The sequence below is a fragment of the Vicia villosa genome, unplaced genomic scaffold (assembly GCF_029867415.1).
Source record: "Vicia villosa cultivar HV-30 ecotype Madison, WI unplaced genomic scaffold, Vvil1.0 ctg.000688F_1_1_5, whole genome shotgun sequence".
NCBI classification, from domain to species: Eukaryota; Viridiplantae; Streptophyta; class Magnoliopsida; order Fabales; family Fabaceae; genus Vicia; species Vicia villosa.
The window spans coordinates 124,818-196,906 of NW_026705311.1; the positions used below are offsets into that span (position 1 = coordinate 124,818).

Consider the following 72,089-nt stretch of genomic DNA (forward strand, 5'->3'; position numbering starts at 1 on the left):
TTCTTATTAATGTGTGTTGGTTGAGTTCCATTCAAACCAAATCATAATTAAAAACTGCAATGACAAAAGCCGTTATAGCAGTATGAACATCAACTATGACATCTATGGTAATAACATCAGTAGAGATACCAACGACATCGAAAGCTACATCAGATTCATTTGAATCAATAAATGTAATATGAACAGCATAGGCGTTGCCAATATCGCCAACCTTTGTTGGATGATTTGATCTTCTTTTATAGTTCTCAAAAGAGACGTTGAAGGATAAGAAGGTTTTTTGGATTCCAACGGCTAGTTCCCAACGGATAGAATCAAGCATTGATATAGATAGTACTCTCCTTTGTCTTGTAGCTTGATACGTTGTGAGTTGGTGGGAGACAACTTCTATAAAATAGTACACGTACTAGATTATAGTGGAATCCATAATGTACTATTGTACTATTTTCTTCTTGACTAAGTTCTTGATCTTATCTTCAAATAATGTACTTCTGGTCTTGAAGTAGTAAGCTTGGAAGAGATTAACTTGTCTTCATCTTTCTGATAATGATTTTGATGTGTAGTTCAGAAACTACTTGATGTGAAGCATAGATTCATTATCTTGTGAGAGTCAGAGTCTCGTTTATCAGAACTTGACAGCAACAGCTCTTTTGAAAAGCGATACTCGAATTCTGATCTGGAGTGGTCTTGTAACGTTTTGGATTGTCCAAATTTTCGTTTCAAAATCCTTAGAATTATAACATTGTTTTAAAGATATGCAGGCAACAGCCAATCTGAGAACAAGTTCTTTCTTTGTTGAAGGTACTTCTGATTCTTTGATCTTTGGCATCTGATCTTGCTCGATTAGCTCGGTTCTGATCTTCAGTACATCCTTGAGTCTGATCTTTGTATTATCGACTTGATCTTTGATGTATCTGATCTTGCATTCAGGATCTTTGACTTTGTCTTCAGAGTTAGAAGCAACAACTCTTCTAATGAACAAATCTCGGTTCCTGATCTTGACTTGAAAGCTCGCTCTTGCGTATTGGTTGCTGATCTATAAACAGAAGTTCTAACAGAATTCTTCCTTCTGATTACTCGTCACTTCTGAAGTAACAACTTATTTAAGAAGTGCACAATAACTCTCCTTCTGATGAACATTCAGTATTCTTCAGAACTATTGATGTTTCTATAGATTCAGTTGCAAATAGTATTTCTGAGTTGCCTTGCTTGTTTCTGATGATTCTTCACGGACAACAATCCAGAATATCTTAGACCATATTACCTGAAAACTCAAGAAAACTATTAGAAACTAAATTGTTACATGCAAAATATATGTACTGTTATCGTCAAAACATAGAGACTTATTGCAGAACCAAATCTTGTTCTTACAGAAATCACCATTCAGACCTTTCAAGAAATAAAACATATTCCATGTCACGTTGTTTCTTGATGGTGGTGTGAGCTCCACATGTACTATTTAACAGAATCTTTAAGGTTTTTTAATCATCCCTAAGAGTCTTGAATTCATTAAATTAAGCAGTTACCAATTTGTCTCCTTGTCTCATGGAATGAATTTGTTGAAGAAGATTTGACAAATGGAAGTGATCACTTTTAGAAAACCTATTCTGCAACATAAATCATGCTCTGAGAGATATCTAGATAAAGCATTGCAGAAATCCAAGATAGCATGATATTGTTGCATCTTTCCCATGTATCAAAGAGAGCATTATCTTCTAGAGGTGCGATTAGTTTACCATTGATGAACTTGATATTATTCTTGTTAAAAAGGGCTCTTTTCATGGAATGACTCCAAAATTCATAATTATGTTAACATAATGGAGGGGAAACAAAGATTGCACCGTGGTTTTCAGCAAGATGAAGGTAGTAATGTAAATGCAAGCTTCTCAAGCATAGTGTGTTTTGATGAAGACAATATGGACATCAAGCTTTTATAAAGGATGTGCAAAAAGAATTTCAAGTATCAAGCAAAAATACATCATTTCAAAGTCTTGAAGAAATTGTGAAGATTCAAGAATCAAGCTAAAATGTCAAAGGTATAAACAATACTCACTTTGACATATAATTGTTCACAAATATATTTTCATGCATATCATAAACATACTACAAAGTGTCATCCCTCAAAAGAACTTTTAAAACCTTTTTCAAAGTTAAATTTCAAAATAAAGGTTTTAGGAACCGGGTTGTCCCTATGGGGGAACCGGTTCCCAGCATTCTCAGTTTTCAGTTCTCTGTGTTTTACTATGGGGAACCGGGTTGTCCCTAGGTGGGAACCGGTTCCTCAGTTCAAAATTTGAAATTTCTGCTGTAACGTTCAGCAGGAACCGGGTTGTCCCAGGTAGGAACCGGTTCCTACTGAACCAGTGTGTTTTTTCATTGCATGATCTTATTCAAACGAATCCATTTTCTTACCACTTGATCATTGCATTGTTTCATGAAAAAATAACCATTCAAAGAGGTGTTTGACACATTATAAATACTACATATCTCAGAATCATTATTCACCTTCTTCATTAACAATTCATAAACCATATATTCTTCATCTTTCAATATTTCCAAGTGTTCATCAAATCTTATTTTCAAGTGAAACTTTCTATACACATTTTCATTGAGAAATCCATTCAAAGTTTCATGCATACATTGTGAACACTTATATTCATTTTGAGAATTGGTTATTTGAAGAAGAAGATCAATCCAAGATTGATAGTGCTATACAAACTTCATCTAAATCTCTTGTAAAAATTCAAAGAAAATTATCTCCTTACTATCCAGGATTGTTGGAAGTAAGTGGTGTGTTTGAAGAGGATTGTTCTTCATTCACATTAGTGTTGATTGATCTTAAAGGTGTTAAGAACCTTTGATCACCCTATAGGTTAGATAGTAGGCATAGGCTTGTACAATAATTCTAACTATAGTGAAATCTCTTTCGTGTTTGAAAGGGGACTGGAGTACTCTCGGATTGTGAGGGGAACCAATATATATCGTTGCGTTCTTTACTTTTCCGCACTTTATCGCTTTCATCACCATTACCAAAGAAAAGAAAAGAACCTTACAAAAACCTTCAAACACTTAACCAAAAATTATTAGAAGTATTCTCATAAAACCGATTAAATTTTTGAAAACCTAATTCACCCCCCCTCTTAGGCGCACTCTTATACTTACAAGTAAGGGATGAATTGATCAAGAGTTGGACTATTAGGGGAATTGTTGTTTGTGTTCTTGTTGGTGTTATTGTTGTTGTGTTCTTGTGTGACAGAATACTCATGATTTGAATTCCCCATGGTTGAAGCTCAAAGAAGGGGCTTCTGAAGAAGAAAAAGAAGAAGAAGAAGAAGAAGAAGGAGAAGAATCTTCTAGTTATTCACTACTGATACCATAATATAACATGAATAATTTCATTGTATGTGAATAATTTGGATTAACATAGATGATTAGAATGAGATGAATCTATACAAGAAGGTTAGCCTCTGTAACACCCCAATTCTACCATCAGTAATTAATTAAACAATCAGAGTATAATAATTAAAACATGAGAATTGGATGTCACATTTTCTTCGAAAACAACAAAACGCGCCCAAGTTAACGAGTTGATACATAATAAAATTTAGGATAAACCATCATAAGACTTTAATCATAGTCCTCAAATAAAACACTTCCAATTAAAACGTAGCGGAATTCACAACTTTTAACTTCAAACAAGTATATCATCTTAATCCAATTTAAACCACTTTAAAGTAACAAATTACTTATTAGAAACAACTTCCAAAATCCAACAACGGAATAAAATCAACAATCAATAAAATATGCGTTCATCCCCCCTGAGTGTTACATATAAGAGCAAGACCCGACTCGACGTAAGCAACGGAAGATTTACATCTTTCAAGCTACTCCGAAAGCGCACTAATTTCCTTAACCTGCACGTTACCAACATATGGGTAACATTCAAACAGAAGGGGTGAGATATCTACCAATATAATTGAGATTATGATAAATAATTTATTAGAGTTAGATCGAATAAAACTACCACACACGGTATTATCATCACATATCACTTCACATCATTATATTCAACAAACAATTCAATTCACGATTCAAGTCACAACACTTCACATAAATTCACACTCATGCAATTTAGAATGAGACACTAACAATGCACATGCATGTCGTACCCAAGGCTTCAGCCCCCATCGCCAATTTCCAATTAATAGAGGCATCAAACAAGGCATAAACCTTCATCACAGTTTTCCAATCCAGGCCGTCACAAAATATGAAAATGTATGTGATTGATGAATGCAACATCACGTACTTAACAACAACAAATCTCGTCGCAAGGCATACGCCTATATCACTGTTATTACCAACCAATAGATGGTAATTCATTGTCACCACATCGTCACTAGCCATAGGCCTACAACTTAGAATCAACATATCAACAACAACATACCACGACAACAAATCAACAACCATTAATCAATGCAAATAATTCAACAGTAATTCAATGACAAATTAACATTGGCCATAAAGCCTACAACTTTATCTTGCCAATAATTAGTGGCAATTCAACTAAATTCATTACCACCTGCAAATTGACATTTTTCACAATACAACAAATTCAACTAAAACAACCTACATGCGTTCCGTAATTATTCGGACAGTTTTCGACTCAAACCGGTTAACTATTTTATCAGTTAAAAATCGCTAATACTCCTATCCGATACTGTTTTCATCCACTCTATTATTAATTCTAATAGTTCTCTATTATCAAACACTGCTTCTGCTAAGAAAATATACTATTTGTCATTGTTCTTACTCTCACCAAAATGCCTCTGTTGCTAAACCAATTTCTATCATTCGATTCCAAAATATACTACCAGCTAAGTTATGTATATATACTTCTTCCATTTTAATTCAGCCTATTACTAATTTAATTTCCTCCTACTAATATATCAGTTCTGCAACTCATGCTAGTTATTCCTATATTACCTGCAACCTATTCTGTTAATTATACTGTAGCTGTTGCTAATTTAATTAGGAGACAAGGGAAATTATACTAATTAGATGTATTAGGTGTTACAGTATAACTAATAAACATTAAAGAGGAAATGGTAAATGGTGGCCCCCACCCCTTAAAGTGAAGCGCCCGCCCCACCTTTTAGACATATGGGGCGCCCGTCCTAGCCTTATGGGGTGCCCGCCCTTTAACCTTTGTGGCCTCGCCACAGTTGTTTCTTCATCCCCCATTCTTCTTCTTCTTCTTCTCCTAATTCCAGAATCAGTTTTTCACTCGTAATTTCATCGATCAATTTACATAATATCCAATATTTCCAGGACATCAACTCCAGTTAAATCAACACGAATAAATTTTTCAATAACATTTCATTGAAAGAACAGAACCGGTCTCATCATCGATTTCAGAAAAATATCCAACAGCAACATCAAACACAGACAACAAAACAACCAAACACAGTAATTTCAACAACCCAAAATTCCCACATATCATTTATCATAATCCTGGTTATAGAGTTTGAACCCCACCCTTACCTTGGATTGGAGACCGCTCTATAATTTCCGGTCGAATTTCCTAGCTTCCGGCCTTCGCCTATTTCTTTTTCTCCTTTCTCTCCACTTTCTCACAGCCACCACTTTCTCCAATTCTTTCACTTCTCTGCCACTTCTGATAAACCTAATTTCTTTTAATTTAACCAAACCCCTCACACTTATTGTTTCTTTTGGGCTTAACTCCACAATTTCAATTGGGCTTAACTTACACCCCCATATTTCTACTGTCAACCACCTGAACAATCCCAACTAAATAATCACTTCATTATTTCACCACCGATAATTAGATAATTAATTCCTATAAGATGATTTAAAGTCCAATATTTCACATTCACTTCATAATTCATCCATTATTTCAAAAACAATTAATTAAATAATTAATCGAATTATTCGGGGCGTTACAGTCTGGGAGTCAAGTAAATAATTCATCTCAAGTAACAAACTATAACTAACTATTTAGCCATAACTAACTAAGCTAGCAATAGTTACAATAAAAATATGGGTTAGGTTTTGGTTTGTTTGTTACATTTTGATAAAACAATAAGTTCAGCAAGATGCTGGACAATATATTGTGACATGTTGCTACGACATTGCAGCCTATGTTGTTTCTATTTTTGGAAGATCTGTTTCTATTGTTCTAGAAGATTTATTTTGTCATTTATGGATCAAGCTCCGCTTTGAAGATTGGATTATCTAAAGATTTGTTTCAAAGTTGAAGAGATATCAGAATATCTAATTTGCTTGATTGGGTGTTAAAACCTTTTGCCTTGCATTTGAAGATTTGATTAGATATTATTGGATCTGATTTGATTTATAGAAGGTTATAGACAAATTTAATATCCAAACCCTAACGTTGTACTGACATATAAAAGGAGGAGTCCAAACTAAGAAGATTAAAAAGTTGGAATAAGGGTTAGTATCTTTTAGGGTTTCATTTGTTCTTTGTGTTTGTGTATGTCACTCATGTATCATGTTGATACATAGAGTTTGACTGATTGTTCATTATTCATTGTCAATCACTCAAGAGCTTTTTAAAAAAAGAGTATATTGTGTTTAATTGGAAGTGTGTTATTCTGTTTTGGTCTATTGTTATTATCTCTGAGGTGATTGTGGAAGTGAGAGGGGATTCTCATATATAGGATTTTCCTAGGTAGAAGTTGCATAAGGTAATGATTAGGTGATAAGTTGTAAACTAGGGTTGTTTAGATTTGAACTAATACTATTATAGTGGCTTTCCTTCCTGGCTTGGTAGCCCCAGAGTAGGTGAGTTGCACTGAACTGGGTTAACAAATGATTGTGTCATTTACGTTATGCAATTTACTCCTGCATAATTTATTATTTTGGTAAATGTTTTTCTGTCAGCAGATGATGTCTTAACATCTGTCTTGACATTGTGTTTTGGTGTTGGGACATTTGTCTTGACATCTATTTGAAAGTGATAGAGTTTCAATTAGCATCAGGGCAGGCACCCTAGTTTTTTTTGGGTGAGCTATATGGAATATACTTTCTAGTACTATGGACAAGGAATGAGGATACAATAGGATACCACCTCTATTAGATGGTGCAAACTATGACAATTGGAAGGTTATAATCTTAGCCTTTTTGAAATCCATGTACAAAAAATCTTGGAAGACTGTTTTGAAAGGATGGAATCATCCTATTTGTGAAGGAAAAAGATGGGAATGAGTCTTTGAAGCCAGAAGAAGATTGGTCCAAAGAGGAAGATAAATTAGATCTTGGAAATTCCAAAGCTTTGAATGCTCTATTCAATGGAGTGGAAAAGAATGTTTTCAGGTTAATTAATATATGAGGTCTAGATGTCGACTTTTAGACATAAGTAGTGTTGGGTAGTTATTAGGCGAGAAGTTGTAAACTATAGGTGTTTAGGCTTTGAACTAATACTGCTGATAATGGACTTCCTTCCTGGTTTAGTAGCCCCATATTAGGTGTTTTTTCACTGAACTGGGTTAACAATTCATTGTGTTATTTATTCTGTCATTTACTTTAAGTTTTAATAAGTGTGTTATAAGTCATCGACGTTATAACATCTGTCTTGACATCTGTTGTATGTGCCAGAAGTTTCTTCAACAGTTGAACAAAGAAGAGGAAATATTTTATCCTTGGGGAGAAATATAAATAATCGTCTTCTAACGAAGAAGATAAAACATGCTCAAAGGCACCCTATAAGGTAGATTGGAGATAGAAAGAAAAATCAGAATAAAATATTTACTTGCTTTGTAAGCAATGTAGTCTAGAACTCTAAAGAAAGATCATTTGAAGAAGAAAGCAAAAGTATACTTTTAAGTCTTTGATCTTGGAAGATGAACGATGATGACATATGTCAACAACTATAATCAAAGCAACACCATTTGAGAATTTCTCTATTTATAATATGTGATGATCAATAAAGTAAATAATTTTGTGATGCACTTATTTATATGTCTTTTGTTTACCTACTCTCGCATCCAATGATGTGTGGACAAGGATACACTTTTGAAGTGTCTCCCTTAAGGGAATTTTATCAAGAATTTTTCTTGATACAGGTAAAATTATTTTATGATTGAAATAATCAGTTAATCTAATTAACCCTATAAAATAATTACTTTTTAGCTCTTTCATATTTTAATGTTTCTTTATTAATTATTTCTAACCAATAAAATAAGTTTGCTAAAGTGTTTTCCAACTTACGGTGTCCAAAGCATGAATTGGAGGTGTTAAGAAAGAAATAAGGCCCAACAAACAAATAAAAGCATCAAGGAGGCCATATCAAGGAAATTTAATCAATTGACAAGAAGTACTAATCGATTAAATATGATCAAAGCATCAAGTTTCAAATCCAATAAAAAATAGTGTGATGCTCAAGGAAGAATAAATTTGAGCATTACTAAAGATTGTGAAATTTTGGTGTTTAGATCTCAGATGTCCTAACAGATGTTGAGACAATGATCTCTAAACAACACACAATGACAAGGTATATACAAGTGCAGTGCAGAAACTTAAATAACACAAGTAATGGGTTACCCAATTCGGTATCAACAATACCTACTCTGGGGGCTACCAAGCCAGGGATAAGTCCACTATGATAGTATCAGTTTGAAGTACTATGCAAACAACCTCCATTTCACACGTAAACAACCTTTGATTTACAACATTCTCGCCTAATCACTACCCATGCTATACTTCTACCTAAGACTCACCTAGGTATGAAGCCCTCCTCAATCCCCCTCAATCACAATTGTGATAATCAATTATAAAATATTAGAAGACACACTTCCAAAACATAGTCACTCAATGCTTAAAATATTATGAATGAACACAGAACTTACAACTCTATGAAAACACCAAACTCTTCTATCAAGATGATATTAGAGATGCTCACTATAGACAAGACTGCATAAACCCTAACACACAATATAATGTAAGTTCCCCGCCAATACTAGGTTTGTTAATTGCTATTTAAAATAATCTTTTGGACTGGACTTGGGCTTCAAATCATAGTAGGGCACTCCATAAAATACTCCACAATCTTCTCCATGAAGATAGGGCTTCAATCATTAGTTTTCTAAATGTTCTCTATATTTAGAAACCAATCAAATATCTTGAAAACAGAGACAATCACTTACACCTAAATCAAGCTCCACATAGGATTGTATAATATTCCAAAATATTTATTGGGATGTCGAAAAATCCCGTTGTAACTTAACAAACACGATGTCTAATGGATCCTGCATAGGACATCTTTCTCGACACGTCTTCTTCAGTTGAAGTGAACAGAACATCTTGTTCAGCATGTTCCCATTAGTTAATTTTTCCAAACATAGTGCCAATCATAACACATAGAATTAACAGATTGTATCAAAAGCTGAAAACTTGAGATATTCAATCAATTAAATTAATTGATTACCAAGCCTAAATATGGAGATTATGGATTTAATTTTTGGACAACATGATCTGCTCATCAAAATCTCTCGACCCACACACTCAAAAAGCCCAAATGGTATCACTATAAATAGTTATTATATCCTAACCCTTCGCGTGCATCACATATTTTCTCATTACTTCTTTCTACCACAGTCTCCTTCCTCACTCTATCATGAAATTCCAAAACCAAAAACCCAAAATACCCCAACAAATAAGAGATAGCAAGATGATCCTTGAGAAAATAATTCTAGAACCACGGTGCTTGGAAGATACCTTCATGAGAGGCTACAAACCCCACTCTAACATTTTTCAAACCTCCCTAAGAGAATTTCTCACAAAAACCCCCCGAAAAGGTATACCCTAATTAAGTGAGAAAATTCTAAATCAACTTTGTCTTTGTAGGAAAAACCTTAATAACAACAGTTAAAGGTGTAAAGATAATAATTCAAAAAGAAAGATTCAGAAGAATCTTCGAAATACCCTTTGAAGGAACATCTTACAAACTAGGTAAACCCCGGGTCTCAAATAATTCAAACGAAATGTAGCCATAAACTCTCTAGTATCAAACCCCATGGAGAAAGAAAATTCCTACCGCTACACGAAAAAACACTGAGTCGCCATCGAATTTTATTTAATCCAAAGGGAATGGTAAACATCGAGAAAACTCCAAAGGGATGGATAAGATGGTCTCGCAACTAAAATCGGTCTCGGAAGTCGATTATGCAAGGGGAAGGTATTAACACCCTTCACATCCGTTATACTCAACGAGAACCGCTTTGTTTGTTTGTTTCTAAGGGTGTTGTTGACTAAAGGTATATTTGCTAAGAAGGGGGGAGGGGAGAAGGTTTTAAATTAGTGAGCTCACCAGGATTTCATGAACCCCATGCCTACATATTTTCATAGTGCAATGAAATGATTAGAGCTCTGTAGTTCCTCTAGAAAATCGTTGGTTGTTGGTTATTTTTAGTAGGCGATGTTACTTTTGCATTCTAGCAGTTAGGGTTTGTCGTTCGTAGTGTGGAGACTTATGCGTTACATGTTTGCTGAAGAAAGGAAGTACATGCCTTTTCTGAAAAGAGTTTGAAATAGAAGCCCTAAGGCAAGATGTCACATTTGATTGGTTGAAGGTTGATTGTCAGGGGCTGCATAGCTAAATGGTCCCCTATGCTGGAGGCACTTAGCTATTCAGGGAATCGAGAAGAATGCGCCACCAATTCTTTGTCCACCTTTATTTGTGAAATTATTTGTGAGTTGAATCGTACTAAAGTCTATGAGTGAGAGTGAATACTTTGCACGATTGGGTCAAACGTCCCTCACATAAAAGTATTTAGAACAAGATTAGGAATGCACCTTCTCGTTAATGGTTAAGTGTTTTTCAATTTGACTTGCAAAAAGAGATTTTTGTTTTAAGTGTGAAAAAAATCTTAAAAAAAGATGAAATTTCTCCTAATGTTAGCATGCTTCATGGACCTATGGTTAGAGTTTTTGGATGTGGAAAAATCCTAAGGGAACATGTTTATTTATTTTTTGTTTGTGGCTTAAAAATATTATTTAATTTAATTAATCAAGTAAATGAAACTTAATTAATTAAATTAAAAAAAAAGCTTAAGGGAGCATACAAAATTAAATGACAAGTTAGAATGTATTTTCTAGCAAGAAAAATCAAGCATCAAGTTCAAACAACAATCACAAAAATCAAGATAGAAATGTGACAAAAAATATACTAAAAAATTCTAATTTTTACACGCTAATTAGTCAATCAAAATTGTAAAGAAATTTTAATCCTAAAACTTATGTTAGTTCCAAAATTATATTAGGTGAATATCCTAAAAAAATTTAAAGAAACTATATTAAAAAGGAAATTATAATGAAGTAAGTATTAAATGCTCATGTAGTAGTATCATGGGGTAGAAAAAATAGAAGAAGAAGTTATTGGGATGCAGAAAAGAAAGAAGAAAAAAAAAAAAAAGAATTGCACTCTGGCCCATTGTTCTATTTAGAAAAGCTGCAGAAAAAATAGCATAAGGAGAGTGCATAAAGAAACTAAATGGGTTGAATTAATAGAAAATAAAATAATAATAAAAAGCTTCAACTTTGGGGGCGGACGGCGGTGATTAGTTTTTATTAATTTTGTGTTTTGCTATTGATTCAAAAATTCAAGAATGAGTTCTTTTTGGGTGTTTATGTCAAAATGAGTTTTTTTGTGTAAAGTAATTTTTTTTTTTGGATCAGTTGCAATTGTTATGTCAATGTAATGCTATACTATGTGAAAAATTGAATTTGGTTGTTGTTCTGAGAACAAAAGCTTATGATTATGTCAAGCTAATGCAATAAAAAAGTGTTTATTGAAATAAGCTAATTTTATGATGCAAATTCTACAATAACAAAACATGTAATTAAAGGCAAGGTTATGATGCTTATGTAAAATTAATTTGGTTGATGTTAGTTGAGAGCAAAAATCTTGAAAATCAAGTTCATGTCAAAGTTGGTAGAAAAAGTGATTTTTTCCCATAAATTTTTTTTCATGCAATATTACAAACATATGTTTATTGATATGCAAAAACGCCATTTGGTTAGAAATGAATTTGAAACTTTTGTGTTACTTTTGATGCAAATGGTTAGCTACTTGGATGTGCATTTTCTTTATTGTACAATGAGCTCTTTCTAATAATCACTTCCAAAACAGTGGCAAAATCAAGGATTCATCACATACATTCAACAAGAAATAAGCATGCAAGCAAAAACATGACCAATGGCATGGAATGAAGAAAGTCTAAGGCTTATCGACAGAGCAGATGTTTGCTCCAGTTAGTGTTGAAAATTGTCAATAAATTCACCGATAAGAAACCCAGAAAACTTCAAAGTAAGCTTCTTTCATTCCAATTAATTTCCAATGATGATGTTTGAATATAGATGAATAATCTTGAATATTACTTGTTGAAACTTTGATGATTCTTTGATGACTAATTTAGATTATAACCTTGAAGAAAAATGATGAATGTGTTGATGAATGTGATAAACCTTTAATCCATGAAACTTGATGAAATCTTGGATGATGATGATGATGATTGAATAATTGTTGGATGTAGAATATAGCACTTGCACTTGAATATAAAGAATATTGAGGTGATAAACACTTGAATTTTGTTGATTGTTGAATGATGAATACTTGTGAAATTGTTATATTTTTGGTGAATTTAGAATGAAGATGGTTATGGAAAAATGGTAGAGGTTTATGCTCAATCGAATGGAGTTTCTAATGATGAAACTCAATCAACTTGGCTTATGAGCTTTTTGGTGATGGTGAGGAATTTTGGCACAACGACTTTACTATGAATTCATGGTTCCTCGAATGACGAGAAATGATGGCTTTTTATAATTTTTTATGGGTTATTATGGATCCTTGGATTATGCTCCAAATAAGCAATGGTTAGGAATTGATTTGGTAAATAGTTGTGGATTACCAATCCTCACCATTGGATAAAGTGTTATCAACGGTTGAGGTTTGATGAAAAATTGATAGAAAATTGGTTTGATTTTGTGTTAGTTTAGAAACTTTTAGGAAGTTGAAGTTAGTTAGGAGAGTTAAAGGTAAATGAGTAAATGCATGAGTGTGGGTATATATAGGTAGTAAAGAGAAGTTAGAGGCAAAATATGTTAGAGTTTAGCATAAGTACCAAGTCGCAATGTAAGACTAAGGGTAATATCCTTGTAACTTGAAAATGCCTTGAATTTTGCTTTGTTTTAACTTTGAATTTGCCTTTGAATTCCCCACTTTTTGCTTTGAATTCTTATGGATTAAACCATGTATTTGATTTCTTTTTTCTTAGAAATGATTTTGTTGGAAATAAGCACTTTTGGTTTATCGTTAAATTCTAAATTTTTCTTGAGCCAAAATTGGGGAATGTTGCAAAAATAAATCTTACCATGCCAAATCTTTTTTAAGTGTAAATGCAAAAAATTTCTTTGACTTTTAAGAAACTTTTGGATGACCTTGATTCATGATATTTGCCAATTATTTGGTGTGTCTTTTTTTTATAGCAAGGTGAACACTATAGAGGAAGAATGAGCTCGAATCGATTTCGGAAAGTGGAGATAGAGGCAGGGAAAGAAGGCTTGATGGAAGTTGGTTTTTTGTTGCAAATTTACATATAACATAAACATGACATGGGTCATTTTCTCATGAATGATGACGAATACTTGGTTGAATCACTGTGGGATGGGTCTAGAAAAATTAGAGATAAAAATCTAGTCGCTGGTGGAAAGTTGACCGAAAGTTAACTGTTTGACAAAAAAGTTAATTTTTCCAAAAAAAATGTAATTTTTTTTCTTTTGCCTTGTAGCCCACTCTTGTGACTTGTATCCCAAGCGATTCATAGTATAACTTGAATTTCTAATGAACGGAATATTTTCTTTTATTTCATCTTCAAGTTCAAGCAATCTTTCGATTTAAGTAATACAACCATGAATCTCAAATAAAGAGATGATCCGCACGACGAGTAAATATGAGAAATAAACCCACATAATTACCAGATAACATCAGCCTCGAAAATTCACTTTTAACTAATTATAACCAAGATCACTGAACCTTGACATGATGAGTGCGCTATGTGAAAATGTGATGCATGATATGTTAAATGCATGACCTAATTGAATGAATTGATGAAGATGATTTTTACATAAGCCAGATAAAAGAATGAAAATGAGAGGCAAATTTTGGGGTATGACAACTGACCATATTTAATCATCTTAAACTTGAAGGTATGAACAACTTTCAGGCATTCGAGGTAGAAGATGATTAAATACAAGAAGACCGAAAATTTGCACTTCAAAGATAAGAGAAGGGTAGAAGTGTTTAATGATGATTTTTTGTTTTTCTCCACTAACAAGTTTTGTCATGTATTGGTATTGATGACGTTCCCACGGGATTTTCCACAAAGGTATGAGAGACATTGTTGCGTATTTCCAAAGAAGCCGGGTAAAAGGGTGGCTGGATGTTTGACCAAGCACTTACAAAAGGTGAGTAAGACTCTGCTGGGGAATGAAGCTTCTCGTGCACAAGGCAAGGCAAAGGAGTTAGAGTTATCTTTCTTGTTTTCTATAATTTATTTTCTGCATTATTTTATGTTTTTCTTTCATTCACCTTTGATTCCAAATAATATAAGTATGTTTTTCTTTTCCTAAAGAATTGTACCACATTTTATGTTAATATACTTGTACTACAAAAGTCAAATAAATTTATACCTACAACGTTGTTTTACTTAAAATACCCTTGTAAAACACCATTAGATTGCATCACACATTTAAGAATAAATATTTTTCACCAAATGAGACACTTTCTATGCCATGATTTGAATACCCTTGCTAGGAACACCTTAAAATGAAAAGCTTATAGACGTTTTAGGAAACCTTACATGCATATATGTCCCATCTAGAGTAATATTTCCTTTATCACATACATGCTTCATCACTCTGTCATATTATCTCTGCCACATATATGTTTCTTATATCTTGCACATATGCAATTATGCCATGCCTTAAGATTAGGAAACCTTGTTTAGGTTAAAAAAAATATGTCTAACTAAGCGTGATATTTGCTTCATTATGTCATGAAACCTTTTTCTTACATATCATGCCTAAACACATTTCTAGGGAAACTTACTTTGAACATCTATTTTCAAACACATGCTTCTTAATATGACATGATTCAAATATTCTCCATGCATGATTTTCTACTTGTCTTTGCATTCCATAAATTGTTCAACATTTATAATTGTTTTGCATACAAAGTAATATGATGGCATATCATATGATCTACCCTTACTTATCATAACTAACTATGATGTTTGATAAAATATGCCATGATCAATAACCCTTGTTTTGCTCAAAATAATATATAACATGTATGCTCATAATTGCATTTGATAAATTGTTATGACATGTATAAACACCTTTCTAGGAAACCTAACCTTAAACATCTTTTGTTTCTTTATATGACATAATAGAATTAAAAACCTTACCATGCATGAATGTATATCATCACTAACTTGCTCTTGCATAATTCAACACTTATAATATTATTGTTTTTAGGCATGTCACATGATCTATTGTGTTGGTATGTTTGATAAAATGTTTTATGCCATGAAATACTACACTGATTTGTCATGATATTTTATCCTAAAGATTGACAGAACATAAGTGCATACTTTCATCTTTTACCCGCCTTTTTTAATTTCTACAAAGGGGGAGAAGTATACACTCGAGGGAAGGGTATACACTCCATCTAACCTAAGGGGAGTATTATCACTCCAAAAATATATTTCTTTGTTTCTTCTACAACCTCCTCTGAGAGATGCGTTGTCATCATAAAAAAGGGGAGAATGTGGAAGAAGAGATTTATAAATTGTGGGAGAAGAGATTTTTTTACACAGTACGTGAAAAATTGGAATAAAGAGAATGAGGGATAGGGTAAGAAGAAGAAGAAGAAGAAGAAGAGAGGTTTCAAGAGAGAGATTCAAGGAAATCAACTATTTTGATGGAACAATGAGGTAAGGGGGAAAAATTTGACACAGATGCCTATCTTATGGTGGTATCCAAAGGGTCTAGGTGTGTTCCTAAGAGAGCGAATATTAGTTTTCCGTTGTTTTCATAATATTTGTCAATAACAAAAATCCACCTAGTTGTCATACATGACTCAATATGTGTTAATGTGACTATAATATGAGTTGATATTCATGTATTGATAGCATGTTTAAGTTAAATTATGTAGTTTTGGTGTGGAAACTACCCTGTAATAGTTGTACAGGATTTGGATGCTTCGATGTGATGCCATTGATTGTTGTTGAACTATTTTGATGATGCATTCATTCATTCATGCATCCTATGTTGTTGTTGTTGTTGTTGAAAGAGGTAGGTTATGGATCTCGGTGAGGGGACTCATGTCTGTCCTAAGCTCGGTGTTGGGGCTTGGAGCTTGGTGTGAGGCTCATAGGTTCGGTAGATGGAACTATTATTTGCATGCATATGAGTTATTCATGTGTCATAAAGTTGCATTATATAAATTTATATGACTATGTTGTGGGTGAGTTGTGGATGTTGTGATTTTTGGTGCATGATTGACTTGCTATGAGAACTTGTATGTAGTTAAATACTCTTACTATTATATGCATGGTTAATTATTTGAATGTATTCTCAATCCTATTTGTGCTCCTCTAAAAAATAGGCAATCAAGTACCAGAGTAGGAGCTTGAGGTTGAGGACAGTGTTATGACTCTTTAGTAGCGTGTGGATCGAGTCTTTTAGTCACTCTAATGTGTAACACTAGGGGACAAGTTTCTTCTTCCTACTGCGACTCCATTGTGATCGAGATTCGAATCCAATGGGACATGATTGTGGAACTTTGCTAGAATCAGCAATCGATTTCTACAGACGGCGTCATTGGTCTGTAGTGGAACCAAAATTATGTTTGATTTATGATGATGGACTCCAAATAGGGTGATGTTAATCTATGATACGGTGGCATGAGGGTGAACCTCCAAGGTTATCACTCCAAAGCCCAAGGAAATTACAAATTCCAAGATGAGTGGAGTGAAATTATGAGAACATAAAGGTTTACCTTGAGTCTCATGTGTAATGATATATACATTGAATCATTTTGGTTGAGTTTTGAATGTTACAACTGAATGTTATAGTTTTGCCCATGTTGGACCTTTGGCCAGCTTAGAGAAATTCTTATATAATTCGTTTTGATTTAAGTCTCTCTAAGAATTTTTTTTAAAAATGACCTTCAAATTGTGTTCCATTAACAAATTATATTTTTATTGCTTAAAGAAGTTAAATATAACACTGTGTAGAGGTTTAAAAATGAAATAAACATTCATAGGTATTAGAATTTATTTTAACATGTATTTTGGTCTCTATCAATATATTATCTTTTATTTTTATTTTATCTGTAATGTCATATGTAAAATATTTAACAGTGACAACTAAATTTGATGACAGAAGGGAACCGGCTAATGTTTGAAAAAATTGTTCAAATGGAATTTAAAATAAAAATGGTATATTTATAGACAACAAAAATTATTTAATCCTATTTATTATACATTTCAATTGTTATAGTAATTTTTTTAAATTACTTCAATTTATAATTCATTCTATGAAAAGATACACAAAACAAAAAATATTTAATAAATAATTTAACATCAATTAATTTTCAAGAAATTAAACATCTATTCTCAAAAGCTACATATCTGTTACAATATAGATGTTGATAATCCATCTCTTTAAACAGTCCCAATAATTAATAACAACAAAAAGTTATGATTAATTTTTAAACAAGTTTTCATTAAATTTTACACAATATGATAAAATCATTGAAGTTGTCCAACTATAGAGCGGCATAACAAGCATTGAAACGCTGGTTGGTCCACAATACAATGAATAGTTATGTTTGCGCAACAAGTAATGCGAAAAAGGTAAACCTTTGAGGGACCATATGAATTTTGAAAATTTGTTATAATTTGTCGAGAATCAGAACAATCTATAGATGCAGACCATAAAGAATTGTTCCAGAAGATTCCTCTTCGAATGTTGACCAGTGGCCTGAAATCATATATTAAGAATCCATTTTCGTTGTGCTTGTAGAAAACTAGTTCGGTCTATGATAAGAAAAATCCAAAAACAAACAAAATACATAGATTAGTTCCATTTAATCTAATAATAAGAGAAATGGGAGAAGTTAAAGATGGATAATATACCTCAACATCAAGAACTTGTTTCCATGGAGAAGGAACAGGAGTATCTGGATTTTCTTGGAGGAAATTGAGTAACACATACATATCCATGATGAAATAAAATAAGAGAAAAGTAGAAAAAATGTATATGTATCTAAGATATGACTTGATTCATAAACATTTGGACATATTTATAACCAATTTTTTAGATTTATCTAGAGGGGTTTTATTATATTTTTATAAGGTAATTACACCAGTCAAATATTATAATGGTAACTTATGCACAGTATAGTATCATTTATATTTAATATTTAACTTTTTAAATAATTTAAAAAAGATAATTCTTTGGGTATTAATTTAAATAATATTTTATATTCAATGAAAAACCTTTGATTAGCTTTAAGAAAAATTATACACTTTTGAATTAGAGAAATTTAGATATTCTCCTTTAAATTTGGGATGGCAACGGGAAGGGTTTGGGCAGGGTACTATGGTACCGTCCCCATACCCGCAGTTTGAAAATTTTCTCGTACCCAAGCCCATGCTCGCATGGGCACCGATGTTCATACCTGTATCCGTTTATCTGTGTTTCTAGTAAAATTAAATCGATTAATTACAAATATCATATAATTTTAAGTTTTTTAACAATATTAAAAAATTATGAATGTTATTGTTGAGTTAAGAAATAAATAAACACTTTTATTAAAATGTGTAATAGTTTAATAGCGATATTTTTTTTTTTATAAATTTGATAAACATGCATTTTTATATAATAATATAAATGATATTATATAAATATGTAGTGCGAGTATGAAGCGGGATGGATAGTAAGATACTCGTGTCTGCACTCATACCTGCTTATTTTAATGGGTAATTACTTATGCCCGTACCCGTACCCATTTGGCGGGTTTTTACCCTACCCATTGTGAGCAATTTTTGCGGGTACCCATAGGGTGTGGGCCAAATTGTCATCCCTTCTTTAAATGAAGGGTAATAGATTAAGGGCGGTGATGTAGTTTAACGAGTATGTGTTATTTGAGTAAAATAAGTCTAAGTTGTTGGTCTAAAGTTGAATTTCTGTCTACACCATATTATTTATATTTATGTATTAATATAAAAAATTGTTGATATTTATTAATAACAATTTTAAAAAAAATTACAAATAAATAGAATTATTTAGGAACTAGTTAGAAAAGTTTCAACCAACCGAACTTTTTTTATCTCATAAGTTTACATAACTTTTAATTAACAACAACTTTATTTTAAATTTAAATAAGTGAGATGTAAAATAATAATTTTTATATATTGGTCAAAGTATATTTGTATGCATATCTATTGTATATATTTTCATATAATATTTTGAGTATACATAATAATATGTTAGTTTAAATAGAGAGTATTAGAAATTATAAAAATAAACATTATAAAGTATAAATTAAAAATTAAAATGTACAGTCAAGTGATATTAAATATTTTATTAAAGAAATAATAGAATCATAAGAAACTCAAGTCGCACATTGAGATGATTTAGGTCAAACTCCAATTATCTCTATGTATCAAGAGTCTATCCGTTCGGCCTATCCAGAATTTATACATGTGCACCAAGCTCAATGTATTAGGCGTAAGAGGTGTATTAAAAATCAAGCCCAATGTATTGGACCTTCTGGCGAATTGGGTTTTTCCCTTGAGGGGGAGAAATGGTTGGTTGGTTTTCTTATGCTTTGGGTTTTCTCTCTGAGGGGGAGAATTGTTTTGTGTGACAGGGGGAGTAGTTGTACATGTCTGATCTATAAATGCATCTGATATGTAACTATATTGTATTTCTGATATATTTATATGATTGCAGAATTTACAAAGTTTATATGTTTACATGTAGCATGTGTTTGTGTTTGTGGTTTTATTCCTCTCTCCAAGTTTATTGTAGCATGGTTGATGATGATGCACGAGGCAATCAAATCACAAAACAAGGGGTATGACTTGGTATATGGACCAAGAGTGCAGTGGCATGGTTGATGGCGATGCACTAGGTAATCGGCTTACAAAGAGTAGGCAGTGGCTTGGTACATGGACCTAGAGTGAGGAGGTAAGCAATTTATTCATTCAAACCAGCAAGCAAGCAAGTAAGAAATCAAAAGGTAAAGAAAGCGGTAAAATTATTTACAAGACTTCGAGAACGGGGGAAATAACTTGCCAAAGGATGGAAGAAAGTAAATAAGTCTATACAAGTCCATACAAACAAGCATAAAAGATTAAACATGAAAGTGATTGAATTAAAAATGTAAGTGTACTAGCCAAGTGACTAGTCTTCTAAACGACCAATCAAAATGATTAATCAAGTAGGTCTCACTGTAAGAAAGCCCATGATCAAGATATGAAAGTGTGCAAGTGTGAATGTATAAGTACGGTTAATTGCAATGCTTGAAAAGCGATCGACTTATGGTAGAAAAGTGGCTCACAATAGTATTAGTTCTTTGAAAAGGCTTAATGCATACAATGCTTAATAATAAAACAAATAGAATAGTAAAGAAAAGCGGTAAAGTTATTACATCACAATGGGGAACCGGATACATTTGTACCGAATGGGAATGAAACACTTACTTCAATATTACCAAACTTAAATAGAAATTTAAAGCGGAAAATAAAACGATTAATTGTACAAAAATTAGGTAACTTGCTAGTGTCCACAAGAATAATCCAAAAGCCTTAATATATTACCTCAAAATCAACACAAAATGTTAGTAATGATACATAAAGTGATGTATGAGAAATGGAAAAAAATATGAACAAGTATTGACTAAAAAATTAACTAAAAGAAATCTAAAAATTCAATATCAAATTCTAAAAAAGAAGTAAGCAAAATTAAAACAATTTTTTCGTATTTGTAATATTATATTATTTTTTAGTATTTTTTATATTATATAGGAGGTCGCAGGGGGTTATGATTAGGCATACTCAGTAGCACTAGGAGAACAACTGTTGTAATAATAAATGGTATCAAGTTAGGGATGTCAATGGGGCGGGGCAGGGGCGGGGGACACTTTCTCACCTTTTCCCCACCGTCAAATTCATTCCCCGTCCCCGCCCACGATCCCCGTCACGGGAGAATTTCTATCCCCATCCCTGTTCCCCGCGGATCCCCGTTACTCGCGGGGGTCCCCGTCGATCCTACATTTATTCATTAATATTTTATTTTTTAAAATGTCTATATTTTCTATAAAAATAAAAAGCACAACGAATTCACATATTTATTATGTTACTAAAAAAATACTAGTATTTGACATTTATTATTTTTTATTAAAAATACTAATGGGACACAAAATAATAATATTTTTTTTAATAAATTTCTTTAAAATGCTATAAAATTCAACAACATGAATTATAATACTTTTTTAAGTAAAAATGTGCCTAAACAACTAAAAAATCCAACAACGTAAATATGCTTAAAAAACTATACTTCATCAAAACTAATAAGGGATAATTATAAAATTACCATCATGAGTATGCTTGAAAAGCTAAAAAAATACTTCATAATAAGTCAACTAAAAGCAAAAGTAGACCTATCCATATTTGCTCAATTGATAACAATGTTATTTTATATCTAGGATCAACAACAATGTTATTTTTGTCAAACTTCACTATCATACTTCTTGCCATACTTTGTATAGTATTACTAGAAGAATCTTGCCACTTTCTTAAAGCTAATCTTATTTGACAAACTTTGGGAAAATAAATGTTTGATGTTGGATACTTAGTACCCGAGAACAACTCACTGACATTAAAAAAAAATTTCAAGTTGTCATAAATTTCTTTTGCCATTTTCCAATCTTCTTCACTTGGTGCACATTTATATTGGGAATCACAATGTTATTTTAAACGTTTAAAAACTTGTTCATAAGGTCATGCAGAAGCAAGCATTAAATAAGTAGAGTTCCATCTTGTTCTTCAATCTTGTGCAAGCTTCTTTTCATAAGTCATGTTCAATTGATTACAAGTTTCTTTAAAATTCTCCTCCCTCTTTGGTGTTGCTACCCAAAAACCGACACTTTCCCTAATCTTTTCAATTGAACTAGAAATTGTTTGCATGCCATCTTTCACTATCAAGTTTAATATGTGGGCGGAATAACACATATGAAACAATTTCCCTTTTAAAATAAAAGAAGAAGGTGGCATCTTATCAATCAAATTGTCAATCAGAGCATCAATGGTGCTACAATTATCAACAATTAATGTTGACAATTTTCTATCAATATTCCAATCCATCAAACAATCTACCAAAAAATCACAAATGACCTCAGTTGTATGTGGCGTAGGGACATAAATGAACCTAAAAATAAATTATAATAAATATCACATAAAATAACTATATTGTAATAATAACATAAATGGAAGGGAGAAGTTACCTGATGATTTGATTATGCAAAATCCAATTTTCATTAATATAATGAGCTATAACAGACATATATCCTTTGTTCTGATTGCTAGAAGTCCACATATCACTAGTTATTGCAATGCGGCTTTTATTCTTTGCAAGTATTTTCATTTGTTTTGACTTCTCACTTTCATACAACTTCATTATATCATTCTTTATGGTATTGCGAGAAACTATCTTGAACAAAGGTTGAAGAGAATGACTATAATTTCTAAAACCAATATGGTTAAGCATCATGATGGGATATTCATGCAATATAATCATCTTCGCGATTTCATTCCTAGAAACATCTTGGTTAAATGTATAATTTCCAACCACAAATGATTCGTGTCTGTTTCCGAATTTTTTTCTGTCACTTTAAGCATGACTTGTTTTGGACTAGGGATGTCAATGGGGCGGGGGCGGGGGACACCTCCCCATCTTTTTCCTCGCCGTCAAATTCATTCCCCATCTTGTAATAGTAATTGATGATAGAAAAATGAATAGTAATACTAATTGAAAGTTACAAAAATTAATAGAAAGGTGAGAAAAAAGTACACACCTTGTTAAATAATCTTCACCCTATACATTGTTGTTGATATGCAATAAAAAAATCTTCATATTAGAATCTATATTTCAACTATAATTCATAATATAAACACTCAAGATTAAAAATACATAAAAAGTGTATAACTTACAATAAAAGTTTTACAATACACAGCAATAACTAAAAAGCTTACATAAAAAGGACAATGAATAAAAAGAAAAGTGGTTAATATAATTTAATATATATTTAGTGGTGTGATCTTAAAGAAAAATAAAAGAAACACAATTAAAATGTTATAGTGTGTACCTTTCTATATGAGAATTGATCTTTCAACAAAATTCCCATATATATCTTCAAAACCTACACATGAAGTTTTAAACAAATAATACAACACATTTTGAAAAATAAAAGAGGAAACATATGAACTCCTAAATCTGCACATAAAATTTTAAATAAATGACACACATTTTAGAAAATGAAAGAAAAAACATATGAGAATGAAAAAGAAATGGCAAAAATGAAAATTTTAAAATTTTTTATATAAAGAGTCGTGTTAGTGAAGATTTATAGTTAAGAAAGTAGACAAATAATTGAAAGGGTGGGAATATATTGATAAGAATGAAAGTTATAAAATTAATAAAATAAATACTTTAAAATACATTAAATAGAACTTTTGATGGGTTTTTATGGTTTCATAATAATAATGCATTAATTGTTATTATAAAGAATTATTAAAATTAAGAGAAAAACGTTTTAATAGTTACATTGTTATTAAATAGGGGTCTTTTTAGATTTGATCTTTGTTTTTATAATTATTTAAATAATTTTATGAATTAAGTATAAAATTAAGAAAAATTATATGAACTCCTAAATCATGAAATATTAAACAAATGATACAAATTTAAGAAAATGAAAGAGGAAACATGTGAGAATAAAAAAATGGCAAAGATTTAAAATCAGTATAAAAAGAGTCGTGCGAGTGAAGATGTATAGTTAAAAAAAATAGATAACTAATTGAAAGGGTGATAATATATTAATTATAATAATAGAAGTCATAAAATTAATAAAAAAATGCTTTAAAATATATTAAGTTGAAATTTTGAGGATTTTTTATAGTTTCATATTAATAATGTATTAATTATTTATTTTTATTATATAAAATTATAAAAGCTAATAAAAAATATTTCAAAGTTACATTATTATAGTAATTATTATTATTATTATTATTATTATTATTATTATATTATTATTATTATTATTATTATTATTATTATAGTTATTATTATTATTATTATTATTATTATTATTATTATTATTATTATTATTAGCTATTAAATTGAGAATCAAACACTTCTTATATAAAATTCTAGAATTAGAGTAATAAGATAAATGATATATTTGCTTATTTTTGTATGAATAATTGTTCAAATTTTTTTTTGAATATAAAATTAAAAAATTAATTTAAATAAAAAAATTAATTTTGAAGAGCACAAATACATCTCATTTTTAAATATTTTGTATTAATTTATTTTCCCATATCTTAATTTTAATTGAACATTATATTACTATTACTATTATTATTTATAATGGTGATAGTTGGATACTATATTATTACTATTATTATTATTATTATTATTATTATTATTATTATTAGTAATTTATTTTATTATATTACACTATATTATTATTAGGCTAAATTACAATTTTGGTCCCCTATTTTCTCTGATTCACGAAATTGGTCCCCCTATTTTGAATTTAAACAGTTTTGGTCCCCTATTTTAGATTTAAACAATTTTGGTCCCCCTTTCATAATTTTGCACTTAAAATTAACGAAATTTTCATTTTTTTAAATGACAAATTACTTGTAAAACATGACAAATTGTCGTATATAAATCTATTATTGAATTTTGTAGATTAAAATATAAGTTGAAAAATAAAAAATCTCATCGATTTTATTTGAAAAAACATGAGAGGGGGACTAAAATTGTTTAAATTTAAAATAGGGGGACCAAAACTATTTGAATTTAAAATAGGGAGACTAATTTCGTGAATCAGACAAAATAGGGGGACCAAATCTGTAATTTAGCCTTATTATTAATATTAAGAGTGAAGACCCATTTTGGTCCCTCACAAAAACTACACAACCCAAATTAGTCCCTCACAAAAAAAGGACCCGATTTAATCCCTTACAAAATTTAACCGGATCATATTAGTCCTTCTATTAATACTTTTTTCAAAGCGGTTTTTTTGCCACTTTTAATTCGTGACTGGATTGCCACGTTGATTTTATTTTTTAAATAATAAATTAATTTTTATTTTTAAATTCATTTTTAAACAATTCTGATTTAATAATTTTAATTTTAATTTTAAACAATTTTGATTTTATAATATCCAAAAAGCCAAAATCGTTTATTATAAAGAATCGAACCCAAGTCTATCTTAAGTCTTTACCACTAGGCAAATATGCATCCATGACAAATAAATCCCAAAATTTTTAAAAATATTAAATAATTTTGAATTTAAAATAAAAATTATAAAATATGTACCAATGGGGTCTCGAACCCAAGCCCGATAAATGATAATCACTTTATAACTATACAAATCAATTTCTATTGTTAATATTCAAATAAATATTTACTTATTTTAAAATAATTCAAATTAAATAATTTAATAGTAATTCAATTAATTATTAAAATATTTAATCAAATTAATCTTAATATCTTAATAAGAATGGAAGTTAAAAAATTAATAAAATAAATATTTTAAAACACATTAAATAGAACTTTTGATGGGTTTTTATGGTTTCATCATAATAATAATGTTTTAATTGTTATTATAAAAAATTATTAAAATTAAGAGAAAAACGTTTTAATAGTTACATTGTTATTAAATAGAGAACCTTATAGAAATGATTTTTTTTTTTAAAAAAGATATTAAAGTGAAAATTAATGAATTTATATAAATATTGGATAAAAATTAAAAAAATATGTTTAAAAAAGAGGGGTCTTGTTATATTTAATCTTTGTTTTTATAATTATTTAAATAATTTTATGAACTAAGTATAAAATTAAGAAAAATTATATGAACTCCTAAATCATGAAATATTAAACAAATGATATAAATTTTAGAAAATGAAAGAGGAAACATATGAGAAAAAAATAGCAAAAATGAAAAATTTAAAATCAGTATAAAAAGAGTCGTGCGGGTGAAGATGTCTAGTTAAAAAAATAGATAACTAATTGAAAGGGTGATAATGTATTAATAATAATAGAAGTTATAAAATTAATAAAACAAATGCTTTAAAATATATTAAATTGAAACTTTGACTACTTTTTATGGTTAAAAAAATAGATAAGTAATTGAAAGGGTGATAATATATTAATAATAATATTAGTTCTAAAATTAATAAAGCAAATGCGTTAAAATATATTAAATTTAAATTTTGATGATTTTTTATGGTCATTTACTTTTATTATATTATTATTAATATTAATGTAGGGTCAAATTAATCTTAATATATCATTATAATTATTGTTATTATATTTATTATGTTTATTATATTTATTATTATTATTATTTATTTTTATTTATTTTTGAAGAAACTAAAAAATATATTACCATTAACCAAGAATTCCCTCAAGCACAAGACGTACTTGAAAGACTACAAAACGTTATTACAACACTTCACAATGTTTAAAACCACACAACAAAACGACTACTCCGTAATTGAAGCTACCTAATATAATTCGTGATACATTGCAGAGGATTGAGCCTCCAAAGATTATATTTAACCCTGAAACCCATAAAGTAAGATTTTAGTCACCAGTACGTTTGAAGATTTACCTTTTCTACTATTGTCATCATCGACAAACTCGTATTCTGAAATATTCGCTGGTTTCGCGCTTTCCAAATTTCCCACACGGTCGATATCCAACAGACATGCAAAACAATATGATACTCCCTCTCCTCACCCGCCAAAGCAACAAACGAGTCGTGATGAACCCTCCAATGACCCTGACAGACCGTCAAAAAACCAAACCACCCTTCTAAGATCGGCCAAACACCACTAAAATGCGGACACCGAACAAAAATATGATCCCTATTCTCAATCTGACCACAATCATTAGCACAAGTCTGATTCTCATCCGACAAAATATTGTGCCGCATCAAATTATCCTTTGTCGGTAATCTATTACAAAATAAACGCCAAATAAAAATATTTACCTTGAGAGGGACCACTTTCGACCACCAAACCTGAGACCTAATATTTGTCGATAATCATTATTTATTTTTATTGTATGTCCATGTATGCTACTATTACAACTTTAAGAAGTATTTTTTTCTCGCAATTTTTTTAAATTAGTGTGTTTTAAAGAATTATACAAATCGTATAAAAATGAACTATTTATATGTAATTTTATCTTGTTATTAAATATCATATTCAATTATTATATTTTCATGTAAAATATGCTATATGTTTTTGTTGATAAAATGTAATTAAGTTTATTACTAAAGTAAATCTAATTGAGAATACCAGACATATAAATGTTTATTTAGTGTTAGTGTCGGAACAATGGATGCTTCTTGACAAGTTTCCGAACAACTGGTTTGGTAAGCTTGGATTGAAAATATTCTCTTTCAATGAAAGGGACAATATGGAACCCTAACTGTGGTGCATCTGTAAACAAGATATAGATCCAATCATCGTTGATTGTGGAGATCAGTATGTGGCTTTCCAAATTAATATCAGAGATCAGCTCTTTGGCAGTGCCACAATTTACGCTTCTAACTGTCACATCAAAAGAAGACACCTTTGGCACAAGCTTCAAACCTTGTCTCATTCCAACTCTGCTTGGTGTTTCATCGGTGATTTTAACGTCATCCTTGGAACACATGAGCATAAAGGTCAATACAATCCTCCCTTGGGTCCTATGCAGGAGTTTCAGACATGGACAAATATTAACAACCTTTACCATATTCCAACTAAAGGAGCATGGCTTACTTGGTCGAATGGGAGAAAAGAAAATGCTCATACTCAAAAGAGGCTCGAAAGGGCGATCTGTAATCAACATTGGCTGCTCAACTGTAATAGTTTTTCTGCCTCAACATTGATCAGGAATAAATGTGACCATTATCCGATTTTATTGGATTTTCATAATCCTACATTGATGGCAGTCCCTCAATTCAAATTCATGAAGATGTGGACTCTGAACGATTCCTGCAGGAAATTAGTGATGGAGTCTTGGGAAACTGTCTTCTATGGTTGTCATATGTTTGTACTGGTCTCCAAGTTGAAACTTTTCAAAATTAACCTTAAAGTTTGGAACAAAACGGTCTTTGGAAATGTACATGAGTATGTGAAATCTGCTGAATGTGAATTGAAGGAGATCCATGATCAACTTCATTCCCTTGGTTATAATGATAATTTAAGCTTACAAGAAAAACTTGCCCAAACCAAACTTGAAGATGCGCTGCAGAAGCAACACAGTTTTTGGCAAGGGAAATCCAACACTGATTGGCACATGAATGGGGATAGAAATACAGCTTATTTTCATAAGTTGGCAAAGATAAAACAAGCAGCTAGATCCATTAATGCTCTAAAAGTTGGAGACAATACTCTTAAGGACCCGAAGGATATAGCGGAACATATCACAACACATTTTAAAAACTTATTCACATCTAACTTTGCTGTGGTGCAGCATCATTTACTAGTAGATGAAGTCATTCCTAATGTGGTCAATACGGAATCAAATTATATGCTTACCATGTTTCCTACCTCTTTAGAGATAAAGAATGCAGTTTTTTCTCTTAACAAGGATGGTGCACCGGGACCAGATGGTTTTGGAGCGCATTTTTATCTGGTTTTATGGGACATTGTTGGTACTGGTGTGGTGAACACTACGCTGGAGTTTTTTAGAACAGGCTGGCTGCCTCCGTATTTTAATGCTAATACCTCGGTTCTCATTCCTAAGGAGCCTGGAGATGACTCTGTTGACAAATTCCGACCAATTGAGATGGCCAACTTTAAATTCAAGATAATATAAAAAATAATTGCTGACAAACTGGCTCATGTCATGCCTTCCATGATATCTACAGAACATAAGGGATTTATACAAGGGAGAAACATAAAAGACTGTGTGCATTTGGTGTTTGAAGTGGCTAATGTCATTTGACCATAAAGCTTTCGGAGGCAACGTAGCTCTTAAGATAGATATCGCGAAAGCTTTCGACACCTTAGAATGGCCCTTTCTTTTAAACGTCCTTAGGGGGTTTGGTTTCAATAATACTTTTTGTTCATGGATTGAAACCATTCTAAAGTCGGCAACATTATCCATCTCGGTGAATGGTGCCCTTCATGGATACTTTAACTATTCTCGTGGAGTTCGGAAAGTTGACCCTCTCTCCCCTATCCTTTTTTGCATTGCTGAGGATATTCTAAGCAGGAATTTATCTAAGCTGGTTGATGATGGTCACCTCACAGGAATGAAAGCTTCTAGAGAAATCAAGGTTTCGTTGCACTGTTTCTATGCAGATGACTTAATGATATATTGTACTGGCAGAATCTCTCATTTGCAGGCTCTGCAACATCTTTTTACCAGATATTCCCTTGCCTCCGGTCAAGTAATTAACCCAAGAAAATCCACGGTTTCTTTGGTAAGGTGTCTCAAGCTAGGAAAATTAACATCCTTAATCGTATTGGATTTAGTCACGGAGTTTTCCCATTTATTTATCTTGGTCTTCCGATTTTCAAGGGCAAACCCAAGACGGTTCACTTTCAAGCATTAGTTGACAAAGTGAAAAATAAACTGGCATCATGGAGAGCCTCCCTTCTATCTATAGCTGGTCCGGTCTAGTTGGTGAAATCCGTAATTCAAAGCATGCTGATTTATTCAATAACCTCTTACTCTTGGCCAGCTAGTCTCATTAAACAGGTGCAAATTTGGATGAAGAATTTTATTTGGTTGGGCAACTTGCAGCATCCCAATCTTCACTGTCTGGTAGAAAATATCCTTATTCCATCTGCAGAGGGTCCTGATATTATGTGTTGGACTTGTACGGATTTTGGTGACTTGTCTTTGAAGGAAGCTTTCACGCATAAAGAGAAAGTCTGTCATCTTAAATCCTGGGCAAAACACATCTGGTCACCGGATATTCCCCCTTCTAAATCCTTAGTGGTTTGGCATCTCATGCATAATAAACTCCCGACGGACGAGAATCTCAAGGTTAGAGGCTGCTTGATTCCATCTATGTGTAGTTTGTGCTCGATATGTGAAGAATCCTCCTTCCATCTACTTTTCAAATACCGGTTTGTAGGATTTATTTGGAATTGGATAGCTAATAAGCTAGACATTAGAATGGATTTAGATACTGTTCAAGATCTTTAGAAGTTTTGCAATAGGAGCTGGTGTCCTCAGGGTAAGGTGGTTATCCGATCAGCTTTGGTAAACACTATTGATACCATTTGGAATTTTCACAACTTGGCTCAATTTCAGTCCAGCAACATTACTTGGTAGAATGCCACGACTACGATTAACACTAACGTCTTCCTTTCGGGGAAGCATACTAGGAAGAAGTTTCAGATTTCGGGACCAGAGTTCATGAATATAAAATACTTCAACATCCCAATTCAGCCGCCTCGTTCCCCAAAAATTGTGGAAGTTTTTTGGTGTCCGCCGCAATCAAATAGGATGAAAGTTAACACAGACGGTTCTTCCACCACTACCTCTTCAGCTTGTGCAAATATTTTTCGTAGTTCTGATGCGAATTTTGTGGCAGGTTTCAGGGAAAATCTCGGCAGAGGTAACGTATTTCACGATAAATTGGCAGGAGCTTTAAGAGCAATTGAGATTGCTCATGCTAATCTCTAGCATCGGTTCCCCAAAAATTGTGGAAGTTTTTTGGTGTCCGCCGCAATCAAATAGGATGAAAGTTAACACAAACGGTTCTTCCACCACTACCTCTTCAGCTTGTGCAAATATTTTTCGTAGTTCTGATGCAAATTTTGTGGCAGGTTTCAGGGAAAATCTCGGCAGAGGTAACGTATTTCACGATAAATTGGCAGGAGCTTTAAGAGCAATTGAGATTGCTCATGCTAATCTCTAGCATCGGTTGTGGCTGGAAACAGACTCGAAATTAGTTGTTAAAGCTTTCTCCAATTCTACCTCCATTCCGTGGGATTTAAAACCTAGATGGGAGAAATGTAAAATATTGTCTAATAGTTTGCAGTTAGTGAAGGTAACGTTTGCGCAGACACGTTAGCAAACGAGGGTTTAAATTTTGTTGGTTATAGCTATTTTTTGGAAATGCCTTTTTTCTATTTGTTCTAGTCTGGGTAGAGATAAGTTAGGATTCCCTAACTTTCAGTTCATTTCTTGAGGGTGGCTTTGGCCTAGTCCTCCCCCTCCTTGATCTTTCTATCCTCTTTTTCTATATTATTATTAACCTTTATAAAAAAAAAATCCTCCCTCAATATCTAACATAACTATTTCTTCATATTTATCTGATTAATATTTTTATGAATGAACTATGTACCACGTCAATAAAAATAATATCAAGGCTTAAATGCACCCTTGGTCCCTGTAAGTTAGCGAGTTTTTGATTTTCGTCCATGTAAGTTTTTTTCTGGGTCTGAGTCCCTATATGTCACTTTCGCGTTTGTTTTAGTCCCTAAAATCAAAATCCACAGGAAAATTCGCAGGAAAACCTGCAGATTTTCCTGCGGATTTTGGCTTTAGGGACTAAACCACAAGCAAAAAGTAAGATATAAGGACTCATACCAACAAAAAAACTTACAGGGACGAAAAGCAAAAACTCGCTAACTTACAGGGACCAAAGGTGCATTTAAGCCTAATATCAAATACTAACATTATTTAGCTTTAAATTGTGTAAACTAAAACAATATATGCCTATTTTTTATTCATACGTCACTCTTAATCCAAATTGAATATTGGAGATCTAAGTGATGTTATGGGAGATTTAGATCATCGGCAAATAAAGGATTGATGACAAAAGAAGAAGGATATTATGTATATTAATAATTTTTATTATACTATAGTAAATTAATAGTAGTGGACATGCTTATGTTAAATTATTTGAAAGATTTTTTTGCACTTTTTAAATTGATGTTATTGAACATGTGTCATGTATATTATGAAATTGTATTAAAAAAACCTTTTACTATAAAGTAAGATTATTTTGAAGATATTGATTCAATATTAGATTACATACAAATTTTATTAATTAAAAACAACCTCACAACATTTTTTTGAATATTCTATACACTCATATTATTATTAAATTTGTAGAAGCAAAATTAAACTAACTTTTAAATTTATAATTTTGAAATTCTTAAGTGTATCTACTATGCTATTAAACAGAAAATTAGTTCATTAATATATATATATATATATATATATATATATATATATATATATATATATATATATATATATATATATATATATATATATATATATATATATATATATATATATATATATATATATATATATATATATATATATATATAAAACAAGACTAAAATTTACTTATTTGATGTGATTTTTAATAGACTACAATTTTTAATAAATAATATAATATATTTTATTTTAATAATATATAATAATCAATTCTATTTACTCAACTTTTAAATATTTTTAATTGAGTTATATTTTATTTTAATATTTAATACTCGAATATTTTCTCATATTTTGAACAAAAAATGACATGTCATAAAATTAATACTACTATAGATTATAATTATAAATATATATTATTTAGAAATACATTTGTCTCATTCTCCCACACATTTTTAACCATTATAAGTGTATATATAATAAACACATTGTAGCAACCTGCCCTAAAAATAAAAGTTTTAGAGTCGCCACCTATTCTGAAGGGCGAATAGGAAACCCTACGCAGTTTAGAGATCAGGGTAAGATACTATATTCAGGTCGAGGGAAGGTGTTAGGCACCCTCAACCTTTTCCTATGGCTTTAAATCTAAGGTTAACAGTTTTATGGCTAAGAGTATTAAGGTAAGGTTTATGCTTTCAAGGGTTAATAATTAAGGGAAAACAAATCGGGAAAAAATGAGATTTATAGGGAAGGGGACTCGCCTTGTTACCAAGTGCCTACGTACCTCCTTAGGGAGGATCAGAGTCTACATAGTTCGGGGAAGGGTTGTACGCCCTTAGGATTAGAATTTGATTTGACATGGTTTGAAGGCTTTTTGAATGGCCTATCATAGTTTTGAATAAGGATGAAAATCCGTAGTTTGATTGGAAGTGTTTTGAATGTTTTAGATTTGGGAAATGTTTTAAGATTGGGCGTACAACCCTGGTTTTAATTTGTTACCGTTAGTTGCGATGATCAATAGGTTTGATCATCATAGTTAACGGATTAAAGGAAGGATTGCTAACCACTATAATCGATAGATTCGATTATCACGAATAGCAAATGAATGTATTTTAAATAATTTAATTTGATCGTTTCCCCTCATAATCAATAGATTTGATTACGAATAATAACGAATTGATAAAGAAATGCTAATCATCATAACCAATAAGATGGTTACAACCTTTTAGCAAAATAAAAATGCATTTTGATTATCATTGATTAAATTAATCAGATTATTAACCATCGCGGCCGATTGATTCGGTCGAAACGAATAATAAATTGAACCTAATATCCTGGCCTAGTGGCCAATGGGGTTGGGCAAACCCTAACGCCTCATAAACTTTTCTAGGATTGTATGTTTTACAATGGTTTAAACCGATTAAATAAATTAAATCGGAATAGTAGGACGATCAAGAAAATAATCCTAAGCCTAATTCTAACTTAATTATATTAATCCTAATTTTATAAATTAATTAAATTAAATATAAATAATTAATATTAATTTAAATAAACAATAAAACAAATAAATAAAAATGCATAGGAACCTGGCACCAATCTTATGTGGTTGACCCTTAAATGCCCATGGTAGAGATGCAGCTGTTGTACGTTAGATCAGGGCTATGGGAGATCCTGTGGCTGATGCTGAGGGTGCGTGATAGTCTTGTGTTGGCTGTGTACACTGAATCTTGGATTGTGAACCTGCAAAGAAAATCAAACAAAAATAATGTCTAGGCTGAGGGTAGAACCCACGCCCTCTAAGTTATAGGCGCCCCTTGGTTACCATCTGTGCCAACTTGCTAGTTTGTTATGTCATGGAAACAATAATATAAATAAGAAAATCAAAAGGTTTATGGCTTAGTCAATTAAACCAGTCAACATGGGCCCCAGCGTGTGCGTTTGAACCAATGGAACGGAGGGAGAGAGACTCCACGCGTTTTGACTGGCCAATCGCGCTTGAGAAGGAAAGTTGGACTTCTAACCGGCAAATGAAAACGCACCACGTATTGTCTTCTTCGCTGCACATCCTCTTCTCCAACCTAGGCCCAAATTAGCTACGATTTGCATGGGGATTAGCTGCGAATCCTGCAACTAATTTCGTAGCAAATAGCTCACGAAATCCAAACCTGCAAAACAGCCATAAAAAGAAAAACAAATTGCCCAGATCTCTTAAATGATCCAAGGGGAATTCATTAGGGCCATTATTTCGTTCTGAGGCTGCCTATATCGTAGGAACCGAAGCATGCTTCTCTCTTGCCCTAACCATGGAAAATACTTGTCTAGCCATTAAACCTTGCGAATGAATAGCCAAATCAACTCTAAAACAACATATGAACATGTTAGTAATGTTAGTTTTAATTAAAACCAATTATAAAATTAAAATCGATGATGAGCATATCTTAAAAGAAACTTGAACGTATATGTAACTGTGAGACGAGCATGGGGGTGTTCCAAGGATTCCTCTTTCCTATACTCACCTCTGGAATGAGATAGAACACTTTAAAAAGCTCTTATGAGGCCTGCCCAATAGGATTCGTTTTTTGACAATTTTATGTGTGATTTTGAACTTAGGAACCCTAACTCTCTTGGCCAAAATTTCGTCCCCTAGGGCTTCAGTCTTCTTATGTATAGATAGGGCATCAAATTAGGTCAACAATATTTGGAGAGAGATCATGTATTTTTAATGATTGAGATTGATATATTTTCCATTGAATTTTGATTGAAAACTTGCTAAATTAGTATCAAATCTCTCTAATCATCTCATGAACGAATTTGGATTATATATTTGGGGTATTGAATCATTTAAACTAATTGAAAAATCAAATCTTAGATTTAAAACAAATTATTTCAATTTTATATGATTTATCAATATTTAAATGAATTAAATTCAAATAAATAAAAATAAATATTATAGAAATAAAAATAAATATTTTAAGAGTCATCATGAAGCCCATGGACATGTTTTGAAATCCAAGAGTTAAGCCCAAAAGTTCAAAATACCAAACTTCTCTACTTTGCTTTGAGTACATTTTCTCAAAATTGTCTAACTTGTGCAAATCATAACTTCCTCAATTTTTAACATATGGAGGTGTTATTGACCATTTTAGAAAGCTTAGAGTATCCTCTAAATGATCCTTTTGGTTTCATCTCAATTGAAGCTTCTATGCCCAAGTTACGAGCTTTGACCCAAAAGGTGTTTTTCGTTGACTTTTTGGAGGACCTGTAATGTATTGGACTATATCTCTCAAATGAAGCAGTTCTGGCCTTGTCTTGTGAGAGACAAAGTTGTAGAGGATTAAATTTCCTTCAAAATAGGCTTTGAGTGAGAAATTTCTGATACTCCATGTGGAAGTTATGGTCAGTCAAAGTTGAGTTGACTTTTCCTATAAAAAACCCTAATTTGAACCTTTGAATTCGTTCATCTCTGAGTTTTTATTAATGGATCATGATCAACCTTTGATCAAATGATGGATATATCTTCAAATACTTGATGTTGACAAAAAGTCAGGAGTTTTAACCGTACTTTGACCATAGTTGACTTTTAGGTCAGCTTAGTCGACTGCGGATCATCTGAGCAATTGAGTGAGCAATCCTTGGAGTTGAAGCTTGACTTTTAACATGGAGATGCTTTGAGACATATGAGATACCTTGAGATCCATTTGAGGCCTTAGAGATTCAAAATCCTTTGATAAAATGCAAACCCTAGTTTAAGAGGCCCTCGATTAGGAGAATATTGCTTGAATAAACCCTTGAGCCTTGAGTTATTGAAGATGAAATGAGGAGGGCAAATTTTGGGGTATGACACACATTAATAATAGTATCAGCCATTCTTTACACATTATTTTTATAATTAAATAAAAAAAATTTAAATTTGAATTTTATATTTGCCTAAATCAATTTACATTCTTATAGCATTAGAGGAGAATTCTTGAGGTTGAATGAACTATAAATTACTAAAAATTCTTTTTAAATATTTTTTTTTCAAATCTCAATGAAAAAGAATGTTCTAACAAACTATTATAATATTTAAAAAAAACTAAAAAAATATATTTTTCAACAATATTGTTTTTGTTTCCGCATCTTAGACCACTTTTAGTATCATTTGTCCTTACTATTTTAATACCGTATACAATTTCTATTCTTCTATTATAGCAAAAAGCAAACCCCTGAACATATACATGTAAAGTTAATTTAATCATAAAAAATATGTATGTTTTTCTCAAGCCATAATTTTTTTATATGTCTCAAACAAATAATAAAGCAAATTTTGGTAATACCTCAAACTCTTTGAACATGAGTATGCAAGGTTGAGATAAAAACTCTAATCTATACTAGTGGAAAACCCGTGCGTTCGCACAGGTTCTGCGGTTGGTGTGTCTCGGAGCACGATAGAAATAAATAATTAGAGTGAGAAAAAAGTATGATAAGAAAAAATGTAATAGTGGAAATAGAAGATATATTTGGTATTTATGTATTTATTTATAATTAAAAAAAGTGGTTAAAGCTGGTAACGTAGTTACAAATAGTATATAAAAATTAAATTAAAAGAATCATAAAATAAAATTGAAACTACGTTGTAACGAAATATAATGAAAAATGAAAATTAATGTCAGATATTAAAAAGCATAAAAGAATAGTTACGATTTTAGTAAATGTTATGAGTTGTGAAAAAACAATTTGTGTCGAACTTATATTTATAGGTACATATACTACATGATGGGAATATCACAAGTTTTATCTTAGTTTATATGGTAGATATGATACAATAGTCTATAACCCACATGAAGCAAAAAAATCAGTAAAATATTTTATTATTTAGTGGGATAACCGTACTTCCGCACGGGTACTGGCGTGGGCTGAACCGATTGCACCATATAAGTTGTTTTTCTTGCCAAAAAGAAAAGGCATTAAATAAAATAATGTGTAAGTAATTTGAAAAAAGAAAAACGTAAGTTGATTATAAAAAATAAAAAACTATATTTAAATATTATTACTAAATGGATTATAAATTAATGTAAGTCCAACACCCAAAAGAAGTTTATTAAAAATGAAAAATAGTAATTTAAAGCAAGTTTGTAATATGAAAGTGTAATGAAGTTTGTAATATAAAACGTGGCAACCCATTAAAGCAAGTATGTGGAACCTTCTGAAGTGTTATTGGAAACAGATACATTTGTCTCTCCCAGCTCCAGTGAAAGGTCACCATCTTTGCAAAAATCCTGAAAGCTGCTTTCGTTCAAAAATGGCAAGTCGCAAGCTGTGTGATGAACATCAACTTCCGGCCATGGATCCTTCTCCTTCACAGTAAGTTGTAATATGCTTTCGATCTCATCGGGATTTTTGTCATTTCACGAAACCTCACATGTATCCCGAAACGTTTTATATAAATTTTATTTGTTAATCTATTAACGTCACAGAACTGTCAGTGGTGTTGTGTTATTATTAAGGTTGTAGTTGATTGTTGAAGTAGATTTCCATGTGCATACCTTATTTAGCATCCGTCGATGCCGAGTGTTTGAGGTTAGAAGAAATAGTTAGGGTTTATGGTAAAATGTGTCACTACGGCATTTATTGCTTCTGGCAACACTTTTTCATGGAACATGTGTAAATTGTTGCCTAAAAAAAGATCAGGCAACAATTTTTGATTGTTACTAAGACAATTCGCGCAACACTTGGAAAATGTTCCCTAAAATACTTCTGGGGACGATTTTTAAGTATACCTATAATTTATCTTTGGCAATAGCTGATAAATGTCCCCTTAAATGTTTATGGGGACAATTTTAGATTGTTCCATTATTCTTAATAAAAGGCTACATTTTTAAAAGGTTGCTAAAAGTTTCAGTAACACCAAAAATTTTGGCGGAAACTTTCCCTCCAATTTTTTTCTAATTTAGTTGATTCATTTATCATACTACATAATTATAAATTTATCAATTATTTTAATGTTAATATGATTTAACTATAATAAATATTAAAATATTAATATAATTTAATAGTAATATATTATAATTTATTATTTAAATTAATAATAAAAATGTATATATTTTACAAGATAATTTATAAAAAGAAAAACATTAAGTAAAAATAAAATAAAACAAATTTAGGAAAAATACTTTAAGTAGAAAAAACATTAAGCAAAATAAAAATAAAATAGATTAAGTAAAAGAAAAAAAATTCAATTGGACCCAGTTAAGTGTAAGGCCTACGTACAATGGCAATATTGAAAGAAAAGAAAAATACACATTGAAAGAAAGGGAACTCTGTTTCTCAAACCTAACTTTACCAAGTTGGAGGAAATCGCCGCCCGTGTTCCGTTTTGTTCCGAGTGTGCCGCCGGTAACAGCCTCGTCGGCCGTTGTTTGCTGCGAGTGTGTCTCCAGAAATTGCATTACAGTCGGTTTTGTGGGTATCCTTTTCGTTTCCGGTAAATTTCAAATTAGTTTCAGTTATGTCTATTTCTTGACTGGATTTATGGTATGATCTTTGCTTTAATATATGAATCATTTTATTTTGCTGGTTCTTCATTATCTTCCATTTCTTAAAGTAACAGAGACATTTTTTGGAGTTATTGATTGTGCTAAAAAGAGAGAGAATATGAAACTTGTAAATAAGTGATGTATGCTCCTCAATAGCTACCATTAAACTTTTGTATGAGTTATTGCTATTGTGGAAAACATGGTTTCATAGTTTAGAATCTACTGGTTATTTTGGTTGTGTGTGTTTATGTGGTTTAGGGTTATATTCAAAGACATATCACTTGTGTTTTTATGTGGTGATCACAATATTGGATGTTAGCTTTATAGCCCTGTATATGAGATTTGTTTCTTTGTTATATTCTTAACTCCCAATAGATAATTTTTTTATTTATTTTCTTTGAATCAAATCCAAAACCCATGAGTTATATGAGTTATTGTTAATTTGTTATTGCCTAACTCATGGGTTTTACTCTTTCTAATTCAAACTCACACACCAAAAACCCTTCCACCATTTTATTCTTAGAACTTAAAGTTTTAGAATATTAATTAATTACCAATAGTCATGATTGGTCAATAGAAGATTTGTTAGGATTATCCCATGGAGATGCTAATAGTGATCCAAAGAAGAGTGACCCACAAATGCATTCATCTACATCGGCTCATGCTCCATGTATTCTAAAGGTAATTTAATCTATTACATTCATGAGTGGCAAATTTTTCTTTTGACTAAACAAGATTTTTGTTGGTTTAAACTATGCCTAATAAAAAATGATTATTTAGATCATTCAATAATGATGATTCTGTCTTAATGTTCAGTTTGCTATATATTGTCATCTTAATGAAACCTTTATTGAATTTGGTCTTGGTTGCATTTCATTGGCATTGAGTTCCTCTTTTCAATTCTGAATTTCAAAATTTTCAACCAATTACTCTACTTGTTTGAGATATATTATTACATTTATGTGGCAAGGCATCTATAAAATTTATAGAGAAGTTAAACGTTTTAACAAGTTTTTTCATTCTCTTAAGCAGCAAAGTATCAATGAAGATGATGATGAGGACAACGGCGCAAGTGATGAAATTCATGAGGACGACTTAAGTGATGAGGATGAAATAAGTGATGAATTTCAAGAAGACGACATAAGTGATGACGACATAGGTGATGACCTTCAAGATGACGATTTAAGTGATGAAGAAGAGGATGATGTAGATGACAACAAGTTGGAAAAATTTAAATGAGTTGGATTTTTTTGTTTTAAGCTTCTACTTAAGCATTGAACTTAAAAAAAAACTATCTATTTTGTCATTTTGCTAGACTTAGATTTATAAGTGTTAAACTTGTAGTATTAGACATTTTATGTATTTGAGTTAACGCTTGAAGATTTTATTCACAAATTTTTTGTGCTACATGTAATATATGTTTTGGGTAATTATTATTTGAATTGCTTATCTCATGAAAAATATGATAAAACTTGAACTTTGTAATTTATACAGTTATTTACCAAGTATTTTATCCATTTCATTTTTAGGGAACAATTTGTAATTGTTACTAAATATGACAACATTTGAAAATCGTCCCCTTAGAGTGAGCTTACTTGATCACTTTTAGGGAACGTTTTACCGATGTTGCACTTTGTAGCAACACCTTAGAATCGTTGCCTCAAATAGTAAGCAAAAACGTCCCCTTTTCCTGTATTTTAAGCGACGTTTAATAAAATTGTGGCCTAAAAGTGAAAATAAACGTCCCCTAAAATAATAGGCAACGCTCGCACAAGAGACGGCTGGAAAACGTGCCCTATTGTTTTAGGCAACGTTTATCACATTTCTGGCTACACTTTTCAATCGTTGTTAAAGAGGAAAAATGCTGTAGTGTGTGGTTGCATGCAGGTGTATAAGTTGTTTACGTTTTACCCGTGAGGATGTTATTGTAAGATAAGTTATTTTTGATTTACAGACGTGATGATGCTGGACATGAGGAAAAAAATATTGGGAAACGCACACGGAGTGCGGTTCTTAAAATGATGTTGGAGGAGTTAGCCAACATTAAGAAGGAGAGCAGCCAGGCTATGGAAGAAATAGAGTCATCGCAGGCAAAATCGTACAGTGGTATGCAAAATGAACATGGTTCAGCTAATCATCGTCGGGATGCAAGAAAAACTTATCATGCTACTATTTACAAAGCATCTTTCCAATCATCTACAATCTCAAGGTGAGTCGAAGTAAGTTTTTTTTAAAAAAGTCCATGTCTGTTACCATATAATACTGGTTGTTTAGAAAGTAAGTATGATTTTAACGTTTTTGTACTTGTTCTGAGTATGTGTAGGAGTACTGAACGTAAGAAGGTAACGACAAAAGCGAAGGGAAAGTCGGTAGCAGTGACATTTGATGATGAATCAGGAAGGATACGGGAGAAAGGCAACGGGAAAGGATGTGATTTCGGGATGTATGCCGGTGATACTGTAAGGTAGGTGTTTTTAGACACGTTTGTGTCATAGCATATGGAAGGTATGAATTTCTACAATGTTGATGGGATATATTACATGTAGCAAGGTTGGGAGTGTTTGATAGTTAGAACCATTTGTTATGATAACGATTTTACTGAATATTGGAATGGACTAGGAAAGTTTCCAATATTTCTGATGTTCATTTGTCTATTTGTTTAAGGAATTGTTTTCCCCAATCTACCGAGGGGGATTCCAAGGTCTCCGTCGACAAAGGAAAGAAGAAAGTTTTGGAGAGCAATGAAATGTTCAATGCTAAGACCGAAGGGATGGTGATTATTGAGGAATTGGAAAAGAAAGTGAAGAGAGTAGGTGTTTGGGAAGGTGATGTTGGAAGCAGGGAAAAAGTGAAAGGAAGGGTGCAAGTAATTCGGATGCCCCCGACGCTAAAGGATATGAAACTCAATTCATAAGTATATCATCCGATAGCAATAGGTAAATAATATGTGAAATATTAGTATATTCAAAATAGTTGGTTTGTAATTCTGTTGGACGTTTATACATAGATTATATGATGTTTTGATGTAATTTCAGGGTGTACACCCCCATCTTTGACGATCAGGAAGAAGAGTATATGGTTAGAGAAGTGTTTGATGCAAAGAAGATTCGCAACAACGTGATGGTATGTGTCGCAATTAATTGAATAAGTGTAATAGGAGAATTCTGTTGGTATTTTAAATAACCTGTCATTGTTTGATATCCTTTGCAGCAATTCCCTACAAATGTGATAGACAGCTGCCTTTGGTGGCGTATTTCAAACATTATTCTATACGAATGTGATAAAGAAGAACCATATTTTTGTGAGACTAAGAAGAGGAAGAAGAAAAATGAGAAATATTTGTGTGGGACGTGGTTTGATTACGCAAGGAACGCTGATCTGAAGGTGGGTGACAAACTCCACTTTGTAATCCGGTACCCACCGGTGGACGAAATAATGGTTTATGTTGAGCGTACTCCTACAATGGCATAGCGGCACCGAGGAGGGCCAGTGTTGCAAAGTGTTTCAGAAAGTATAGGACCATTCATGTGTCACCCTTGTTGGAAGTATTTGTTTGTTGAATTATAAGTTAGGTTGTTAAGAGTGAAGGTGTTTTTGTTTAATTGATTTGCAATGTTGCAGCTGGTATGTAATGTCTGCAGTGAACTAAAATTGTTTGTTTTGGTTGTGTTAGTGGTAGCTGGCGTGGGCTCCAGACTGGTATTTGCATATATTAGTTTTTCCCTACATTTCAATATTATTAGTAGTTTCACACAATATGAGATGAAAAATTAAGTAATGTACATTAAGATAATATCATATCTATCTGTTTACGGTGATTTCCGGTAAACAACCGCTAGTCTTCCAAACTATAATAAATATGATTTGGTTACTCGCAGGATCGACTAGATTGATCCTAGGACATAGTCAAAAAGATTGTTATTGATGGTCATTCGAACCATATCTATGATTCATCTTGTCAATAAGAATTACTTCGAACGAAACAAACAAAATTAGCAATCACTTCGTTATACACGTGAGTATAACTTCAGCGAAAGGTAAGTCAAGATAAAATATGAGATGAAACTGTAAAAGTGCAAAAATCTTAAAGTGCAGAAATGTTAAATACTTCAAAGATAAATGACATGAAAATAATGAGTACAAAAACGTAAATGGCAAGAAGTAAACGAAATGCAATAATATTGAAAGATACTTGAAAATAAAGGGAAAATACACATGTATTAAAATGGTGGTGTCATACGTACATTTCTCAGCGAACTCTTTCTCTTTAACACTTGATACTTGAGTAATATGTGAGTGATTTGTACAAAATGAACACCCTGAATCCTAACATTAGAACCCTTATGTATACTAGTTTCGACCTTAACGGTCCTACGCTAATCTAATGCCACGTTTCTCATGAGAATCCTCGGAAAGCCATCTGTCTCTGGACAGTTATGAAAACTTCTTCGAATTTCAAATCCTCCCGCCTGAATCCTCCTTCGACGCGTGGCAATATAACTTAACATTAAAATACCACGGAAATACACTAAGCATCAGTACTTAACATATTTCGTAAAATTTGTCTAAGTCTCGAAGATATACACTCCTACTAGCTTCAGCATTCACTATCTCCGTTATGACTTAAAAACTCTTCATCCTCGAAACATGGCCATCAGGAGCCATTTTACCTTCAAAGACGGTCATCCGGAACCATCCTCCTTCGAGTCTTCACCCTTCGAAGGATCATATTTGCAAAACGAAATCTTCAGCTAACAAATTGCCCCCAATAAATGCCTGTTTCGAAAAACAAGAGAAATATGCGTTTCTTGTTGTAATAGGATTTCGTTTTTAGAGTTCCAAGATCATTGACTGACGTCATAATCATTGATGACCCTATTTCCAAAACGTCTTGTCATTTTCAAAGATGTCTACTCATAACTTACATTCCCACGTTCTGGTCTTACTTTCTGATCATTACTCCTATATACTAGGAGTAAAGCTAATAACTATTCGACCGCCGTTGGATGAAATCAACGCCTGCCGCGTGTCTCTTGGTTTTTACCCAAAAGATTTGAAAGGGTTTCCGTTAGACCTTTAAATACCGAAACTTTAACCTTCACATAACTTTCACCTCTTATTTCCTTATTTCTCCACAGAAAAGAACACTCCTGGTTATATTCAAAACCCATTCCAAAAAATCAAACTTACTCATGGCGTCTTCCTCAAATGTTCTTGGGTCACGTTCTTAGATCTTTTTTGTAATGCATGCACTTTTGCCTTTTAAATGACAAATATTTTGGTGTTTCTCTGTCTCTTTTACTTTACCTATCATATATTTTGATTATAAAGCCATTTTGGTAATGGTTTTGACCATTTTGGCTTTCGTAGTACCTTGAATATCTACGTTTTTGCAATCTTTACTTCGTACATGCTTGGTTTATATCTCTTCAGATATTTCCCGTTTACTCTTAAGATCCTACGATCTTCTGCTAATTCTTCAATTTCGTAAGCATTATTCGAAAATACCTTTAAGATTCGAAAGGGTCCTTCCCAGTGTGGGGACCATTTACCAAGTGCCTGATTCTTTCGATCTATAGGTAAAATAACTTTCCAAACTAGGTCATTATTAATAAACGTTTTACCTTTCACCTTTTTGTTGTATGCTCTGGATACTCTTTCCTTTTGTCTTTTTATCATCTCCAACGCTCGAAGTCTGTCTTCGTCCAGATCTACTAACTCATTCATCATTAACTCCCAGTATACGTTGGGAGGAATATCTGTCTGTCTTTGTATCCTTACTGACTGCAGATATATCTCGATTGGGAGTACTGCGTCATGACCAAACGTCAGTTGGAAAGGCGTTGTATTTGTAGCTTCTTTTGGAGACGTTCGACAAGCCCAAAGTGCTTGGTCCAAAGTTTTATGCCAATTCTTGGGTTTCTTCCCCACATGTTTTTTGATAAGGCCAATTATTATCTTGTTTGCTGCTTCAACTTGTCCATTTGCTTGAGCATAGTAAGGTGTAGAAGTAAATAATTTGAAACCTATTTCTTTGGCGAAGTCTTGCATTTTCCGCCCAGTAAAGACCGATCCTTGATCAGTAGTTATACTTTCTGGGTATTCCAAATCTGTATATAATATGTTTCTGAATAAACTCAATCACGGCCTCTTGATCCACATTCGCCAGTGGTATTGCTTCGACCCATTTTGTGAAGTAGTCTATTCCTACTAATATGTATCTTTGACCTTTAGACGACTTGGGGTGAATTTCTCCAATCAAATCTAGTGCCCATCCCCTAAAAGGCCAAGGTTTCACTATTGTACTTAACTCGTTTGCTGGGGCGTGTTGGATACCTGCATGTTCTTGACATTCTTGACACCCTTTCGCAAACTCTATGCAGTCTTTTAACATGGAAGGCCAATACATTCCATAACGAAATAGAAGCCATTTCATTTTGTGTCCTGCTTGATGTGCACCACATGCTCCACTGTGTACATTCGAAAGAGCTAAATATGCTTCTGCTTCACCCAAGCATTTCAACAATACACCTTCAGGAGTTTTCTTAAACAATTCGTTTCCCATCAGAAAATATGACAGGGCTCTATACTTTACCTTCCTGTCTGTATCTATCGAAGGATGTTTTAGATAGTTTATTATTGGACTCCTCCAATCTGTATCTGCCAATGAGTCTATGTTTAGTATTTCGAACTCTTCTTTGTTGGCGTAACCTAATTGTGAATTCTCCAGATCACTTGGAGAAAGTTTAGTAGACATTGCTCTCCCTCTTACTTCAATCAATTCTTCTAACTTCTCTTTTGATACCTTGTATCCTGAAGCTAGCTGTGCCAAGTCATTTGCTTCTTGGTTGTTGGTCCTTGAGACGTGTTTTAATTCCACATATTCGAATTTCTTGAGCAACCTATTTGCTATGACAAAGTACATGATCAAATTTTCTTTGATGCATTTGTATTCCTTTGTCAGTTGTTTAATGACCAATTCAGAGTCTCCTTTAATTTCGACTTTGGTTGCCCCCAATTCTAACAAAGCTTCAAGTCCAGCGATTAATGCTTCGTATTCAGCTTCGTTGTTGGAGCATAAAGGGCCTTCGATTTTATACTTAAGCTTTGTTGGAATTCCATCAGGAGAAATTATTAGTATTCCAACTCCGGTTCCCTCTCTATGAGTCGAACCATCGAAATATAACTTCCAAGGCTTTAGATCCACATACTGTTGATGAATCTCAACTACTGCATGGTCGACAATGAAATATGACACAATTTGACCTTTCATCGCCTTGAGAGGCTGAAATATCAGTGAATATTCAGTAAGGGCTAAAGCCCATTTACCAATTCGACTATGCAATATTGGCTTAGATAACATATGTTTAATAACATCATAATGAGACGAAACATAAACATCAACTGGCTTTATATAATACTTAAGTTTGATACAAGAGAAATACAAGCAAAGGCAGAGTTTTTCTATCGCGGTATATCTAGTCTCTGCATCATTGAGTACTCTACTTAAGTAATAAATGGCTCTTTCGATGCCATTTTCATCTTCTTGTGCCAACATGCTGCCTATTATTTTATCTGAAGCTGAAATGTATAGGCGCATGTGTTTCTTCCCATTTGGGGAAAATAGAATTGGTGGATGAATCAAGTATTGCTTGATTTTATCAAAAGCTTCTTGATGTTCAGCACGCCATTCAAATTTTCCTTGCTTAAGCCGTAGTAGAGGTGAGAAAGCTTGCGTGCGTCCACTCAAATTAGAGATAAATCTTCTTAAGAAGTTTATCTTTCCCAATAAAGATTGCAGTTCTTTCTTCGTGGATGGAGACTTGGTTTCCATTATAGCTTTCGTCTTATTTTGGTTGATTTCTATCCCTTTCTTGTGGACTACGAAACCCAAGAAATCACCTGCCTGCACAAAGAAAGCACATTTGAGGGGATTCATCTTCAGGCCATGTTTCCTCATTCTTTCGAATGATTGCCCGAGATGATCGAGATGACTGATATCTGAGGTAGACTTTACTACAATGTCATCTATATACACTTGCATGAATGTTTCTATAAAGTCATGGAATATAGAATTCATTGCTCTTTGATAGGTTGCCCCGACATTTTTTAAACCAAAAGGCATTACGACCTGTCGCACGCTCGCGAAAAATGATCAGAGTCGCCACCAATATATTTATCCCATAAGGGAAAGGGATATCAGATAACCTAACAAAGGAAGGGGCAGGGTCTTGCGACCAGAGAATCAAGGTACGGGAGTCGGTTACGCAAGGGGAAGGTGCTAGCACCCCTCACGCCCATCGTACTCGATGGTATCCACCTATGTTTGTTTCTATCTAAAGGGTGTGTGCTATGTCTATGTCTATATGCGAAATGAATGCAAAATGTAGGGAAAATAAAGAATTGTACTCGCACGGGCCCTACCCCGCTGCCTACGTATCCTTTTCAGGAATCAGAGTTACCGTAGCTCGGCTCACGATTTTCTGTTTGTTTTTGTGTTTTTTAGTTGGGCGGCGTTAACGCTCGCGCTCTTGCATAAGGGGACAGCCTAGGATGCAATGGAGCGGAGATAACATGCCCTTAGAAAGGAGAAAAAGAGATTGGTTTGTATCTTTTAGGGTAATTCCATGATGACGAGAGCCCACTACAAGGTCTCGCATCACTTCCTTACTTTTGCTTTAAATCTGACCATTCATTAGGTTTTTTTGAAGTATTTTTGGTTGGTGTTTTTTTAAGGGGATTTAATTTGTGACTTATATCATACCAAAAAGAGTTTGTTTTGCATATTTAGAGAACGCACATCGAGGCCTACGCCACAATCGTTTCTCTAAATAACGGTTAAGAAATACATCGAGGCTTCACACCTCAATCATTTCTTCTCAGATAAGTAGGAATACAAAAAGGAGTTCTTTTGTGAATATTTAGAGAATGCACATCGAGGCCTACGCCACAATCGTTTCTCTAAATAACGGTTAAGAAATACATCGAGGCTTCACACCTCAATCATTTCTTCTCCGCTAAGTAGGAAAGAACATACATCAGGGCCTACGCCCCAACCATTTCTTTCCTACTATGAAATATAGTAACGGTATGATCTTCATCGATATTTATTAAGTATTTTAAAAGTTGAAAAGAAAAAAGAATGAAAGAAGGGAACTATTTCTAAATTCTAGTCTAAGTTGTCTATACAAGTCTAAATCCTAATGTTAACATGGTAAGGAGTTAATTCTAAAAGGAGCATTAAAACAAAATAGGCCTAAAATAAGGCCAAAAATACAAGCAATAAAATCGCACAAACATTATACAAAAGTAACATGGAATTAGCACAAAACAATTCAAGCATTAGTACAAAAATGAAACTAAAAAATACTACTATTTTTATGTTTTTATGAAGGAATCAACCTAAAAATCTAACAAAATTTCAATGGTTTATTATCTTTATTACCTAAAAATACAATGAGAAAATTATGATTTTTATTGCCTTTTATCATCTACAAAACTATGTCAAAAACTAAGTCAAGAATTCTAAATTCTAACAAAGAAAATATGGGCTCAGGGAGGTGTAAAACTGAAAATGGTGGTGTCAGTCAGTGATTGTGGGCGCTGGGCCCAGTCAATAGCCCAAGGGAGGTTTTTGTTGTTTCAGAATATCAATGGGCCCAAAGATTATGGGATGGATCCATGAACATGTTCAGAATTAGTACAATTAACCTCTAGTTAATCTCCCTTAACTCAATTAAGATCAATTACTACTAGTTAAACCGATTAAACATGATTAATCACAAAATAAAATAAAAAAGGAAAAGGGGTTAGGGTTCGTTACCCGTGACTATTGGGGTTCTGAAGATCTCATCTTCTCCCTTCGTGAACAGCGGCGATGTCTTCTCCGATGACTATCTCCGCGCGCCGTCGTGAAAACAGAAATCATCACCCTTACGTTCGTCTCCTTCTCGCGACCTTCTCACTCTCGGTTTTGTTTTAATTCCACCTATCGTCTCTGATTCGCATTCAAAACGCCACCATCCGGCCACACCACCGACGTATCACTCGTTGCCTCACCCTCTGAATTCACGGAAAGAGAAAGATCATAGAGTTCCGGAGGAGCTTCCAATCGTAGTTGACACAAGATAGAAATCGGAGTTCTCACGGAGTGGAAGCTTCCGATTGGAGTCGACGTGAAATAAACGCGAAGATGGAGGAGCTCTTCAGGTACCTTCTAGATTCTGCTTCTGTTCACGTTTTGTATCGTTCCTCTTCTTCTCTCTTTTTCATCTTTTCCATTACATATTCTGCAGAATGAATAAAGAGAGATCGATGGAAATTTTTGTTATAGGTTGGATATAGGGAGAGTTGAGATTGTGGATTGAAGGTGATGAATCCAGGTGAAGATGGCGAATGGTGTGTGCGAAGGTGAATGTTCAGAGAGGAGTCAAAGGTACTGGCTGAAGAGGTGAAGGTTTGCAGTATGAGGAAGGTGATTTCAGAAGGTTGAGAGTGTGGAGGTTGATGTGAATGGTTCGAGAGAAAATGCAGAGAGAGAGCTGAGAAGTGGTGATGATTGAAGGTGAAGATTAAAGATGGAAAATGAGGTGTGATGAAGATGATCGATCAGAGATTATATAGGGAGAGGGGACTGAGAGATTCAGTTGCAGTTAGATTGAATGGATTGGTCAGAGTTTTGGAGGATGAGATTGAACATGAGAAGGTTAGTTTTTTTCAGTGATTTTTGGTTAATCGATTTTCTGCTCCTCCCCCTTTCTGTTATATCCTTTTAAAGTTGGTTATGAGTAGTTAGCATTGGTTAGAACCCTGTTAGGTGAATTGGAATTCTGTTACAGGTTGTTAGGAAATTGAAGGGTGGTTTGGAGGTTAGTTAAAGAATGGAAACTGAGTTAGAAATAGGTAGTTATAAACTGTTTTTTCTGTTAATATGGTAGTTATAGAATCGGTTAGAACAGTTATGAGTTTGTTACAAACTGGTATGCTAGCTGACAGTTAGGAAGTTTCTGTTATAAATGGTTAGAAAATTCTGTTAGAGAACTGTTAGGAGGTTAGACGGTTATGTGAGCTGGCAGTTAATAATTGGTTAGAAAGTTTAGAGTGGTAGTTGACAGTTAGCTGAGCTGGATTTTAGTTAGAGATGGTTTTCAAGTTCTGTTAGTTTGTTATGAGGTAGTTAGGATGGTTAGGTTAGTTCGAAGTGTTATAATTTCTGTTATGTGGCTGTTAAAAGTATAGAAAGTTAGGGTGGGTTCTGTTAAGTTTTGGTTAGTAGAAAGTGTTGGTAATTGGCTATGGTTTATAACAGTTAGAAGTTAGTCATGTGTGTATGAATGCTAACTTTTGAATGTTTTTGGATCTTGGTTTGGACTGTGGCATATATGACACAAGGCTGCGGACTTGATTAGGTTTTGAATACTGACTTGTCTTCTTGCTGGATTTTTTTTATGATAATGCAGGTTCCCCGATTCCGAATCATTTTGAATTGTTGGAGTTGCGGCTGAGGTTTTGACCGGCATGTACTCTTGCTGGATGTGCAGGGCTGACGTGGGTGCTATTGTTAGCTTTTGTTTGTTATTTTTGAATTGGTTTTTGGTCTGACTTTCGACATTGTGCAGGTACGGTTTGAAGACTAAGCAGCTCCGGTTTTTCTTGTGGTTTGAAGTATATTACAGCCGGTTTTGAAACTCGTTTGGAACGGGACGAGAACTTTGGAGAATGGACTTGGAATGATGATAGCATAAGCGAGAGCGTGGCTGCCAGTATTAGGCTTTTTCGAACGTGGCTCGGTTTCTATCGTACTGGATGCAGAACCTTTTTTACAAGCTGGAAATAGGTTCCAGTGATCAAAATTTTGTAATTTTCTTATACTGTTCTTGCATAATGATACCCTTTAGTATTATATGGAATTGTGATGAAACTTGGTATGCTAATTTAGAGATTGTGATGTAATCGGGACCTTGCATAAGCTCCTTTGGTATTGGAATCATCCATGTAATTTTTCCTTCTTTTTTGTGTAAGAATGTAATAAGTGCAACAGTGCTCGCTTAAGGATTTTTTGAATGATACTTTTGAATACAGTTGTGGGATATTTGAATTATGAGTGAATATATGAAGTTGAACCATGTTGACTTGAGTGACATTTCCTTTGTATGTTAAATGAACTTAGGCATCTTGAGATCATGTCTTACGACTTTGCATCATGGCGATTTGGACTTGATGAATGAAGTCGGTGAAAACTTTGAATGCTATTTCAATTCTCAAATGATCCTGAATTAAATCTCCAATATAATTCACCTTGTATTGCAATCAACAAATAATTGGGAGAAATGATAATCCCTTGATCGAAGACAATTCACAACCTCATTTCTTGCACCGTGTGTCTTAGCTTGAACCAAACTGTCTTGAAAGAAATCTGAATAGTAGAATCAATCATATCATCGAATCAAATTCATCCTCAAATCATTGTGAATCTAATTCAATCTCAATTCCTTAATTCAAACCAAACTACCAACAAATTGAACATATAGTAGTGCCTTGAATACAATGCTCTCTTTAAGCTCATAATCTTGTATCATGATTCGTCCTCTTTGCACTCCACTTCACAAACCCCTTGACTCAATGATTACAAACGGAATATCCTGAGGAATCCTTTGGATGAAGATAAGACTTGAAGCATAGGGGACCATCTTAGTACAAGTCTGGTGAACCTTAGTGGAATTAACAAATTCAGACGCCGCGCCTAAAAACCATTATCCTCTTATTATCCTCTTGACCTTGATGAATCTTCATAGAGGAAAACCCCTGTAACTTTAGGAGGAAGAAATCCACAATGGCTTCCAAGATCCTTGTTTCAAATGCAAAATTATTGATCAATGATGCATGATGTGTTAGATGACTTAAGGAGGTATGTACATGAGATTATGAAATGCCTAAGCCTAAACCAGATAAAAGTTAGGGGTAGGACAAATTTGGGGTATGACACGACCCATTCGTAAGTACCTATTGCCCCTGGGCAACGAAATGCTGTTTTGGATACATCATCTTCTGCAATAAAGATCTGATTGTATCCAGAATATCCATCCAACATGCTCAAATACTCGAAGCCTGCGGCTGAGTCTACTAGCATTTCTGCCACAGACATGGGATATTCATCTTTAGGAGTGGCTGCATTGAGATCACGAAAATCTATGCATACTCTTAATGAACCATTCTTTTTAATTACAGGTACTATATTAGCAATCCATTCAACATACCTTGTAGTTTGGATGAACTTGCAACGTAGAAGCCTTTCGACCTCTGCTTTAATCTTTGAATGAATATCCGGCGCGAACCTCTTGAGAGTCTGCTTTATAGGTTTCTTCCCTTCTTTTATTGGTAATTTTAGTTCGTCCAAGTCTCTTCCTAGCCCAGGCATCTCATCGTAATCCCAAGCAAAACAATCTTTGTTTTCTTTTAACATTTTGATGACCGTCGCTTTTAGTGCTGGTTTTAGTTTCGCGTTGATGTACGTTATCCTCTTTTGACCTTCGTCTCCAAGATTTACTTCTTCGAGTGGATCTTGGGCTAACATCTTTATATTTGATGCCATTGGGTCCTTTTCGAATCCCAGAGGTTCTTCATCGTAAATTGCGTCTAACCTCTGACTCGATTCCTCTCCTATGATCTCTTCGACTTGAACCGGATCTCCAAGGGATTTAGAACTCGTATGTATCTCTGGATCTGTCACTTATTTTTTGGTTAGAACTGTGTTAATCATTACATTTGATAATTCGGCTTCGAGAGCCGCCTTTCTTTTATTCTCGGCTACGTAAGCCGAAATCTTTTCGAAGAAGGAGGACTCAGACATTATTAATGTCATCGTCCCAGCCTGTTGGCCATATTGGTGGATAATTCTCCAATGGTGCTGTATCTGTTGGGCCATCCATGATCTCTCTGTCCCACTGGAACCCATTTGGGTGTAGAGTTAAATAGTACAGCGCATTCTTATTTGGGGTATACATCTCCTCTGCAGCATGACAAGGACCTATGTTTGCCAAGTTTCTATCGAAGTTAGTTTTATTAACTTGGTTAACTTCAGCCATATAGTAACTCTGATCCCCTTCGATATTCTCTACTATACCATCTTCTCTCCAAATGGTTACCCTCTGATGCATTGTTGAAGGCACAGCTGCAACTCCATGGATCCACTCTCTCCCAAGCAAAAGGTTGTAGTTTGCTTTTGCTGGTATAACCATAAACATAGTTGGCCTCGTGACTGATCCCACGGTTAAATTCACCTGAACAACTCCTAGTGTTTGTCCTATCTTGCCTTCGTAGTTAGATAAAACCATGTTGTGTGGCCTTATATCAGTATCGAACATACCAATTCTTTTCAGCATGTATTGGGGCATTAGGTTCACTGCTGCCCCCCCATCGACTAAGACTTTATTAATGTCAACATTTTCAATTTTAGCCCTTATATAGAGTGGTTTCAAGTGATTTCGCATACCTTCATCGGACCTCTCGAAGAAAGCGTTCTGTTCTTCAACTGCACCATTATTCAGCACATAGTAACACACAGGTCTGTGTTTTGCCATTTCTTCGATATCAGCCTCTTCGCAGTCTTCAACTTCAGTTTCCTGATTAAACTCATGAGGGAGCACAGACACAACGTTGCAGTTGAGGTTTATAGATGACACCCCATCAGAATCGAAATCATTTGTCATTCTATCTTCTTCTTTCCAAGAACTGGAATGCATCTTTTCTTCTTCATCCAAGATCTTTTCAGCTCCGAATAGTCTGCGTTCCACCGGAGGTTTGCTTGACTTTGCCCCCTGATGTGGGACTTGGTTGCTACTAGACTCTCCAGCTTCTCTTGGCCTATATTCCCTTTGAGCTTTTTTCATTCTCTGGTGCCTTCTCCACTGGGATCGGGACATAGGATTTTTTCCTTTGTAATTCTCCAATCGATACATCTCTCGATTTGGTTTTTGGAATTGCTTCCTATATGCCATTGCAGTCCTTCCTCCTTGGTCCCAACTTCGCCATTTGTTGGTTCTTGCACCTGCTTGCACCCATCTGTCCCTGGGTACATTCGCAGGAACTTTGAATGTTACCCTTCGAGCTCTAGGATGTGGGCTATCGGGTCTTTTCGTTGGGGTCCATATGTCGAAACCGTATAGGTTAGGACGCAATCCCTGAGTTTCTCGACCCATGTAGCAGTACACACGTTCGAATGATCGTGCCAGCATTTCATCATAGACTACCCCACATATGGGACAAAGTGCAACTTCAATGTTTTCCCTGTGACATCTGACCAAAAATCCCACTAAGCTTTCCTCCATCTTTGGGTACACTTGTAGCAGAGGGTTTGGTTCTCTCCCAGGGTGTTCCCATCTTCTGCGTCGAGCCCTTTCGAAGTTAGCTTCGACCCTTCGATTCAGCATGATCGAACATATTGGACACATCCATTGTTTTCCGCCATTCTTTTCATGGCAATTCCAGAGGTAGTCTTTGAGGCTTTCTCCTCTTGGAGGAATTTCAATGCCCCCCTTTTGCCTTGTCAACCATGTCTCCAATTCGCCAAATTCAGACACTGGACGTCTGGCGCTGACCATGTTAACAACTGCTGGAGGAACTTCAGAGATCTGGATTTTCTGGAGCTTCACCCTGAGGTCTTCAGTGGCCTTGCTGTTCTCTCCCCTCGAACCCTCAGTTATCTCTGTCTTGGAAGATTCTTCAACATCAGTATTGAAGATTGCATCATCATTTAGGCTTTCAGTAGCCTGCTCTCCATTGAACACCGTTTTAGTTTCCGTAACTTCGACTTCAGATGCCTCTACCATGTTGATATCCAATGGCTCACAGAGGCTAGCGTCAGCAATGTTCAGAGGATTTGTGTCGACCCTCATGTGGCTCTTGGTCTTGTCAGCAAATTTCAACCTCCCATCTTTGATAGCATTTTGAATTAAATCCCTGAAAAGAAAACATTGTGAGGTTTTATGGCCCAAAAAACCATGATATTTACAAAAACCCCTCTTCTTCCGTTGTTCTAACGGAGGAATTTTGGAATTTGGAGGCAGTATCATTTGGCCATCTTTTACTAGTAAATCAAATATTTCATCACACTTGGTGACGTCGAATGTGTAAGTTTTCTTAGGGAATCTATCGTTCTTATCGCTTTCTACTGGGTTTTTTCCATTTGTAGGGTTGAGTAGTTTGCAGGCATAAGGTGGCGCTTCCTTCAGTTCAGCCAAATCTATTTCGACTTCTTCAGGGTTGTATGAGTCGTTAAAAGACTCATCATCAGCGTCCTCCGCTTCGACGTACGCTACCCTTTCCTTTTTATAGTTTTTATTTGCCTTAGCCTTTTCTGCCTTCAAGCGTTCGACTTGTCGAACCCTATCTGCCAACTGGGCCATATCCCTAAGGTATTGAGTATCTAGTTTCTTCCTAATTGAATAATCTAGACCACCCGCAGCCATTTCGACTAGTTCATGCTCTGGGACTGTTGTGAAACACCTTAATTTCAACAGTCGGAACCTATTTAAGTAATCATCAATTGGTTCTGTAAACTTCCTCTTAATACTGGCCAATTCTTTCAGACTTATCTTGGTTTGACCCATGTAGAATTGTTCATGGAACAACCTTTCTAAGTGTGCCCAAGCATCTATCGAATTTGGTGGCAAAGTAGTGAACCAAATGAAAGCATTCTTTGTTAGCGAACTAGGGAAATATTTGATCCTTAAATCCTCGTTCCCTGCTAAGTCTCCTGCCTCTGTCAAGTATCTGGCGATATGTTCCACAGTTGACTCGCTAGTTTCGCCTGAAAACTTTGTGAACTTGGGTACTTTAGTGCCTCTAGGCAACTCTGTTTGCATGATATAATCTGATATGGGGGATGTATAATTTGGACGTCGAAGTCCAGTACTTAGGCCGTTATTGGCCATAACCCTTTCTATCATGGCAGTTAGGTTATTTTCTGTAGCCAGATTTTCTCTTCTGACTCTCTGGACGATTTCATCTGGATGTTCGTTCCTACCCACAATCCTTAATCTGGGTCAATCTTCTTCCGTTTCCTGTCGAACGGGGACAGTTCTTTGATTCGAAGCCTCTAAGTTTATTACTTGAGTCCCTTCAATCGTTTCTGTTCTCTATGGGGCACCTACATTCTTAGTGGCTGTCCTAGACAGGGGAACCACATCTTGTATACGTTCCAAAATGGGCCTCTCTTCTTGATTCAAAGGCTGCTTGTCTTTTCGTCTAGGTGGTGGAACTCCCATGAAATCTGCCATTCGATTCATTTGAGATGATATCTTTTGGAAAATCTCCACGTTTTCCCGATTCGTACTAGTAATATTTGTTGCTAGTGGATTCAAAATTGAAGCCAATTCTTTGGCCAAGACCCCTAACATATCATGGTTGCTTGCATCCATTTCTTGCCGGAATGCTGCTTGATTATTTGTGGTAAAATTGGGTATTTGGGCAGAAAAGCCAGTATTGTGTGCACTTCGACCCACTGAACCAACATTTGGCGAAAACGTCGCATTGTTAGTTGTAGCATATGTAGGTCCTGCCCCTCGTACGCCTGTTCCAAATGGGTATGGCATTCCGTATGGGTAATTTGGCCTCCATTCGAAAGCAGAGTTCGACCCCTGGTTAAATACGTTATTTGCAGCATTTGTCGAGGAAAGTGGCATCTCCTCCGCGCTTGTGGATGAAGGTGCGGTGGTCGACACTGAAACTGGAATAGTCCCTGATGGTCCTGTATTATTCTCAGGCATAGCCTGGGAATTATCTGCAGGTCTCGATCCATTTGGACCCGGTATATCCCGTGCTCCTTGAGTAGAAGTCGAATTTGCCGCTCCTGATCCTGAGCCTTGTGGGGGATCTTGATCTCCCCCTCCACTGGTCGTAACGGCCATTTTCTTGTTGTACCTTCGTTTGGGAATCGGTTGTGCACTGTTCGTTAACTTACCGTTCCTAAGGTTCATACAAGGTCCTGATATTGTCTAGACAAAAATAAAACAATTGATTAAAAACAATCTGCTTGACACTGTCCCACTGGGCGTGCCAATTTGTTTACGGTGATTTCCGGTAAACAACCGCTAGTATTCCAAACTATAATAAATATGATTTGGTTACTCGCAGGATCGACTAGATTGATCCTAGGACATAGTCAAAAAGATTGTTATTGATGGTCATTCGAACCATATCTATGATTCATCTTGTCAATAAGAATTACTTCGAACGAAACAAACAAAATTAGGAATCACTTCATTATACACGTGAGTATAACTTCAGCGAAAGGTAAGTCAAGATAAAATATGAGATGAAACTGTAAAAGTGCAAAAATCTTAAAGTGCAAAAATGTTAAATACTTCAAAGATAAATGACATGAAAATAATGAGTACAAAAACGTAAATGGCAAGAAGTAAACGAAATGCAATAATATTGAAAGATACTTGAAAATAAAGGGAAAATACACATGTATTAAAATGGTGGTGTCATACGTACATTTCTCATCGAACTCTTTCTCTTTAACACTTGATACTTGAGTAATATGTGAGTGATTTGTACAAAATGAACACCCTGAATCCTAACATTAGAACCCTTATTTATACTAGTTTCGACCTTAACTGTAACACCCCATACATAACTGACTAGTATATTATGCATGAAACGTTAAAATTGATATTGAGTACATACAAAAGCTATAGTTATAGAAAGATCCATATAAAATACAACATAATATTCTACTAAGAAGCATAATACATGAGTCTTCAATGGATCTTACACAGCGGAATGTCAAAACCAACGAGGTCTTCGAGCCAACACCACTTCCAAGTCTTCAGTCCAAACCTGTTACTGACCAAATGCTACTAACTGCACCTGAAAAAATATAAGTTGATTGGGGTGAGATTACTAAATCTCAGTGAGTCCTCATATCCTATGGGTCCACTCGGTTCTACAGGGTACATGCATCACAAACCGAATCCACCACTGATCCGGGGTTCAACCTCACATCCGGTACAAGTACGGAGCAAACACATGAATCGTCCACCATAGGAGTCATCATATCACAAGTACACAAATAGTACAACAAACACGTATGCAGACTCATACCCATGTACGGGGAGTCCAGAAGTGGTAACAACCAAACTACCAAGGCTGCACGCACACCCTCAGTGGGTTCACCCATGCCTATTTGTCAAGAGACTTGCACAAGCACCCTGCAAGAGTGATTAAATGGATTCGCACAAGCCTACTTGGCTGCGAGATGACCTTGCCTAAGAGGCGACACCGTCCCATTAACCATCTGTACGCACGTGGTGTTAACAGCAAGTGCAACACGCCGTCTCGACGCATGAGCCCATCCGGGTAGGAACCTAATGATGTAGCCTTCATGGCATCACTAGAGATGGTTTACCTGTTATGCGTAGGCTTACTTAGCCGCATAACGCCATCATACCGAGCACGCGAGTGTGTACACAGCAAGTGAGTAAAACGCCTCCAGACCCTCACAAGCACACTGCAACGGTAGTTCAGGTGTGTTAATCATACCAAGAACGCCAATGTGTTAACAGCAAGTGAGTAAAACCCCGTACGGAAACTCACGAGCACATCGCAATGGTAATTGGAAACTAGTCCACATACAATGGTGCCTTACCACCTAGTAGTGGCCCACTTCGATTCTAGCATACCACACGCATAACAAGCGTCAATCACACAATACAATCAATCCCGAATGTTTAACCGAAACAACGGGCATTAATGATCATTATCACACAAAGCATCATGCCACAAACAAGCAACCATCTCCGAACGTCAATCGAACGGGCGGATAAACATAATGTGATCATCATAAAGCATATCGATATAATGCATTGATTAATGATCCACATATTGAGAATCAACACATCCATGACCATATACAACATTAGCATGTTCAAATACAATTTAAACAAGTCTCACACGACTAAGGAGGCATTCGGTGCTCTATTCGGAACGGAACCGCTCTCGGGGGAGTTAGTAACGTAAAATCTCGCCCGACGAGGCGCACTAAGTGGGGTTCTAGTATTATCAAATCAAACATTCTGATTTGGGGATCAATTTTATTAGATAGTACATGTTACTAGCTTTCCAACGATATAAAGTTTGCGCGAAACGGACTTACGACGCAAAAGTTATGAATTTTCAATGTTTTGGAAAATCTGCCCCAAACAGTGATGTAACGGGTTACATGAATCATGTAACCGGTTACATGACCTAAAAACTGCGTTTTTCACCCTTTTTCACACATGTAACCGGTTACATCAACCATGTAACCGGTTACATCGCTGACAGACCCAAAAATTCTGCATTTTAAGAGTTCTAAACCAGACCCAGCCCCTCTAATTGATTCCCTGCATCCTCAAATCAGTCCCAACGAATTTATATTACGCAAATGCAGTTAAGAACATCAGCATACAAAGATCAACACGAGAAATTAACATATTTAGCATCATATGTTTATTAATTATCTCACACTCCCAAACCCCAATCATAACCCTAACATGCAACCCCAAAGCATCTAACTATGGACTCACCTCAAAAATCTGAACTTGATGAAGAGAATGATGATGAGGCTGAGAGCAAGGTGAAGATTATGGTAGGATCAAAGCTTGGACAGATTCTGTTGCATGCAAGTGTGGAGCTTGGACCAAATTGGGACTCTTCTCTTCTCTTCCTCTTCTTTCACGTTTCTTCCTCTCTTCTATTCTCCTTCACAAAATTCTGGTTTGAATAAGGAAAGAATGAGGGATCCAAACAAGTCCCAATTCTATATTAAGGGTGAAAGTACTATAATGCCCCCATAGTTACTAATTGGCCTAATTATTACATTAAGCCTACTAATAAAAGGTGTATTATATTTGTCTCACTAATCATATCACATTATATTAATGATGATAAATCGGACAATATAATACCGGGTATTACATTCTCCCCCCTTAAATTGAATTCGTCCTCGAATTCTTTCTGATCACTACGGAAACAACGTGTCCAAAACTATACCAACCAGGGGATGAAATGTTCCTTACATTTCTCTTCAGATAATCTCACTACTCTGTCTGAGGGTCATTCCATACGAAGAAACATAATCTGCCAAAACACCTGTGTTCCACTATGCATGGTTAGGACCTTGACTCTCAAGCAACACGTCTATCCAGATACTTCATGTTGACATATCTGGGGAAAGATCCTTCCAGGGTCCTTGACCTCCACTGCTCTGCACTGAATCTCCAAAACTTCAAAAGCACTAATAATCCACTCAGCTCTTTGAATTACTTCCCGTTGAGGATTATTGCCACAAAGCCACTTATGCGATAACACTTCAAATAATTCTCCACTCGAGTCCAAACAATGACATTAGGTGTTAGCCAAATTCTTGGTCTTAACCTCTGGTTCCCAAAGTCTTAGGATGATTGTTCCAAATTTATCTTTACTTATAAAACTGTTACCGTAAACCGCGAAGGTGTAATCGTCTTGCGACTATCGCCTTGACATTCGACAACTTCGAACAAGATTCTACTGATAAGACGCGAAATTCAACAACTGACCTGTAACCATTGTACCAGTCTTCCTGTACAATCATAGTACACAAGGCATAACCACAAAGATCTTGCGCCAACTGAATGTCCTCTCTAGCCTTCAGCATTTCGACGGTCTGATACTCAATCCAACCCTTGTGACTTGCAAGCTAAACTGATGACCTACGAACGTCGGACTGCATGCCATCCACAAAAAGTATTCCCAAGTTGGCCCATAGACAACACCTCTCGAGTTTATGGTGGATCCTCGAGTGACTGGAATGAACGAAACGCTGCTTCGACAATTTCCCTTAGGAAGATACTTTCATCCCAACATAAAATCCTACAAATAGTCCGTTCGTTCCTACCTCAGACTTATCTGATTCTTCCTTGATCTGTTGCGCTACTCTGATCCCAACAAGTCACACACCTTGAAATCCTCTGAGTCATACTATATCCATAATTCACTTAGTTCCCATTAATACACAATAATTCCTTATCTACAGTCGTCCAATTACAACACGTGCCAGAACTCTATATACATCCATCATCGACTACTACTCTTTGAAGTTGCGTACTCTTCTGAATCAAGCTTCTACTTACTCTGCCATTCCATATAGTTCATCTACCACAACTTGGGTACACGTTTCGATCTCAGGACATTGAAACCCAAATACTCACTGACTTAGAGGTTCGTCCTTGTCACTGATTTCCACAACGTACAACTGCTATGTTTTTCATTCCAACCAATCTTGTTGCTCAACCGGTATATCGAACCCTTCACGACGTACTGCAGCTCATGATAACTCTAGCAGTTCTACACAACTTTTACTCAACCATACACCCTCATTCTCTTAGCGTAGTATCACCTCTGGTAACTCGTGCGACTTACCGATATAACAATACTCCCATAGCCACACTCCATTCACACAGTCATCTAATGTTTGTTCTACCTCTGAACTAAACTGATTTCCTTGGCGGCTGCATCCTTCATTGCAGTGCTTCTAACAGTCAGAGTGTAGCTACAATGCAAGAAATTGCACTTCGAACATCTCTCTTATAAACTCCTTAGCAGTTCTCAAACCAAAATGTCCATGCTTTACCAAGATTAACACTTCTCCACTCAGAGTATCTAGCAATACCTTACCAGACACATCACACATCGAACTAGTCCAAGACATAATTCGCATATTCCATCACCGGTCGCCAATGGTACATGATAGCCACTCACTATGCTGACCAGGATATCATGACCGCACATAAGTTTCACTCTAGGCACTCATACAAAATTGCCAACTTAGCACTTAATGAAACGAGAACATCCCCAAGGTACAATCTGATAGTAACTCACGCAATCACGATCACTCAGGGTCTCTATAAGTATAGTATTGGATCTTGATCCATTTCACCATCGGCTGTCTAGTCATTCCTCTACTATCGAGCGTGACGTATGGATCCTTATCCCACATACCTTATGAGAGTCTGGATCTGCATCTCACAAGTTCCAAATCAGAATTCTACCTTGAGCTTCAGATCACCTTTGTCCCACACATGTCAGAAAAAGGATTACTCACGCATCTTGTGCACGATAGAGATACGGTGGCATTATACCCGTCTGGTAGTACCAACATGGTGGTCCAACTCCGAGGCCATGTATCTAGGTAACCTACCTCAGTGGCGTATAATGATCTCCACGCGTATCCTAAAGTCACAACCGACAAGTGTCTGAACAGGCCTCCAATAGGTTCATCGTTCCTCAAATCCTTCGAATCACACTACTCAGGATGCTAAAACCTTAGAGTGCTACACTTCAAGGTTCACTTACTTGGAAAGCCAAAACTCCAAGCACGAAGATTTGAAGTTCAACTTCGGATTACCATGCAGTGCACGTACCCACTCGTCCCACGCATGCATGAGATTCCAAGGATAATTCAGTCCAGATAGGAATACTATGGTTCCTAACATTCGACTCAACTGCGATCATCCTACTGACGTTCCAGATAGATCTTAGTTCTTACTCGCCTGAACGCCCAATGCCAAGCGTAGTTCTATGGCTTCACTCGGGGTCAGACAAACAACAACTAACAAGAACTTAGGTCACTGCATTTCACGCTTCTACATCATTTCATATTCCATCTAGCGTAGTTCTAGAACTTAAATACAAAATGATAAGAACGGAAATGCATGCCCTCTTCCACCGACAAGGTATTCAAGCTTCGCCAATCTTAAGTTACCACACTCATACATTCCACCAACATCTACTAGGTAACTACTCCCGCTTAGGGTACTTCAAGTTGGATCAGGATCTAATACTTAATCCACCCAATTATTGTCCGTACCAGCGCAATCAGAAAGGTCTAACTCTTCTGTCCGCATTTCCAGAGGCCATTTTGTCCTATCAGCTCACCCGTCACACTTAACACCGGCAGCATCATCAGTACTGAATTCTACTAATTCACAGCTCAACACCTTCGGAGAATCTCACTTACAAGGCTCCCACTCAATCCTATTTGGATTTTCCTTGCTATCACCAAGACTTAGAGAAGGTTTCACTTCGTCCAATCAAAATCCTGGGGGTTTTAGCTGCCTCAATCCACACCTTGACAGTTTGGGTATCACTACTTCGTATCGAACGCTCTCCTTAATCTTGATGACTCCAATATCATCCACTTAAAACGTCTAACAATTCATTACTCGTCCCACTCCAACAACTTAGGTTCACAACCTTGCAGGTTACGAGTCCTCGTGGCGGCTCTGTCGTAATCCTACTGTCTCGCACTCAGTCGATGAGTTGATCAAGTTCAACAACTGAATGAGATATCAGTAAAATCAGACCAGCAACACACACATGTGAGGAAGAAAGGAATTGCTAGTGATGTCTCATGGCTCGGCCGAGAATCGACCTGCTCTGATACCAACTGTAACACCCCATACATAACTGACTAGTATATTATGCATGAAACGTTAAAATTGATATTGAGTACATACAAAAGCTATAATTATAGAAATATCCATATAAAATACAACATAATATTCTACTAAGAAGCATAATACATGAGTCTTCAATGGATCTTACACAGCGGAATGTCAAAACCAACGAGGTCTTCGAGCCAACACCACTTCCAAGTCTTCAGTCCAAACCTGTTACTGACCAAACGCTACTAACTGCACCTGAAAAAATATAAGTTGATTGGGGTGAGATTACTAAATCTCAGTGAGTCCTCCTATCCTATGGGTCCACTCGGTTCTACAGGGTACATGCATCACAAACCGAATCCACCATTGATCCGGGGTTCAACCTCACATCCGGTACAAGTACGGAGCAAACACATGAATCGTCCACCATAGGAGTCATCATATCACAAGTACACAAATAGTACAACAAACACGTATGCAGACCCATACCCATGTACGGGGAATCCAGAAGTGGTAACAACCAAACTACCAAGGCTGCACGCACACCCTCGGTGGGTTCACCCATGCCTATTTGTCAAGAGACTTGCACAAGCACCCTGCAAGAGTGATTAAATGGGTTCGCACAAGCCTACTTGGCTGCGAGATGACCTTTCCTAAGAGGCGACACCGTCCCATTAACCATCTGTACGCACGTGGTGTTAACAGCAAGTGCAACACGCCGTCTCGACGCATGAGCCCATCCGGGTAGGAACCTAATGATGTAGCCTTCATGGCATCACTAGAGATGGTTTACCTGTTATGCGTAGGCTTACTTAGCCGCATAACGCCATCATACCGAGCACACGAGTGTGTACACAGCAAGTGAGTAAAACGCCTCCAGACCCTCACAAGCACACTGCAACGGTAGTTCAGGTGTGTTAATCATACCAAGAACGCCAATGTGTTAACAGCAAGTGAGTAAAACCCCGTACGGAAACTCACGAGCACATCGCAATGGTAATTGGAAACTAGTCCACATACAATGGTGCCTTACCACCTAGTAGTGGCCCACTTCGATTCTAGCATACCACACGCATAACAAGCGTCAATCACACAATACAATCAATCCCGAATGTTTAACCGAAACAACGGGCATTAATGATCATTATCACACAAAGCATCATGCCACAAACAAGCAACCATCTCCGAACGTCAATCGAACGGGCGGATAAACATAATGTGATCATCATAAAGCATATCGATATAATGCATTGATTAATGATCCACATATTGAGAATCAACACATCCATGACCATATACAACATTAGCATGTTCAAATACAATTTAAACAAGTCTCACACGACTAAGGAGGCGTTCGGTTCTCTATTCGGAACGGAACCGCTCTCGGGGGAGTTAGTAACGTAAAATCTCGCCCGACGAGGCGCACTAAGTGGGGTTCTAGTATTATCAAATCAAACATTCTGATTTGGGGATCAATTTTATTAGATAGTATATGTTACTAGCTTTCCAACGATATAAAGTTTGCGCGAAACGGACTTACGACGCAAAAGTTATGAATTTTCAATGTTTTGGAAAATCTGCCCCAAACAGTGATGTAACGGGTTACATGAATCATGTAACCGGTTACATGACCTAAAAACTGCGTTTTTCACCCTTTTTCACACATGTAACCGGTTACATCAACCATGTAACCGGTTACATCGCTGACAGACCCAAAAATTCTGCATTTTAAGAGTTCTAAACAAGACCCAACCCCTCTAATTGATTCCCTGCATCCTCAAATCAGTCCCAACGAATTTATATTACGCAAATGCAGTTAAGAACATCAGCATACAAAGATCAACACGAGAAATTAACATATTTAGCATCATATGTTTATTAATTATCTCACACTCCCAAACCCCAATCATAACCCTAACATGCAACCCCAAAGCATCTAACTATGGACTCACCTCAAAAATCTGAACTTGATGAAGAGAATGATGATGAGGCTGAGAGCAAGGTGAAGATTATGGTAGGATCAAAGCTTGGACAGATTCTGTTGCATGCAAGTGTGGAGCTTGGACCAAATTGGGACTCTTCTCTTCTCTTCCTCTTCTTTCACGTTTCTTCCTCTCTTCTATTCTCCTTCACAAAATTCTGGTTTGAATAAGGAAAGAATGAGGGATCCAAACAAGTCCTAATTCTATATTAAGGGTGAAAGTACTATAATGCCCCCATAGTTACTAATTGGCCTAATTATTACATTAAGCCTACTAATAAAAGGTGTATTATATTTGTCTCACTAATCATATCACGTTATATTAATGATGATAAATCGGACAATATAATACCGGGTATTACATTAACGGTCCTACGCTAATCTAATGCCACGTTTCTCATGAGAATCCTCGGAAAGCCATCTGTCTCTAGACAGTTATGAAAACTTCTTCAAATTTCAAATCCTCCCGCCTGAATCCTCCTTCGACGCGTGGCAATATAACTTAACATTAAAATACCACAGAAATACACTAAGCATTAGTACTTAACATATTTCGTAAAATTTGTCTAAGTCTCGAAGATATACACTCCTACTAGCTTCAGCATTCACTATCTCCGTTATGACTTAAAAACTCTTCATCCTCGAAACATGGCCATTAGGAGCCATTTTACCTTCAAAGACGGTCATCCGGAACCATCCTCCTTCGAGTCTTCACCCTTCGAAGGATCATATTTGCAAAACGAAATCTTCAGCTAACACTATCTAAAATGTTATTATAAAACAATGTAGAAATTTGGAAAGTAATGTATTTTGGTAACCCAAAAAGTATATAATGTCAAAAAGTAATGTATATTAAATTAAGAAGATTTGAAAAATAAAGTTGATGCATAAGTAGTTAAAAAAGATAACATTTGATCATGTTTGGAATCACAGACCATTTTAAAAACATTTACTTTTATTTTATTGAATTGTAAAAAAAATGGAATAACCCATGCGTTCAGAAGTATTTTGGCCAGATAAACCGTGCGTTCACACAAAACTCGTGTGTTACCTGCGTGTTTATACGGATCTTGACCTGGTTACCCATGTGTTTTCAAGATATTGATGTGTTACCCGTGCGTTCACACGGTATTGATGTATTACTCGTGTGTTCGCACGGCTCAAGTGTGTTACCCGTGATCTTTCTTCATTACTGATGTGTTATGTAACACCCCAAATACAACCCCACAATTATAAGCGAAAATCAGAGTGCATCTAAAATTATTCATCAAACGATGGGATGTCACATTTTGACTTAACCAAACAAACCTACTTATATTGCATTTAACAAAGATACATAGCATTCGGAAAACAAAAATTTATCTAATAACTTCCAATATCAACCTAAAAACATCTTTCAATTCGACTTAAAATGAATATCAACTTATAATACAACAGCTTAAACAATAACGACTAATCCCCCCGAGTGCTACGTATCAGAGCAATGGACACCAACTCGACTTGCCATAAAGCAACATAAAGACTTCACATAAATAACCTCGAACATCCACGACTAATCTTGAGTACCTCCCCATTTCCCATGGTAGGGGAAATATCAGCAAAGGGGTGGGATATCTTACAATATAAAGGAATGCATGATAAATAATATAGGAGACATAGATCATACATAATTTCACCACTTCGCATCACATAACATCTCAAAGCACTTTCATCTCAAAACAACTTATCAATATAGTACAACTTTCAAAACGGAAACAATATCATTAATCAATTAAGACAACATATTCAATTTCACAATTATACTATCATCATGTCACAACAAACATATCATCATCTCAACAACCCAAATCACATAATCAACTTATGAAATGACAACAATGTCAACAGTCAACCATGACAATATATGCATTCCACAAGTAAGATTCCAACACATCACAACAAACATCTCATCATCATAATCACAAACATTCAAAATGCAACTCAATATGCGACTTCACGTTATGCGTATGCATGTGGTACCATTTGGAGTAAACTCCCAACTTAAACATTTGCCATTAGGCCAACTTAAACATTTGCCATATAGGCCAACTTGAACATTTGCCACTTTCGCCAACTTAAACAATGCAATGAATGTGACTCAATGATACACATCCACACTCACAACTTAACCAACTTAAGCAACATAAACAACATAAACAACTTAACCAACTTAAGCAACATAAACAACATAAACAACTTAACCAACTTAAACGATTGCCATTTAGGCCAACTTAAACATCATAAATCCACGTAAACAACATAACCATCATGCACAACATAGCCAACTTGAACGACTTAATCAACCTCTTTCTTATCAACATAATACATCTCAATACAACCTATCAACATTGACCATATGGTCTACAACAACAACGACAGTTCTTCATATTAGCAACAACAACATTTCATCTCATTTACAACAACATCAACACATTCATCATATTACACAATTCAAGTAATCATCATAACACATTATATTCAACTTCCTAATAAAGACATACTCATTGTTAATTCACCACATGGCATCACTATTAGCTCATACCTCTCAAGACGTACAAATAATCACACATAGCATACAACATCATTATCAATTATGCCTATCATCACATACATCATTATCTCAACATAAGGAAGTTACATATCATCACCCCAATAGCATTGTATCGTCATAAGGAAAACATACATCAAGTTATACCGCAACATGGTTACCTCAATTCATAACAAAGAGCATACTTCATATGTTAACACAACATAGTTCATCACTTAATCCTAATAAACATAATAGGAGACTATATACTATAAATCATTTTATTGCATCATGGTATATTTCATTGCGTTAGCTTTCCAATGCTTCGAACGGCACATAAAACGGAGTTACGGATCAAAAGTTACACATATTTGAATTTTTCTCAAATCTGCCTACAGTTGCGCCGCCACCCTACAGACGCGCCGCGAACCACATGTCAGTAGCCTACCAACTACTCAGTTCGCGCCGCCATCTAATTTTCGCGCCGCCATCGCAGTGCAGGAACATTCCCCTGCACGAGTTCAGCATAACCCCCTTCTCATCCCAACACCCAAATCCAGGTTCTAGCTCAAAATTGCACACAAAGATCACATACATATCATATATACAACTCATATGTACCCCTAGATTCATCAAAACCTTATTAATCATGCAACTCTACGAATTTTACCCAAATCCCAAAAGTTAGGTTTTCTCATTCTTTCCACCAAACATGCTGATCGGTAAAATAACAAGTGTACTATTTTGCCTCTGTAGTAATAAAGGGAAAACTCCCCGAATATCAATCTCAAGGACTGCGTGATATTATAGAGTTAGTAGGAACTCAATTAAACAAAAAGCCTTGGGGGTTTTGGTTTTTATGATTACGAATTAAATTGCAAATAAGCTTAAAAAGTTTGATTTGGCCAACTATGAGTAACATGCCAGGGTAGGTGTGTGCATTAACATGTAGCAATTCTAAACCCTTGTTTCATTAACAAAATTCAACTTATCAATTACCGGTTCTTAAGAGTATTTGCTCCTAAGTCCTTAGTGGGCAAAACTTTGAACATTGAAATCCTAATCCCAAAGTCCTTCGAAATTAGTGATCAAATCAAGTATTATTATAATCAAGAACAATCCGGTTACTATAGGGTATCCCTAGTCCTAGGTGATATCTACTATAGTATAATGGTATAAAAACCCTAACAATGGAGGTCAATCCTAATTGTCAGTCATAAATCAATCCAGTTGGTCTGACGAGGAAAGCATTAAAAACCTTATACCATTAAATTGAACGTAAAAGAGAAATATGTTATTGAAATTCGGAATTCAAAATCATCACAAATGTTAATCAGGGACACCCCCCCTAGCATTGGGGGGTTTAGCTACTCATATCATCCAAAGAAATTACAAAGATATCAAATAAAGACATTACAATAGAGATGATGAACTTTGATCTTCAATGGCTTCCGCTCATGAGAGTTCTCTGTTCTTCTCCAATTGCATAGGCTTCTTCTCTCAATCCTCCAATTCTTCGTGTGGCCAAAAAGATCCCTAATTCATCTTGAAAACCCTCCTAAATAGTGCAGACTCACTTAAGTTGGTTGGAAATCCCAAAAACACCCTTGCAGGCAAACCACTGAACAAAATCACAAGAATCACTGAAATCAGCGTCAAACCCAACACGGGCCGTGTTGAGCAACACGGGCACCCGTGTTGGTCCCCTGGTATTTTTCTTTTTCTTCTTTGGTCCCAGGCTTAGCAACACGGGCCGTGTTGAGCAACACGGGCCGTGTTGAGCAACACGGGCACCCGTGTTGCACCACTGTTTTTCCTTTCTTTCCACACTTTGTTCCAGCGCTCTTCCTGACACGGCCCGTGTTGAGCAACACGGCCACCCGTGTCAGGCCTCCTGAAACATGCTTTTTGAAATTCCTTCGAAACTCCGAGTTTTGCACTGATTTATTCCGATTTATCCATATGAGCCTGAAAACATTAAAACATACAACCAAAGCTTAAAATGACGAATAATGAAACAAAACACTAAATCACATAACTTAAAAATGCTTAAAAACAATGGTAAATATATGTGTGAAAACCACTGATCACATGCTATAATTCAAAACTCACACATAGAATCATGGTAAGAAGCATTATAACATATCATTTCCATCAATACATACAACATTATGTAGACGCAGGCCTTAGGATCTAGAGGGGGTGAATAGATCGTTCACAGTTTTACGGATTTAAACGACTTTTCAGCGGAAGTGAATTCTGAATCGACTCGCGTCTATTCCGAACCACTATCGAAACGATTATATATGTGTTTTAAAAAACCAGTCAAAGACTTGAAGTAAATGATAAGAGTATATGTCGCAGAATCAAGATGTTTCTCTTATGAAAATCAGATTAACTTTTTGTATGATGGACAATGTTTGCAATGCAGTAAGAGTGATAGAAACAAATATACAAACACTTGGTGATAATGATCAAATTGAAGGTAATTCAATGTGTGATGGATTGTGATGTTTATGAACGAACTTAATTCACAATCTTAACACTCGAATCGTTGATCAATTTGCTATTATAACCAAATATGAACAGAATGTAAATGAAAAAGTAAAAGCGACAAGAACACGATATTTGTTTAGGCAGTTCGTCGATCGTCCTCGCTACGACTACGTCTGCCCCCAATTCCAAATTGAAATTGGGTAATCTTTCATTAATGTTGAAAGTAGTATATACAAAGAAGATAACAAAGCGATAAACGATAAACCAATTACGTCGATCCTTTGAATCTTCTTCCCCCTTAATCTTGAGCCAGATCAAGGTTATCCAAGAGCTTCACTTTGATTCCCTTCTGCAGTGTCTTGATTCCTTGAACTCCCCGTTCCTCAATCGTTACACTCAGCCGAATCCTCAATGAACGCCTCTTGATAAAAACCCCCAAGAACCACCCGTCGTGGAGGACAAAACCCGCAGATTTTATTCACCAACAAACCCCACAAACCTTCACCCACTAGGAATCTTCAATTCCGTTCCATGGACGTTATCGAACTCATCACTAACCCGCAACGCAAGAATGATTATGTGTAATTGTGTTGGAGATGATGAAGAACGAAGATGAGAAGCGTTTATGTATCTTTCAGTCGTTGGTGTTGCTTGAATAATTACCCTTGCACAATATATATGATTGCATAACAGTTAGAACCAAGAAAAACTGATTTTTGAACTTTCTTGATCAGTTAGGTCGACCACTTGTAGTGCTTAGGTCGACCTAACAGAGCTTGCAGAATTTTGCTCCCAGTTAGGTCGACCTGTTGAAGGAGTAGGTCGACCAGAATCCTCTTCTGATGCATTCTGGGGACATTTTCACAGATTAGGTCGACCTAGTTGATGTGTAGGTCGACCTAACAGGCTGGTATGTAGAATTCATCAATTTAGGTCGACCTAAATGATGTGTGGGTCGACCTAGCAGGAGTATATGAATTTTTCTCCATTTTAGGTCGACCTGGGTTGATGGTAGGTCGACCTAACTGCTGCTTTTCTGCATTCTTCTTGTTTTGCTTGTGTTGAGTCAACCTTTAAACATATAAACATAATGGGTTGACCTATGAGTGATCAATGCTTGCTTTTCTTTAAGTTTTCTGCTTCCGTCTTGTTGTTTGAATGCTTATTTGAGTTTGCCATGAATCAAAAACATCTTTGAGTGTAATCTTGTATTCACACATTACACAATTGATTTCACTCAAAACCTAACATTTTGAACTCACACATCCATGGAGAATAACATACAATCTAACCCACCATAAACATTATCATGTCAACCCTTAGAGAGTAAGAACCCCACCCTTACCTTAGCAAAAGCTTCACCTTCTTCAATGGAGTTCTCCCTCTTCATGCCATTGCTTTCCTCTTTCTTCTCTTCTTTCTCACAAAAGTGAGTTATGAGACCAAACCTCTAAAACTCTAACTCTTACTATCCTTCTTTTCTTAATTGGGCTTAACCCACAATCCAATCTCTTGTGTCATATTTCTTTCCCTTAGGCCCAATT

At 34.9% G+C, this 72,089-nt stretch overlaps 1 protein-coding gene and 1 pseudogene across 1 annotated transcript; one reads left to right on the top strand and one right to left on the bottom strand.

Moving 5' to 3' along the window:
* Nucleotides 1-22,151: 22,151 nt before the first annotated feature.
* LOC131630517 (zinc finger BED domain-containing protein RICESLEEPER 2-like) lies at nucleotides 22,152-32,973 on the bottom strand (annotated as a pseudogene).
* A 4,828-nt stretch (nucleotides 32,974-37,801) lies between these two features.
* Nucleotides 37,802-40,456, top strand: LOC131630518 (pheromone-processing carboxypeptidase KEX1-like). Its single transcript, XM_058901295.1, has 4 exons — nucleotides 37,802-37,863; nucleotides 38,787-38,983; nucleotides 39,613-39,716; nucleotides 40,068-40,456. The coding sequence occupies exons 1-4, from the start codon at nucleotides 37,802-37,804 to the stop codon at nucleotides 40,272-40,274; spliced, it is 570 nt and encodes a 189-aa protein (XP_058757278.1). The 3' UTR covers nucleotides 40,275-40,456.
* Nucleotides 40,457-72,089: the final 31,633 nt, after the last annotated feature.

What these genes read in the sequence shown, in the direction of transcription:
- LOC131630518 (XM_058901295.1), top strand. Translation starts at nt 37,802, where the DNA reads ATGGCAAGTCGCAAGCTGTGTGATGAACATCAACTTCCGGCCATGGAT. An exon ending in ATGGATCCTTCTCCTTCACA is followed by an intron (nt 37,864 to 38,786) that starts GTAAGTTGTAAT and finishes CAATATTGAAAG; the next exon opens with AAAAGAAAAATACACATTGA. An exon ending in ATGCTCCATGTATTCTAAAG is followed by an intron (nt 39,717 to 40,067) that starts GTAATTTAATCT and finishes TCTCTTAAGCAG; the next exon opens with CAAAGTATCAATGAAGATGA.